The sequence below is a fragment of the Danaus plexippus genome, chromosome Z, assembly GCF_018135715.1.
Source record: "Danaus plexippus chromosome Z, MEX_DaPlex, whole genome shotgun sequence".
NCBI classification, from domain to species: Eukaryota; Metazoa; Arthropoda; class Insecta; order Lepidoptera; family Nymphalidae; genus Danaus; species Danaus plexippus.
The window spans coordinates 3829924-3890871 of record NC_083559.1 but is presented as its reverse complement, the minus strand read 5'-3'; the positions used below and the strand labels follow the sequence as shown (position 1 = coordinate 3890871).

At 29.8% G+C, this 60948-nt stretch overlaps 4 protein-coding genes across 4 annotated transcripts in view; 1 reads left to right on the top strand and 3 right to left on the bottom strand.

The window, feature by feature from the left end:
• Positions 1–658: 658 nt before the first annotated feature.
• LOC116777288 (peroxidasin) lies at positions 659–29167 on the top strand. Its single transcript, XM_032670746.2, has 7 exons — positions 659–899; positions 16649–16864; positions 21114–21185; positions 21283–21515; positions 21599–21892; positions 21969–22241; positions 22328–29167. Exons 1-7 carry the CDS (start codon positions 736–738, stop codon positions 25177–25179), a joined length of 4104 nt encoding a protein of 1367 aa, XP_032526637.1. The 5' UTR covers positions 659–735; the 3' UTR covers positions 25180–29167.
• Positions 29168–29247: 80 nt separating this feature from the next.
• On the bottom strand, positions 29248–30225 carry LOC116777396 (acyl-coenzyme A thioesterase 13-like). Its single transcript, XM_032670922.2, has 3 exons — positions 30024–30225; positions 29704–29891; positions 29248–29489 (listed from the first exon to the last, which is right to left on the bottom strand). Exons 1-3 carry the CDS (start codon positions 30105–30107, stop codon positions 29333–29335), a joined length of 429 nt encoding a protein of 142 aa, XP_032526813.1. The 5' UTR covers positions 30108–30225; the 3' UTR covers positions 29248–29332.
• Positions 30226–35319: 5094 nt separating this feature from the next.
• Positions 35320–39065, bottom strand: LOC116778072 (uncharacterized). The gene is made up of 2 exons (XM_032671937.2): positions 38979–39065; positions 35320–36946 (listed from the first exon to the last, which is right to left on the bottom strand). Exons 1-2 carry the CDS (start codon positions 39000–39002, stop codon positions 35702–35704), a joined length of 1269 nt encoding a protein of 422 aa, XP_032527828.2. The 5' UTR covers positions 39003–39065; the 3' UTR covers positions 35320–35701.
• Positions 39066–55788: 16723 nt separating this feature from the next.
• Positions 55789–60948, bottom strand: part of LOC116778073 (bombyxin B-6) — a 6661-nt gene continuing 1501 nt past the window's right edge. The window contains exons 2-3 of the mRNA XM_032671940.2: positions 57639–57810; positions 55789–55948 (exon numbers count right to left, since the gene is read on the bottom strand). Coding sequence (XP_032527831.1) covers positions 55815–55948; positions 57639–57804 — 300 coding nt within the window. The 5' untranslated portion in view covers positions 57805–57810 and the 3' untranslated portion in view covers positions 55789–55814. The remainder of the gene's footprint in view (positions 55949–57638; positions 57811–60948) is intronic.

Below are 60948 nucleotides of genomic sequence, written 5' to 3'. Positions count from 1 at the left end.
CAGTTAGTGTCTAAAAGAGACGTAAAATGACTGAGATGAAAAAATATGAATCATTTTGTTACCTATAATGTCGAGAAGTGAATCTTTACGTAATATTTGTAAGTGTTACATCATACTCACTAACTTAATACAATAGATTAGAATTTTTGGTACATTCCAGCAGCGGGCAACGACTTTTTTTAAAAATAAAACTAAGGCGTATAGAAGTATTTTATTTCATTTTCTTAAATCTCACACTTGTATTTGAGACCTGTTTGACGCGGTAAGGCTATACAAACAAAAAGATGATTTTATTTGTAAGAAAATTTAAAATATTCTGTGTTGTAAGAAAGTTTATATTATATTGTACCAGATACGTATTTATGCTATATAGTATAAAAGTAAACATTTATTTCTTTTCTAATTCTGCTGAATAAAAAAAAACAGTAATATGCAAAAGTCAAATTCTAAACTGCTTACTCTGCTAAATGTATCATAATTAACGGAGTATTATTAAATTTAAAATTTAAATTAAAATAAATATCGAAGGTTAATAACTGATTACATGAGTTCTTCGGAGTCGCGTTGCATGGGAGATGTTTGTAATATGGCGTCATTGTTTGAGGTGGTGTAGAGGCGGAGCGCCCGCTAGGACCGGCGAGCGACGAGCGGCGGCCGTTCCTCATTCCCGCTTTGACTCTCGTTCCTCTCAGTCTATGCGAGGCGGCGGTAAACGCGAGTCACTGCCCACCGACCATGGGCACTATGAAGTTTCTAAACTTCCTTCTCATACTTAACTTTATAATTCTAACATCGTCCGAAGTATGTCCGCCGAAATGCCAGTGCAATAGAAATGCCATAAGATGCTTACACCAAGATTTGCTGGAGATCCCGAAGTCGCCGGCCGAAGCGCATACGTTGTAAGTATTTCAAACTTTTGTTCTAACGTCTATTTTTACACTTTTATTAATACTTTGCGTATGCGGATGTTGACTGTGCGTTAAAATATAACTAACAAATACTTTGTTAAGTTAAAAGTTTGCGATTAAATACACCGTTCACGCTAACTTTTCTGTTGATAGCCTCAGCCAATAAAGTAATAAGAATGTTTGAGTCGAAACTGCCTTAGCCGGTTTTATTTCTGACTTATCCTACCGTTGTCTGCCTTAAATTTGTGACTCTTACAAATCGAGTCTCATACATTTAAAATATATATGTCGTTCTTAATCATGCATACTGAAAAACAGACAATATAACTTGATTATCTCAGTTTTATAGTATGATAACTTTTTATAGTGTAAGTTATTTAAACTTTTTAATGCCTCATTTTATTTCATTCATTCATTGTAGTACAAAGACCAAAAACTTGGCGCTTTTTAAATAATAATAACAGAAATATTCAAAATTAAAAATCCCTTAATTTTTTAATCATCCCGTCGGTAGCCCTAATTAAAGCGAGATAAATTTCAAATACAATAGTTTTAATTCAAAAGATTATTGAATAAAATAAGACTTATTAGCAATTATTAAGGAACAAGTAAGAACCACATTTAAATATTTGTACCGTTGTTGAAACAATGAATTTACAAAAAAAAATATGTTTTTTATTATGAAATCATGTAAGTCATCCTTCGTCCGTGCAAAATTGTAAAATTATAAATTAAAATCTGTTAGTATTGACGGGTTTCACCAGGTTATAAGGCCTTATTAATTCATTTGGATTAAGAAAGCGATAGATGTCAAAGCATTTTTGTTTGTTTGTCCTACAAACAAACAGATCGGAGTGATTTATTGTAACAAGTAAGCTGACGAAGGCGTTGTCACGTCAGCAACTTCTCATGTCGAGGAAATTTTGTATCAAATATATTCTCTAACCGCAAAGACTTTGATTGTAATCTTTATTTTTAAAATTTCACAAATTGCGATGGAGGTAGCTGGAAAGAAGTTTGAATATTTGTTTTTTTTTTTTGTATCGTAAGAAGCCCTCTTGAAAAAATAAATGATTATGTTAAAAAGCAAATAATGCAAACATAAAAAATCTTACACGAATTACAGATATAAACACTTAAAAAGTTTTTTTTATAAACTGTAAACGACAAAAAAGATACGGTTTTTGGTAAAAATAAAATGTTTGTCAGAATTTGAGGAAAAAAATTACAGCTTCATTGTGTTATCATGTTCGTCAAAGGAAGTTCTTATCTAATAATTTATACATTCCCAATAGAAATTTATCATTCTGGCTTCCATTCTGACTTATAACATCATAAATATATTTAGACAATAATCAAATTCGGTCCTATAATGTATGGATGAAATAAAAATTGACTTCCAATTTAAACATTATCAATGCAAACGCGCACCTATACTATTATGGGCAAAATATATAAATGGTTACGAAACCAATCTTCTATAAGCTTCAATATATATTACATGAGCAACTATAATTTTCTATTATAAAGAACATAAAACCTTTTTTATTTATTTATTCTTAGAATACCAGATCATTCTATTATTATTAAATACAATTGATAATTGTTATAACAAATATCACTATATTTTTTTTTCAATATTTATATTTGAATAATTAAGAAGTTTTATTATAGTACGTTTGTAAGACATGAGCAAAAAATAAAAAAAACCGATACGTTCAACAAAAATAAGAAAACATCAGGACTGTTAGACGGATATTTAAATGTTTTAAAATAGAAATGAAAATTTCAAAGGTTCAAGGGGATAGTTTTCTAACAGTCATGTTGTTTCTTGTAAAATACACATAATAACCTCGTTGGAAAAAATTATCTCCAATGTACGAAGCAAATTAATTGGTGATATTTATGACTTTAAAACTTGATTTTTTTTTATAATTTTTCATTATTAAAATTTTGCTTCTTCATTGAAATAGTTTTTTAAATTTGTTTTTAGTTGAACATGAACATTTTCGTGAAAGAATATTTTTTAATTTCTCGTTCGTTGCCTTTATAGGTTTCGAAAAAAAAAACGATAAAACAATACAAAATGTAATAACACGGTTTAATATCATTTAACTAAGAAATGATATTAATTAATACCTTCTATTTCGCCGAACATTCGTCTGTTTTAATCGACTCGAAATATACGTAAATTCAAACGATAGCGTGAAAACGTTTTTGTAACTGAGTCCATATGAAAAGCAAAAAAAAAATATTAACCAATTTTTACTATTATTCATATCTCCTATGTATTTTCGTATAACTTAGTTACGATCTCAATTAAATTAATGTCATCCGTACGTCGACTGTGGATATATCCGTTGAACCAATATTACAATTAGCGTGTATACAAATTCGCAACTCATGTTATTAAAAATTCATGTATGATTGAGACAAAATTATTTATTATATAAAGGGTATGTCAAGTAACGATTAGTGAAACAAAATTGTTTCTGACAACACTACGATGTTGAGACAGTCTATTAACAGTACATCAATAATTACGGAGTCACGTTTGATTTTGAGAATTATATTAAAATTTTCCATTATTTGTTAGTATTTCAACAATTTAAAAAATCCACTATTTGATATCGTGTGATGTCCGTGTATATAAACACTTGAACAGCGACTTTTATGCATATCGGATTTCAATTGAATTAATTCCAGCGTAGGACGCATTCTGCTTACTATAAAATAATTTTATCAAAATAAACTAAAAGCTAGTTAAAAATTTTATCAAGATATAATTTATTTTAAAATTGATACTACATTGTTAATGTACTTCGGTTAAATACTGTAAAGGTTACTTTTTATGACTCCTTGCTTATCGCAGTGTCTTAGGATATTTTTACCACTTTTCATTCATCTTTAGTCAGCGATCTTTTAATATGATATTTTGATATGAACTTCCTGTATGGGATGTTTGATGATCATACAGAAAAGGAGATGAGATCTAATAAGTTTTCTTATTAAATCCTAACTAATTTTTACTTTCAACTTTAATAGGACATTCCACAAGTTCCATTTCTCCTAATGCTAAAACATAATAATATAAATGAAATATTTACAGTCATTGCCGAGGGTATTCAAGTGAAGAAATCCTCGGTATGTTTTATTCCGACATTTAAACTTTATTGTTATAAAGAACCCGAATATTATGTTTCACATATTAAGACGATGAGTTTAGTGTTTTCTGTGAGAAATTTGTTTGAGTCAGGTGACAATTTTAGTTTAAATAAGTGTGAACTATTTCTGTCAAAGGAACTTAACGTAGATGCATTGTATACAGCCTCTCAAAGAGTGTATTAAGAACGCTAGTTCTACTGAGCACGCGTAAATATTACATTAATTGTTCAGCGGTTACATGTCTGCACAGTGTAGCGCAAGATATACTTTTTTTATATATACCTAAAAATGTCTAAAATATAAACCAAAATAGATTATTGAACAAACAAAATTTAAACAAGCTATTAATATTAAAAAATATGTGAAGGAGGTTTAGACAAACTCCAGATGTTTATTTTTTACGCCGCTTTCCTCGTTTAAAAGCCATAATTTTTTTCAGAAGATTTATTTTGTCAGGTAACAAACAGCTGAAAGTGTTATAACTAGATATTTTTTAAAATATACAAAAATTAAAAAAAAAATGAGACATTATCAAACCTTTTATGCAAGCAATTTTGATTTCACAGTAGACTTTTCCCCAAAGAACTTCGTCCCAGATAATCAAACCCCTAGAGATTAATTAGTTGATATCATATTTCTTTGTTTGAGCGTAAAGCCTAACAGACATTGGATGTTAATGACTTGTATAATCAAACACAAAGCTTTAGCTTTCACCAAACAAGTAAATAACATGACTAAAATTTTGGCAATGTTGAATTCACTGGTTTTTGAATTTAATATCTAAAATTTCACGATGTAGTCTATACGAATAGTTGCTGTGGTGATCTCATTGTGGAAACAAAACAATATATGCGTATATTATTTTATTAAATTATGTATAATTACTGTTCATTTTATAGTTAGTTGTGTTATTTACTGACGATTTAAAACATTTATATTGCTGACTGAGTTTATGCGAGACTATTTTGGAATGTATGAATAATAGCAATATATTATTAATATTCACACAATAAGTTGGATATAGCGCATTCGCAACAAACCATAATAAATAATACTGGTACCAATGATTTGTTACAAACGTATGGTACATACATAACTGGCTCTCCAATCGACGAACGTTGCTGAGGACCGAAATAGCTCCGTTTGATGGAGCCCAGATTTAAACTATGTACACCCGATTTGTGTTCTACATTTTATAAATTAATATAATTAGCTATAAACTGATTCGGCAAATCGAATTTATTAAATTTTGTACAATATACACAATTCAGACGTGATTATATCTATTTTATTAAAAAATATATATCAAGGATTATCTTAAAAAGTATATTCGTATCAAGTAAACGGAGAGACGAGCATGATTGTATGGCATGTATTCTGGTAGATTATAAAGACATCTGTCAATCTAATTATGCGCTTATGCACCTATGAGGATTACGAATTTCGCACGACATCTATACAAATACGTATATATATATTTATATATATATTCATATACTTATGTTAAGTGACGTATATATATCAAATATTTGGTACCTTTATAATTTAATTTTTTATTATACTTTATCGTAATAATATAATATTTAAACCTTACAATTATTATATGAAATGATAATTTCAACAATTCTCGTTCCGAAGGCACGTGGTGACACAAACTTATGTATAGAATATGTTACGTGGTATGAGTTACATCACGTGGAATAGAAATTTTTTAATTTAATACAATATCCTATGTATATGCTTGTACTTGTTTAAAATTATAACTAAACAAACATGCATTTGTACTTCTCCATAATTTTAATATTTATCACACTTTATACTGGAAAGCTTCTAGAAACACTAAAAAAAACTATAAATATGTGTGATTGAAAACAACATAAAAAATATCATGGGAAGACAATGACAACATAAAATTGAATCAATAATTAAGGAACGTATCGAGATAATAGAATAATGTTAAATTTTATCGTGTACTCCGTGTTGACAGGACGAGTCTGGACAGCGACGAATATCAATGATTAATGACGTCACTTGTCATACAAATATATTAATAGCATTATAATATGGGTGTTTGTATGGCGTTGATGTAATGATGATATCATACAAAATTTGAAGGCATCACTGTTACATATAATTGGGCATGTGGTGGCGTATTTTAAAATTTTTATTGAAAAACCAGACCAGGTTTATTTTTTGTGACGTCTGTTAAAACTTTTATACGTTATTAATACATAAATAAATTTGTCTAGATCCTCATGGTGACCCCGGTTTAACGCTGAGCTGAATCGTTAAGCGCAATATGCTAATCACAGAAATTAGTCTGAGTACTTTCTTTTGTTCACAATTTCCTAGGATTGAAAATATATTTAAATGCAATTATACGATTCCAATGTGGGTAAAAATAGAAACATGTTAAGGCTCTTGAAGCTAGACTGCTGAAGAGAATAATTGGAAAATACATTTATGTATAAAAAAAAGGAATATAAAATTCTCCCACTGCACGACAGCGTGACATTGGAACTAAGATACGACAGGAACATTAAATGGATTTGTTTTTTGACATTACAGTTTTATTATATATATATATTTTACTCAATTTTTAATTCATTATTATTCAGTTTTGCTCAGTAAGATAACTTTATCTAAATGTTATATATATATCTTATATATAAAATTCTCGTGTCACAATGTTCGTTCCTGTACTCCTCAGAAACGGCTTGACCGATTCTCATGAAATTTTGTGAGCATGTTGAGTAAGTCTGAGAATCGGCCAACACCTATTTTTCATACCCCTTAGTGATAAGGGTTGTTCACCCTTAAACTTCTTTTTTATTTTTGAACGAAAATTTTTATTTTTTTATAATGTGGTATCAAAAATACATACAACCCTAAATTTTTGCTTTTTTGTCACCAACCCCTATATTTTTATATATATGTAAACACAATACGAGTGTATGTTTGTTTCGGCTAATATCTAAAATGGCTGAACCGCCTTTAACGGGACTTATTGGCAGGTAGCTGATGTAATAAAAAGTAACTTAGGGAGACAGGGCGCTTACGGGGCTTTAAAGTTTTGTCATAGTTTCTTATTATTTCCTTATGCAGACAGAGTCGCGGGTAACAGCTAGCATATAAGTAAGATTTATTTGATGATCGAAATAATAATAATGGTTGATCGAAATAATAATGAGTCTCTTGACTTAATTTGACTTTTGATACAGCGTTCTTTTGTCATTTTAAAATATTTCATTCTTAAAGATTCTTTATGGCTATTTTTTTTTTACATTATGGGTGATAGAAAATACTAAGAGATTTTTTTTTATTTTTTAGTTTGTTAAGCATTTATATATGAGGTATCATTAATTAAACGAAGCCGTTTCCATAAATAACATAAAAAACCTATAACTTAAAAATTTCATAAAATTTTATAATGTAACATTAATAGAAGCAAGATAGATTAAACATTAAAAAACAGCCGTCAGAGGCAGCGGTACGAACAGTTAAGCATACAGGACCAATTTATAACATAGAAAAGCAACAAAATTATTACGCCTCCCATAGAAAGTTCTTTAAAATCTTGTTTCTCATTTTATCTCCCCTAGGACACAATTTGTTTTCCAATTTTTTTTGTATATTTTTAATGAAGTCTCTTCATTATTTCCCTTACAAGCCGGAAGCTACTTTTGACCGTAAATGTATGAGTTATAATTGAGTATTTTGTTTCACATACAAGAAAAATTCGTTAAGCAAATGTGATTTTGATTTAAGTTGGCTTAAAACGCAAAAGATTCTTTTTATAAAAAAAAATATATCTAGTTAAATCTGAATAATGAAAACAGTGCTAAGCATATATACTTTTGATAATTAAGTTAGGAGCGAAAATATATGTAAGTTAACGCATTTCGAGTAAAACATTAATACCTATATTCGTATATAAATCTTTGGTCACAAAGAAAATTTATTTTTCTAAAATGAAAATATAATTAACTGTAATTAATAATCTTAAATAGCTCAAACAAATAATACGTCAAAAGCAAAATAAGGAATTGGACAATTCTGTACAAACCGTAACACAAAAAATATCATCCATTTTATATTTCTCGGAAGGAATGCTTTGCGGTTTATTTAGTTGTTCAGAAACGACGTCGTAGGTCACAATTGTCACTTGTCATGTCAAGAAAAATGAATCCATCGATAATAGTTTCTCGGAAAAATCAATTCTTTTCATCACTACCTCTGGGGTTTATGGGTTATTGTCGCTTATGGCAGCTCACTGTGTGGGCAGATTATCCAAAAATATATATACTTCTGTACACAGACAAGTGAGATAAAGATGGATAAATATGTTAATATAAAATTATCTTTTCATATTGTTTTATCAAAGCTTCTTAACTTTTAGCAGATGCAATTTCATACTATGTCTACTAAATATTATATTTGTATACAATTAGTTGATCAAAACAAACTTTGCGGTTTGGCCGATGAGGAAAATAGCGTTTTATAAGTATATAATTATAAAAATATCAAAAATAAAATATGTTCTTCTTATTAAGTTGAATTTTATTAACTTGGGCAACCATGTTAGGAAGGTTGGAATAGAAGAAACTCGAATATGTTCAACATAACTTGAAAACAAAAATAGAAATATCAATAAGTTTATATTTTACTTCAAAACAATATTACTTATGAGTCAGGAAGATCGTGCATCAACATTCAGTCGATCGTGCATCAATAATCCCAGAAAACAATATTTTTCTTACTCAAAAAAAGAGAAGTACGTCACCGTAACATAAGACTTGGAATGTATTGTATTGTATTGTATGTGTGAATTAACGTTTGTATCGATGGCTTGCTTGCATATATATGTAAATACTTTTTGCTTATTATATATTGAGTAATTAATATAGAACCTTATCAATTTATATATATATCGGTGCTATATAGAATTAATGACGGATGGAACACGAAAATTACTTGATGCTGTCATCAATGGTTATAAAAACTTATTGGTAGTCATAATTATTGTTATAAGTAAAATTCAATCAAAACATATTTAAAAGGAGAAAAGACCTAGCTTTGAATTTTGGTATAAATACGACTTTTGAACGCACGACCGTGGAGTTCAGTGAGTGCGGAACATTGAGGATTGTGAATATGAAGCACCTTCAGGAAATACAAGGACATGTAGAAAAATTTAAGTTTCATTTTAAAATAACATGGAACGTGCTGAAATAAGTGACGTCAACGATGATTACGTGTCTAAATCTTTTAAAACAACGTATTTTGTATGTAATTCGATATATACATTTATTGTGGATCAGCTAAATCATTCCTGTTATAAGATTTTTCTTTATTTAACATAGGTCAGGTTCTGAGTATGATTTAGTATCGTTGTCAGAAAGTTAATATGTAGAGTATAAAGAGAGATTGAATGTTGTAAGTTTTGGCACGAGAAATTACGTTTATTGTTCAACCGATTAATAATCACAACTTCAAAGTAAAACACAAAATTTATAGATTACATTCGGTATAAAAAATACGTGATATAATTTAAAAACTCTTACCATAAATAATAATTCTTTCGTTTCGTCTGTGTATTGTTATAGTAATTAAATATTATACTATAATATATTTATCTTTATTTCAGTATTAAAATATGAAGAAGCGAATATTTTCGTAAGCGAAACGAGTTAAAAGATTAAAAGTATGTCAGGGCGAACAACCGGTCGTCACTTTTTTAACAAAGGCATGATAATATCCGTAAAACACAAGTCCTTCATAATAAAAGTGGGTTTAAAAGCTTATTTTTTTATATATTTACCATTTTCACACATCTACAAAATGAAAAAAGCTCTGAAATATTAAAAAATAAATTAGTATCTTCGAATTTTTAAATGATAAAGGCGAATGAATCGGAGACCGCACGAATGAGTTGCAACTGTTTCTATTTCACACTTTGTCGTATGGTTTTCTTATTATAGATTACTTATAAATAAATTAATACCAGCAAAGATTAAATATTATACGAGAAATTTTTAATATACAATTGCTTATTTAACAAAACTGGATATGAAGTAATAACTGAAGTTGTATATTTAGTATTCGGTCGACCGCGCTCAGCTCTCAATAAAATTACTTTCAGAAAATTGTTGGAGGTAGAAGTGGGATATAAAAATAATAGTTTTTATCGATAAATAAGAACTTGTGATTGTTTAGTTTAATTCAAAATAACAGTTTCATCTCACATATTACCTTATTATTTAAAAAGGTTGATAAATGGTGGGTAGGCGTAGAATTAAAATCGAGCTCACCTTGAACGGTACATCGCATCCTAAACACAGAATTAAAAGCAATATTTTAGAGCTTCTTATACAGATATTAAGAGAGTATGAAATACAAAGGTTACTATTCGTTTCATTTTTATTTACAGTTAAAATACTCGTAAATACTTATTATTCATAATCATTTCAAATTTAATAAAGGTTACAAACTAATGTGTTGATAGTAAAGGATTAATTTATAATTTATTTTATCCTACTGCGCTTATTAACTGTAGATTCGGAGAGGTATTGGTATTAAAATAGAGCATTGCTCAAATACTTTTATTTGATAGTTCAATGAAATAGTATGGGAACTGTTTTCGTTAGGTAACTTTTAGTATATATAGGAAAATAAAATCAAAGTCCAGAAGTCGCTGGAACAGGACCGAGTGAAAATCTTCAAAGAGAATGCAAAAAAAGATGAACTTAATAAATTTCGACGAACGATGGAATCTTCTTGGCATGAATTGTTTAATTATTAAATTAGAGTATTATTAAAATGTGGATCATGAATTTATATTAAAACAAATTTACGTTGCTTACTGCTCTCAATACATCATAATGTGACGAACTATCTAATATCAAATATTCTGCGCTTACAAGGCTAATTGTATCCCAACGGAAGCCACAATAAACAGGAGTGCCTTTGTATGACACGGTTCAAATGTTACCTTCAAGGTATGATTATGTACCATTTGTAGCTAAGCATAATCATATTACTGCTCTATACCACTTCATGTTAAATGCGCAACATCTAAGATTTAAAATATTTATTCAAATAACTGATTATAATTGTATCCGAAAGTTGAACATATATTTGATTTATAATTTAAATAGTTAAAAGGATAATTTTCTTAAATATTTGTTGATGAATGTCGGTACTGTTATTTATACATTCATTGTAATTGATGGCATAACGAATTGAAGACTTGCAGTCTTAATTATTATATCAGAAAAGAATATTGGGTCCATCCATTAAACTAGAAATTTAAAGTTATTTGTTCCTTTGATAAAACTTTCGTGAAATTCACTTCTGACACCGAGTACTACTTTCTTTACTAAATTAAATTAGAAAAGAACTACTAAGTTTAAGCGTAAAGTTTCCAATTACTATAAAACATTATCAAACGTCAAGTACAAAAAAAGGAGTAGAACTTGCTTATGAAACAAGTCGTTTATATCTTAAGCAATGTTCATTTGAATAAAATTTTAATTTGAGTCAAAGAGCGGGATAACAAATGTCGCTAAGATATATATTTATTTCTGTTATTTCGTATAAGATTATTATAAATTTAAAAATATGAACTAAAGAATAAGTTAAAGGATTTAAGGATTAATTTTGTTTCGTAATATACATGTTATTTGTAGCAATAACCCCACAGTAATATAATATGAAGAAAAAACGTGATGCACCTGCCTTGGCTCAGATTATTTTAAAATGTTGCTTTCAGTTCAAGAGATTATTTTAAGAAAAACTACATCTAAATTTCAAATGTCTTTATATAAGTTATAGTACTCCACAGGGTATATATATACATATGTTTAAAAAATATAAGTATATTTCGCTAAAAAACTTATGTGGAAAATGTGTGTGGCGGAGTTTGGCAAAGGATGTACTTGGAGTGTAGAAAAGAATAAATATATAGGTATGGGGAAGTGGTGGTGCACTTGTGAACTACACGGAGTACATACGTTCGGTTCGCAACCGGCGGAACCGATAAGTTCAATGTGGCTATAGGCTGACATTAGAGATCGGCTTTAACCACTCACTTGTTTCCTCTTGTAACGGATGCACTGACATCCGATATTCAGGAGAAAGTACTTTAGTTTAAGTCGTTCGATGAAGCTATTGTACTTATGGGGGAAGAGGAGCCTGAGCTATAAAACAGATTGTTCAAATTTGGGAGTAACTGTTGAGCGTCTGGATAAAGATTAGCCAGATCAAAACGTAGCAGATGTTCCGTAATTTTGGAGGTCTCGTCAGTTTAACTCCAGTTGCTTTTTATGGTGCATACCTGCCTTAATTAAGTATCTCGGGTGTATCTTGCAACACGATGGTGGTATTGACCGAGACGAGAAATTAAAGAGTAAACAAAGGTAAGAAGACTTGCCTGGTATGTTATGTGGAAGGATGAAAAACATATTAAAAAAAGCACCATGAGGATCTATGTGTGGGGTTATGTGAAAAGAGGGCGCCCCGAGAAGACATGGATGAATTGTTGTGTAAATAGAGACATACGTGAAATAGAAGAGAGTGCAGAAATGATGGAGCAAAGAAGAAGAACGGTCTGTGACGACTTCACGTAGTGTCAGATTAGGACCGGAAGATAATGATGATAATGTATATTTCTCTTATAAATTGCTATGAAAATGAGGGAAAAACTGTATAATTTTGTTTATTTCTGTAAGTTGCTCTATAAAATTGTTTGCAAATAATACATGTTTCCAATATCATGCATGGTTTGCACTTGCATACAGATGAGGTACATTTGAATGCAGTGAAATTCTTGAGATGATATAATTCGATGGGTACATTCAAGACTTTGAAAACATTTTTGTTTTGTGCAGAAAATTAATCAAAAACTGATTAGATGTATATGTTTGTAAGTTTTAATTCTCGAATTAATGGTTTAAGATGTGAAAAAATACCCAATGCCTTGTGAATTACAACGGAATTGATAATATATATAATTTATTCGTATATATGGTATTATTATATTACTTAGATATATTTTATAACACTTTGTGTGACAAAAAATTACGACCTACTTCTAATAATTTACAATACCTTATTTTATCAGATACCTAAGTGACAATATGTATGTATGTATCGGTATGTATTGTATTTTATTGTATGAAGTTTAGTAATTTATAATTAAATATAAGATTCCTTTTCTTAAAAACCTATTGTTAACATTTACTTTGTTGTGACGACAAAAGTGCAACGAGAATTCTATCCGAATCCTTTGTCAACCGTCATTCCACTTTTGCGATTGTGTTACATTACGTGATTGAGTTTTGTGAGACTAGCGTTTTTGGCTTTTGCACTTATTTATATTAGCTTTCTTATTAGCGTATAGTTATAGTTTAATAACAATAGCCATTATAAAATATTATCTACATTCGAGAATTTGAGAATCTGGTTGTTATCTTTTAGAGTATTTATTTAATTTTCGGAGTGTAGTGAGCAATTCGGTAGAGACGTCGATCCCAGATGACTTCGTCATATTTTCAAGCGTACTTTACAATTGTTAAAATAATAAACCTGACATTATTAAAGCTAAACGGTTATTTTTGATATGTTTAAGTTATTGCTGTAACATAATTGTTTTTAAATTTTCGGTTTTTTACTCTCTCACGCAGAATAAAAATTTTCTTTAAATATAAATGATATGTTACTAAAATGTGTTATAAATAAAATCAACAATTCGAAACAATTCCAAGAAATTAGTTTCATTGCAAAAACTATAAAACATTTTTAAGTTTCACTTTAAGTAACCATTACCAGACTGCACTACTTTGAAAGATGTGAAACTACATGTTTTTAAACAATCTGCATATTTTAAAACTTTCTACCGAGCTGGGCAAGAAAGATCTGTATCAAAAAAATATTATTAGGACTTTACGAATAAAAAGTAAGAATTTCTCATTCCTTGTTTCATTAGCGCATTTCTATAACTAGTCAAAATAGAATCACGAATCATTACAGTCTACAATCCGGACAATCAAAAACAGGATAATGACTCCTAATTATTAGGAAGCTTTCCTTCGGAGCTTGGATACCAAAGGTTTTTTATGTACATCGTACATTTTTTCAAAATAATATCTCATAAGTAATATAAATTTTTCAAAATAATATCTGATAATACTGACCTTAGAATTCAGTTTGATAGGCATATAGTAAATGAAAAGTAATAAATATGAAAACTTTTTAATAAAATAAATAAATAAAAAGTAAGAAATGCATTGATGTTAGATGATATTATTAAAAAAACGCACATGAGTTGCAAGCAAATTATGTTGACATTCTTTACAATATTTTTTCCTTTGTAACTCGCTACAGGTTTTTGTTATTTTTTTTTTTTTATCTACTGTTTGTTCAATTAGTATTTTTAATATTGTCTTTTGCGACAAGTCCTGCTTACAACTCGATTTTATTTGAAAAGCAAAAATTGCTGTGTTTTTATTTATTGTCTGTTACGTTTTATTATATTAACTACCATAGGATAATAGGTTTCTAAATTATATATTGAAAATGAATGTCTTTAGAATATTTACAAATAAACTAAGTGTAAGTTAGTGGTGTACTCGTTTATATTATCAATGTGTATAATAGTTCTGTTATGTGGAGAATAGTTGTTAATTTAAATAACGCACTAAAGAATGTATATTGGGTCCAAACATTAATCTAAAACTTTTTTTTTTTTTATAAAACCTTTTTAACATTACGTTCTGACACCCAACACTAGTTGCCTTCTCTAAATTGAAATAGAAAAGAATTCCTAAGTTTAAGTACCAAGTTTCCAATTACTCTAAAACATTTTCATACATCTGGTACGGAAAAAAGAAAAATCAAAGTTGCTTAAGAAACAAGTACATTATTAGTAAAGTCCATTTAAATTTAATCACAACCATTAAAAAAATCTCAGTGAGGTAATTATTTAATTCTGTTATTTAATATAATTTAAAAGTAAATATAAAAATATTAACTATAGAAAAATATTGTACAAAAATAATATCTCTTAATGACATGTCTGGAAATGAGACATTCAACTCGCAAATAAAGATAATATTGATATAAATACTCCTTAAATGAAGTTATTTCATTGATAAATATTCCAAAATTTAAAATTTAATCAAGACTGAAATAATTAAAATTTCCGTGATCATTTTCTTGTCCGACAACTACGTTACTTGAGCGCGATATGTCATTAATTAAAACTACATGTATTTAATGTTTAAATGATTTATAAAATGAAATTCGTTGCCTTTACATAACAAGCCAAACCTTTAAAATAGTGGGTAATACTTTACGAATTTATTAAATATTGGGTAACGATTTTAAAGGAATTGATAAACTTATGGCGATTTTATCAGCTTACTTAAACATTACAAGCGTTGGCCCGTAATATTTGTAGCAGTTCTTATACTTTTTCTGGAATTTCAGATGTTTCCACTATTCCGTGGCTCATTAATCTTGCTTTCATTTTAAAAGAATTTCTTTTATCTTTCCTTTTTCCATTTTAAATAAAACTGCAATGGAGACTAATTTAATAAAGTTGAGTTTTTTGCTACGTAAAATTGTCCTTCCTCGCGTCTACTACAGTCTCTACGACACTTAAACATATGTTAAAGATCGAGGAATTATAGGGTTAGAACGTGTATCCTGGTTAGCAGACGTATTTTTAACTTATTTCAAGACTTGTTTAGCCATACTTAAAGACCGGTAAGGGTCGGTAGGTTATGTGGAACTCTAGGCCAGAAGAAGACCATTGCCTTCCTTCCAACTTTATTCACGTAACAGCTTAGCCGAGATTAATACTGGCACAAACAAATCGCGCCCGACCTCTCAGATTAAGTTTTTACATATCGGACAGGCGTCCGCTGAGTATTAGGCGGAATTTTAATTAAAATAAAGAGTAGTTTTATCGTTGCAATTCCAAACTTTTCAATGACTGAAATACTCATCGAACATGTATGTTTCGGTGAATATCATAGCCCATCGATTCGTATTAGCCTTATTTCTCAGAAAAGGCCACGAAGTTAAGCCGAGCACAAGTGTCTACAACTCTTGCTTAGCACATAAAAATTCAATTCGTAGAAAACAACAGAATATCTTTATTACTTTGTGTATTCATTGGCAATTAAAGATTTTAAAGCACTCAATTGTTCATTTAAAACACCTGGAATTTCCCTTATATTTATTTTTTTAATTTAAGTGCAAATTTATAAGGTACATCTTACTGAGAAAAGTCGTATATGCCGACCAAACATAAACTCAATATTGTTGTTATTCTACTATACCAGATTTATTTTTATACCAATCTTGAAGTTGTACTTTATTGCACAGGTTATTCAGTTTGATATTTTATTCCCTCTGACTTTAATCCTTCCTTCAATTGATCCTTGTAAAATAAATGATATGATAGGTCTTATTGTAATGTTTCGAGCCAATAAAAATTTTGTCCAATTATTAACATTATATTTTTAAGTTCTCACTGTATGTGTTTTTTAAGAAGTCTCATTCTTTTTCAGGGACCTGCGCTTCAACCGGATCTTCGATATCGCTCCAGGAATTTTTAGCCATCTCCACCGGCTGCGATCTTTGCTTCTGAATGATAATCAGTTGAGAGAATTGCGCTCTGGCGCATTTCACGGCCTTCGACGTCTGAGATATCTCTACTTATACCGCAATCATATAAAACATATAGCTTCCGATGTCTTCCACGGCATGTCTCATTTGGAACAGCTGTGAGTATATTTTTATATTAAAATAAATACACAAGCATTTTAACTTTTAATATAATTCAAATGTTTCTAGAGACTAATTGCAATCATAGTAAATATTGCCAACCAATGCAATAAAAGCAAGAAGCTACTGTTATTATCACGGATAAGTTGTGTCTGCCGTCTGGGTGACTGAACAAAGAGAAGCCTTTCGAGTCTTCTCTTTGATTTTAGTATTACCTGCCGTTGAGTCGTTTTAAACAATCTTTTGCATTGTCGGGAACATATTTACATATTTTATGCATTTTATATTTTTGTATGAATTTTAGCTCGTTTAATAAATGGTATGGACAATGCGGAACACTTATAAGACAGCTTATTTAGACTCAATAGTTTAAAGTTGTATTAAATTATCTTTATTGAAGAAATGATAATTTATATATATGTATGTATATAGTTATTGGAAAAAATTTTCGCTAATAAATTAAATATTGACTACAAAAAAAAAAGAAATATTTAATACAAATATGCTTCATAAATATTGAATATGATTTTATAGACGTTTATCTCTCCTAAGTTACAAGTTTTTTTAAAATTATTACCATAGAATAGGCTTTAAATTTATACGCTCCTTCGAGCTCATGTTGAAACTTGAATTTAAAAATACACATGCATATTCTAAACGTGTGGTAAGTATTTGTTTGTCATATAGATATAAAATACTATAACCATGTTCTGATATAAGTTTTATTTACGAACCTATGAAGCATTGTTATGTATGAGTTGAAAGCGTAATAAAATGTACTTAGTTGTTTCTACTAATATGAAACTCGTGTATTGTGTAAAGGAAATGGAGCGTTTTGCGTAATCTTCTTAACAATTTCTAAGCTTTGACGTGTAAATAAAAATCATTGTCATTTAAAAGAATGTAGAACAGGACTTCCATTTAAGAGAAAAAAATATTTTTAATAGTAGTATTCTATTAGTATCTATATATCTAGTATTCTAAACTGCACTATAATATTTTCATTTTGTTTTTGAATATCTTTTTATAACTAAAGTTATGTTAGTTACACTATTTATAATTCAGGAACTTCTGTTAGGATTTGGCTGAATTTTAGTGGAGAAGTAGATTGGAACTAACAGAATGACATATGATATTTTTGATACCGCTATGAAAAGAAAAAAAGCTTAATAAAATTCAAAGTCTGCTTATTTATAGACTCTAAAGCGGAACAGAGTTCGCCCGGTCAGCTATACGTGTTTAATTCTAAAATTGAGATGGACGCCACGGGAAAAAACTAGTAAGATTATATTAAAGAAAAATAAATAGATATTTTTCTCGTTTGAAAAGAGTAGATTTGGTAAACTTGGAAACTGTTACTTGCTGTTATTTTGTTACCTTTTTGTTAAAAATTAAATAAAATAGACACCAAAAAAAAAAATAAGTGAATTGATAGCAACATACACTTAAAGAAGGTGAGAAATAGTTGATATATATATATATAAATTCTGACGATATATAAAAATTCTGTATTAAAAAAATCATAGGTTTAACGAATTATTTATTTCCGATCAAATGATACCGGTTACTCGGGACAACTATCTAATATCAACATACAAAATTTTAACTAAAGGCAGGACAAACAGACTGTGTTATATTCAATAATGTTGAACGTATGTCTATTATTTGTTTATTGTCTATTTCATTTATATTTGCTATGTATGTATTATGTGTTAGATAAATATGTGGGTCACATAAAATTTTATTGCAACCAAGAATAATGTTAATAAAGTGCTACAGTAATGCTAGTTAATAAATAGGCTATGGCATTCATAGTAGCCTTGCTTATGGGGTCATATTTTCTTAGTTATATTACGCAAGTGGTTGCCAGGGGCTTTATACATAAATACAATTGCGACTGTAACAAATAGTCTCATTAAATAGATGTATTATTAGCAATCCCATATCCATACCACAGTATTATTGACAAAATAAACGTACTTATTGTTAGCATGGTAACCCAAAAATGTTATCCAAACTTTGTGTAGGTACATTAAATATATATACGGGCTTTGTTCATTCACAAATTAAATATGTTCGACTCTATTATGTTTCGTGTTGTTTTATTACGACGTAAATTGTGAAATTGTAGACTGCATTTATTTAAAAAAATAATTAATCTATAGTTTTTTTTTTTCAAAATTACAGTTTCGGAGAATTTCCATAAATTATTTCGGTAGTTTTACGTGATGGACCAGGAACCACAAATACGCAAAAACTATTTCTATTTAGAATATTACTAAAATGATTCCTAGTAAATAAAATATGTATTGTTTTTTTTTTTTAATTTATTTAACTGACTTTAACGTAAAAATGATTATTGTATCAGCCATTGTTTCAATCATCCTTCAATCAAAAAAGAGTCTTTTTTTTTCTTCGTTGCATTAAAAAAATATGTAATAATTATGTTTACATAAATCGTACGTTTCCTTGCTAAAAAGCATGGCATTAAACCTGCTCTAGTAAGAAAAGACAGACAACTTATCACTTGTACAGTGCTTCTTATGGACTTCACATAATGTAGAGGAGAAAATAATATATAAAATATATTACTTTGATAAAGTGAAAAAGTTTGAGTTCTATAAATGTAAAACATGATAGCCTATATAACTTTTGAGGAAGTCCGAGTAGTCCGAAGTCCGAATATTGTCACAGATACGAATGTCTTAAACAAAAGAGTTGATAGACAAAATGTTCCTTCAAATTGTATTTACATATATTGAAAAAAAGGTTAACATTGCTTGAAAAAATGTTTGTAGTTTTAATTTAACAATAGGTTTTCAGCTATATTCGTGGTTATGCAAATAATTTAATAAATGTGTATGGTAGACGCTTAAATTCCTAACGGTTCATAAAGGATTTAATTCTCTAGTTTTATTTTCAGTCTTCTGAACGATTTATTTTATAATACTACCATACGAATTGGCTTTTTTAATATTAGGAAGCATTCATAAATATTTTAAAACTTCTGTCTCTTTATTTCAAATTCAGAAAGGTTATAAACAAATCTTACTTTAATAAAACTATTACAAACAAAACACAAAATGACTAATAAATTGTGCAGATCACTAATTTTAGAGTGCGATGTTTTAGTAATGTCTCTTATCTTACAGCAATGACTAAATTGATTTGTGTTAAATATACATATATTACTCATAGGCTCTTGGCATGGAAATTATGTAGGTATAAATAGGTTTTTGAAATGTGTCTTATAGAGTTCGTATAATTAAAGTCGAGAAAAGATATATATTTAATTCTGGAATATCAAAAAAGTTCGGAAATATGCTCTATGAATCTAAAAAATTAAAGCTCTTATATTTTTTGACAGCAAGGTTCTCATCTCATCTCAAGTATGGGAAAGCTTTGAATCTCAATTTTAATTTTCAGCCCATATCAATCCACAGAACTTGCTTTTTGTGAATTGCCAATCAAAGAATGTTTTCATATGAAGCGTGTTGCGTATTTTATTATTTATTAGAATACAACTGGATATCATGCTTATTAGAAATGTAATGTTATTATTACTTTGCGACCAGCCAATAACAGTTGATGATAAATAAAACAGGAAATGATGACATGTCCGTAGTTTAATTTACATATATTTACGCAACATACATATACATACAATTATAAAGGTTTCCGTATCGACGTATTAACGAATAATAGGAAACCCTTACTTTTTTGGCGGATTCTTTACGTCATTTATTCTCAGTTTATAGGTGAAACATTCATATAGATGAGGAAATAGTAAAGAAATGGTAAAATGAAAAATGTTGACAAAACAACAGGAAACATGTTTTGTCACCTTTAGCATCTGGTGTCATTAATAATGGTTTTGAGATTACAAAAGCGCAACAAATAAAAATATTATTAACAATATTAATAAATATATACAGGAACCAAAATGGAGCCTGTCGATAATCCTGACTTGGCAGAAAATGTTTTCTATTGAAAACATTTATTTTGTTTATAAGAAATTTAAACATCTTATGTGGGTACTAATGAAACGTTCTGTAATCGCATAGTTGTGTATTTAACACCACTTTCGAGACGAGAATATTGGACAGACTATCTCCAAAAATAGTCGCAGCTATACGGAATACTAATTATCAATTTTTGTATGCAGATAGCAAAATTATTACGTTTAGTCACAATAAAAAAGTTTTTGGAATTAAAATAGAACTAGGACGTTTGTTATTTTGTACACAGGTACTTGCACGTAAACGAGATTCATCAGATCGAACCAGAAACCTTTTCCAACCTTCCCCGATTAGGTCGACTGTGAGTATTTAAATTTAAATTTTATTTCTCAATTTCTTTAAGAGTATCATACATCCAATTTATGGTTTCCAATCTTTCTATTTGTTATTTTTTTTAGGTACCTTCATAACAATAACTTGAAAACGATACCCCCTGGTTCATTCCGGGGTATGCCGAAACTGAGCAAACTCCGATTAGACAGTAATGCGTTGGTTTGTGATTGTAATATGTTATGGTTTGCTCGAATGCTCGCTGAACATCGTAACATTACTATTGCCGCAACTTGCTATGAACCTGCGAAAGCAACTGGAACATCTTTAGCAGCAATGCAGGAAAAAGATTTCCACTGTCGTAAGTTTTAACATAATATGTCTATAAAATTCACTACGAAGGAGGATTGTTAATATATATATATATATTTTTAATAATTAAAGGTCAACCGGAGATTATGTCTGATCCTGAGGATGTGGTTGTTAATTTTGGAGATGAAGCTATTTTTACTTGTATGGCTAGTGGCGAACCAGCACCTGAAATAGTGTGGTTCCGCGACTCAGCCGCCTTACCTGACGATACAAGCAGATACGAAATTATGGATAATGGAACTCTTATGGTTCATCATGCAGATGAAAATGATATTGGAGTTTTCGAATGTTCGGCCAAAAATCCTGCTGGTGAAGCGCGATCCAAGCCAGCCAGAATGATGCTGCAAACTAAACCAGATAATAACGGTGCGATTAGTAACACTTTTTATCGTTTTAAAAATTTAAACATAGTACTGAATTAATTTTATCTAATTTATTTTAGCCTTTCCTGTTTTTACCATCTTGCCCCGAAAAAGTGTGGTTAATATTAATCAACCCTACGCACGTTTCGATTGTGTGGCAAAAGGCAATCCAAAACCTCATATTTCTTGGTATTTCAATGGAGAGCGTATACTGTTAACTGATCGAATAACTATGCATCACAATGGATCTATAGTTATTGAAAATATTAAATACGAAGATACAGGATCTTACACATGTCAAGCTGAAAATGTCAACGGGAAGATAACGGCATCTGTTACTTTAGAAGTTATGGGTAAGGAAATATATTAGTTATACTAGATTTTAACTAAGCTAACATCCTAAATTCATTTGGTGTGCAATAAATCCATTTTATTTCAGTGGCGCCTGCATTTATCATAGTTCCAAAAGACCAAACTGTAACAATTGGTGATTCAGCACATTTTCGATGCACAGCTAGAGGAACTCCGACACCTATTATAAAATGGTACAGAAACACTATGTCTTTGCCACCAAGTGAAAATATCGTTTTTAGCGATAACGATCAAAATTTGACAATCGTAGAAACTTCCGAAGATGATGCAGGATTATATCATTGCAGAGCAGAAAATTCCGAAGGTCTCACTGAAATATCTGCTGTTTTGAAAATAGAAAGTTTTGAAATAATTCCACCAAAAATTACCTTGAAACCAGAAGATACAGATGCATTTAAGGAAACAACAGTTCAGTTGCCTTGTGAATATGAGAGTGATCCACCAGCACTTGTGGAATGGAGAAAAGATGGAAGCCGTATTATAACTAATGACAGAATAAGTATATCTTTAATTGGGAGTTTGATTATTAACAACGTTTCCATAACCGATACTGGAAGTTACGAGTGTTCTGTTCACAACGAACATGGACGTGATACGGCTTCATCATTTTTGACGGTAAAGGATCACATTTTACCTGGCGATGAATATGTAAATATAGCTATAACTGAAGCTATAAGAGATGTTGATCAGGCAATAGCGAAAAGTATAGACAATTTGTTTAACAACAAAAGTTCCAACATTAGTTTTCAAGATCTGTATAGAATTACGAGATTCCCAAATGCCCCAGCTAGAGAAGTTGCTCGGGCGGCTGAAATATATGAGAGAACTTTAGATAAAGTAAAAGGATTTATACAATCTGGATTGAAAATAACATCGGCACAACCATTTAATTATGAAAATATATTATCAGCACAACATTTAGAAATCATAGCCAGACTCTCTGGTTGCGTAGCACACCGTGAAAGCAAAGACTGTTCTGACATGTGTTTCCATAAAAAATACCGAAGTATTGATGGCAGTTGCAATAACTTTGATCAACCAACATGGGGTACATCGCTCACTGCATTTCGACGCATTCTCTTTCCTATTTACGAAAATGGCTTTAGTGAACCAACAGGTTGGAACAAGAAAGTTAAATATAATGGTTATTCTTTACCGAGTGCTCGGTTAGTTTCTACAACAATTATTAGTACCACTGAAATTTCTGAGGATGTTCGGATTACTCATATGACAATGCAATGGGGTCAGTGGTTAGATCATGACTTAGATCACGCTTTGCCATCTGCAAGTTCTCAAACGTGGGATGGTGTTGACTGTAAAAAAACATGTGACTACGCGGCTCCTTGTTTTCCGATAGATGTCCCTAAAAATGATCCTCGAATAACCAACCGCCGATGCATTGATTTTATTCGAACTAGCGCTGTATGTGGATCGGGTATGACCTCGGTTTTATTTGGCAGACTGCAGCCAAGAGAGCAAATAAATCAACTCACGTCTTACATTGATGCCTCTCAAGTATATGGTTTTGAGAAATCTGTAGCTGAGGATCTCCGTGATTTGACGAACACTAACGGTACTCTCCGAGTAGGAGCTAAGTTCCCGGGTAAGAAACCATTACTACCAACAACAGGTTTAAATGGTATGGACTGCAGACGTAATCTTGCAGAAAGCAATCGTAATTGCTTTGTTGCGGGTGATATAAGGGCAAATGAACAGATTGGTTTAGCTGCTATGCACACTATCTGGATGAGAGAGCATAACCGTATCGCAACAGAACTAAAAGCCATAAATCCCTTCTGGGACGGAGAAAAATTATACCAAGAAGCGAGAAAAATTGTCGGAGCGCAAATGCAAGTCATAACTTACGAACAATGGCTGCCTCTCATTCTTGGTCCAGAGGGATACGAACAGCTGGGAAAATACAAGGAATATGACCCTAATCTAAACCCTTCAGTCTCAAACGTTTTCGCCACTGCTGCTCTTCGATTTGGACACTCTATCATTAATCCACTTTTACATCGTTATGACGAGAACTTTGAGCCGATCCCTCAAGGTCATTTACTGTTGCGTCATGCATTTTTCTCCCCATGGAGACTAGTCGATGAGGGTGGAGTTGATCCGCTATTTAGAGGAATGTTCACGACGCCTGCTAAATTGAAGACACCAACACAGAATTTAAACTCTGAACTTACGGAAAAACTATTCCATACTGCACATGCAGTCGCTCTTGACTTAGCTGCAATAAATATTCAACGAGGACGTGATCATGCTATTCCACCGTACAATAAATGGCGGCAATTTTGCAATATGACCGAGGCTAACGATTTCGATGACTTGGCCAATGAGATCACTGACAAAACCGTACGAGACAAGCTAAGAGAATTGTATGGCTCTGTGCACAATATTGATGTTTGGGTTGGTGGCATTTTAGAGGATCAAGTTGAGGGAGGTAAAATAGGACCTCTTTTCCGATGCTTACTTATTGAACAGTTTCAACGATTACGTCATGGCGATCGTTTGTGGTATGAAAATCCGTCGACATTCTCAAGAGACCAATTGCGACAAATCAAAAACGCAAACTTTGCAAGGGTTTTATGTGATAATGGTGACAATATTGATACAATAAGTGAGAATGTATTCTTGTTACCTGAATTACAGGACGGTCTTGTATCTTGCGAGGATGTCCCTAAGATCGATCTACGTTTTTGGGCCGACTGTGAATCATGCGGCGATGATGATTATGAAACTGAATCAAATCGAGTGCGCAGAGATGTAATGTCAAGTGCCGATCTTTACACTGAACTGACAGAAAATGATCACCGTCTAAATACCCTAGAAGATTCTCACGAGGAATTGGTGAAAGCAATTAATAAACTTAAAAAGAGGGTCAAAGAGTTAGAGAAAGCATGCAATAAGTAAATCTCCAAATAACGACTATGATAAAATGGCAAAAAAAATTGTTCATGAAATAACATTCCCTTTTCCCTTCCCTATTAAAACATCCCCTTTAATATATCTTATCTATGTTTAAATAAAAATAAAAAGAAAATAAAAAAAAGTACTTATAAAAAAAAAAAAAAAAAAAAAAAAATTGTAATTTCAATCTCTACGTGTCAAAAAAAATAAAAACTAAAAGAAGTGTACAATAGATAAAAGAATAAAAAAAATTAAATATTAAAAAAGAAAAAATATCAAAAAAAAGCTCCCTGTCAAGATTTAATTTTAAGTATCCTCTCTGTGGTCCAACTAAATAAGAATTTATTTCAAATCCAAAAATATTTTTATTAATATATTTTATAAAGATAAGTTATTTATTACCTAAGTAATATACTTTTTAATTTATTTTGCTGGTTTTATATTATTATATTTATACAGCTGTTATTACATTGTGCTTATTAGCGTTTTAGTTTCTCAATTTAAAGTACGTAATAGTATGTCGTATATTTATATCACAATTATCGATGTTGCGTGTCTGTATTCCATATTCCAATAGTGTTAATATTTAAAGGTACTCATAGCTTAAGGGAATAATATCTCAAAACTTATTTCTAATTTTGTTACATCTTTCGAAATATACATATATTCTGCCTTTGTGTATATGTTTATAAGTGCCATTTTATCTAAGTTTATATTTTAACTTTTCTGACAGTATTAACTTTATTATAATTTGAATAAGTTAGGTATTTGTCAAAAATGGTCATAAGAATTTTCATGTAGCGAGAAAGGTCAAGATCCGTCCTAAATTGAAGTTTACGGGGTCGGCGACACGAATTAAGAATGTATTTTTCGAGTGTGGAAGCTATACGAATGCTTAAATTTATGCGATTATGAATTGCACTTAACTACTACATTAGGTTAATATAGGCGTATATTAAGATTTATTTGGCTTTCATAATATCCAAAACGTCTAGAAGATCAAATGAAACTTGCAATCAATTAATTGGGCAGCGTAGTGTGTAATAGAACTGACAGTACGAATAAAGTAAATTCGTCATTTTTATGTAAAAAAACAATTAAGTTGTCAGAGTTATATTCAGAAATACCATGCAGGCCGTTCATTTATCAATTTTGAAACATTTTTAGAAAATATTGGTGCTGCGCTCAATATCTTGTAAGGATTTGAAATATCTAAAAAACTAGGACTCAATATTCTTTGAACTTGTTCATGAATTTTAAAAACTTCTGCGCAATTTCATTCTTTTCAAAGACTTAAGCTGTGAAAAGCGTTTGGACAGGAATCTTATTGACCAAAGTTTCAATACTTAAGATGTGATTATTATTATTATTGTATTCTAAGTATCTTTTATTATATTTACTGCAGTAAACTTATTAGATTTTAAATGTTATCTTGATGCTTAGGGTATATTAATGTGTATTGTATAATATAATAGTGGATTGTAACATCTTTTATAAAGTGCTATCAGTATCTGGTTTTAGAACCTAATCATGAGCACACTATGCTTAGCACATTTTTGCATCGTCACACTACATGCGATCCGTTTGAAGTTTCTTATTCATTAACCTACGTCACTATAATAGTGTGCGTAGATTTTTGAGCGCAAAACTATAAACGCTACGTATGGGGTGTGATAAGCAAACTTGGGGTAAGGATACATTACGTTAAAAGTAACACGCGTGAAATTTTAACACCTTTCCCAAATCATTTTGGATGTGAATAAAAGTCCATACTTAAGGGGCTTTAAATAACTAAAACAGTGTGAAAGTAATCAAGAATATTGTTTGTAATCATCTCGTATGGGCCATGTGGCAATTTATGGTATAATAAATATATACCTAGCTGTAATGCACTATGGAAACCGCTCACTGAAATACACAAGAGCATAGCAGACCTTGACCAACCGACATCTCCGGACACCAAATCTGATCACAAGGAATAACTAAACTCCGTTCGTAGAAGTGAACTAGGCACATTGTTACATGTATGAAAAGATCTATGAAAGTTTTGTTCGAAAACATTGGTTTAGTAATAATATTCGGTCTGTTATGTACTTGTGGTTGTTGGTGTTGCATATAAAGATTAAGTCTTAGATGTAAACGGTAGTTTGAAATGTACTACAGATTATGAACGGCCTCTCTCATGCAGACGAAACAAAATATTACTTCGTTTATACAATAACAAATCGATCAACAAAAAAACACAAAATTAATAAAAAAAATTACTAGGCCATTATAAACAAAGACTATGATAAACAAGAATAGAAGAAGTATAAGAATATATTGAGCAATGAAGAAAAAAACCTAAGATCACTTAAACAACAGAAAATCATTGATGTAACTTTCAAAAATATCATAGAAAAACTTTGTAGTACATTCCAAATTAACTAATATTAGAAATAGAAAATTAATGTACTAAATGTTAAACAAAATGTATTTCCAAGTTTATTAAGTTCGATTCCATCTTAGCTTTCGATTTAAGCTAAATGCTTAGCGGTTACCAAAAACTTCTTGAAAATTTACACCAATGGCATGTACCACAAATACTCCACTCTCAACTCTATTTTAAAACGGGCGCTTATAAACTTAAAATAACTTAACGTTACTTAATGTAACATAATATAATAATGTATATACCCCATCAATCATTATGTAATAAAAAGTACATATCATAACGTACGTGCCAAAACTTTATAGTCTTCAATAACTAACTTCACGAAAGCTAGCTACCGTTGGTAGAGAGACTTTATTTCGCTTTGCAGAGGGGCTTAACATTTATAAAATACAGGCACCGATTATGTTCGTACTCCTATGAAAGCAGAACTTCATCCATAATCGAAACTGTGTTTAATACAAATAAAGTTACTTTCCCGGTGCTAAGTACACTCTCCGTCAGCTATAAGCTGAACGCACTTGAATATGAACGGACACAAAAAGTTTCCAAATGTAACTATTCCAGCTTATTTTTAACAAGTAGCTGATTGATATAATTTCACCTGTCCCATTTTTCATCAGAAATTCTGTAATCAAATGGGAGAGCGTTTTAAATTTTATAATAGCTGATGTTGTTTTGAACCTGTGTATTCTTGGGGGTCTTCAAATGAATTGTAACATTCTTAAATTATGTGAATTACAGCCTTTTTACTTAACTATAGGTTTGGTTACTGAAATTTTTATTTTGTCAATAACATAATATCTTAATTCAATAAGTTTTTTCAATAATATGTACCTATTATAATTATCGTTACAATCTCACTCGTCTATGCACTCCTATTGAAAATTTACCTTTGTTCCATCCCCCAGGTCACCTTCAGCAATATACTTGGAAATGCTTTTTGTTAATATATGATTTGCAGTATTTTATATTTGTTGGTTGCTTTGGTAACTTAAAAGAATATTTTCATTGTATTTTATGTTCATTATATTGTAATTAGAATATGGATATACTATGATAGTTCATTGAAATCAAAAGAAATTCATATTGAGACGTCAACATGGGATGAAAAAAAAAGCTTTGTAATATTCAATCATCAACAATATAGCAAGGCAGTAACTTTTCAAAATAAACTTAAGTCACTGTATTCAACATAAAAGTAATAAATTCTTAAAACTTCTTCAGATTAATCTACAACGTTATTAGAATATTGTAAACAGCTTACAGATACATTTAATTCTGTACTTTCATAGTGTATCCATAGGTTTGGTAAGGATTGTCAATGCAAAAATCAAACTCAGAACAAGGTTTTAAAATCAACAATTGATAAATTTTCATCTAGGCCATACAAAGGGCGATGCCAACAAAGGTCCAACTGTCGGTAGAGCCTTCTGTATAGTGAAATGGTTTGTCTATATGACTATACTAACATCAAGACCCTTTTCGAGTTTGGTTTTTGTTTGTAATGATGAGTTATACTTTCATGTGCGCTTAAAAAAAATAAATGAAAAAATACAATCAAGTATTTCATTTACGTTAACATGTTAACATTCTTCCACAAAAACCTGAAGAGTTCATTAAAATTTAATTAAAACGGCTTTAACGAGTCAATGATTTATTAAACTTAATTAGATAATTGCTACCACTATATACACTACACTATATACGTAATGTCTAAATATTTCAAATTCCAACATATTTGGTATGGCGCCCAGTGGCTAAAAGTTGATTTTTATCTTTATTTCTGACTTCAACTTCCAAGAATGCTACCTTCTTGCCTAGCTTCCGTGTTATTGCTTCAACTTCAACATTGTCTCCTTCCCTTGCAGCATTCATATAACTGTGAAATAGACGTTTACATGAAATTAATAAATACATGTTATATCATACATTCTGGCCACATTTTATGATAACAAAAAGTAATGCAATATGATCATATATCCAAACAAATATTAAAATTTAATATAAAAAGTAATTCAAAAGAGTTAAATGTAAAAAACTGAGAACAAATATATTGAAAATACAAGTGAGACATACAAAATGACAAAAATTACCTTATGCTGAGATCTATTGAAACCCCTCTAGTTTCAACACCTTCATTGGCAGTTAAAGCATATGTAGATATAGCATCTACTAAATGAGCTATAAAACCTCCGTGGAGAGTTCCTCTTTGGTTTAAATGTTCTGGACCAACTTGAAATTCTGTTACCAGTCTTCCACTATCACAGCACACAACCTTCAACTGAGTAATGCACAAAAATAAAATAAAAATTATATACTAATAATTTTATTGAAATTTAAAAGATTGCAGTGCACTACAGAGCACAGACTCGATTTAGGAACAGTTTGTAATGGCAAAACATCTAGGACCTACTTTTTTTAGGTTATGGTCAAAACATTTTGTACTGGCGATTGTTTTAGCAAAAAGTTCGCCAACTTTTGCAGCTTTGCTTGTCATGATGAAATCACAATAAACGACCAAACGCACTTTGCTTACATTACATATTACTTTTGTCGTGAATCTTTACATAAGACTTTTTTCGTGACATTTGACATTGAAACTTCAAGTTTACCTAAGTAGAAATGAAAAACAAACCGGCCTAAAACTTGGTAATTAAGCACAGATAATATCCAGTAAGAAATGTCTGAAATATGATTGTTCCTGATGAAAAAAAACATAGTTATAAAATATATCTGCTTATAAAGCATTTGTTATTTGAAACAATTTATATTTTCTTTCAGAGAAAATATTTAAAGTATGATGTCGCCTTTCAGTAAGTAATGTAGACAGCGAATCAAAGAGAAAATTAAATAAAACTGAACTGAACAAGATTTCCAGCACTGAGATTCATCATACATTTTTAATACGAAATGATAAATTAAACCTTATTAAAGTTTTTACGAAAACAAGGTTTACATATATCTACGAGTATATGCTCGTATTTACGAAGTCCTAAAACTAAACTAATGCAAAGATTAGGCAATCTAGTTTCGTTACGTGTTCCTCTTTAAGGTCCAAACACCCAAAATAATAAATTAGTCCTTGTTTTAATTGATTTTACGGCTGAACCAATTCCTCAATTTAAAAATATGCACCAGGTCCTCAATTACCAAACCAACAATATAGGCAAGATCTGTGAGATTTGATTACCAATATAACTGAAAATCAGCGTACAGATGGTAGAAAGAAGTATTACGAGAAGAAATAGTGTTGATAAACACTGAAAATAATAGGGTAGACAACACGCCAGCTTACAGCACATAAAATGCTATTGCATTGAAACTGAAGTCATGCCAATGTCAATAAATTCAATTAATAAATTCTATCACACGTTACCGTTAGGGAACATGAACAATATCGCAAGCAAGATACCAAATTCCATATTACTAAAGGCATTACTGAAATGGAGCAGTGTTTACATCGTAACTACATGCCTTGCCTGATGTACTGTGACCACATCGAAAACCAAATTGGAAATTATTCAATAGACTGTGCTTGGAAAGGAAAAGATTTAATTGGGACTGAACAAGACGATAAAGGATTTTGGATAAGTAAGAAAAAATAGATATTGGCTGGAAGTCAGGAGAACAATTGAAGTTACTTTTATAGGGAGTGGAATGATGTAGGCTTTTTCCAGTAGGAGTTTAATTTACATAAATTATTAAATATGAAATTGATACAAAAAATATATGGTAGAAGCGGAGTTTCAAACAGAGAAATGTCGCCAATAGACCAGATATATGGATTTTGAATTATTATTATAATTGATTTATAAGGATTTTGAATGAAAAACCTTATAAAATGACGAGCAGTGAGGTGTTTCAAGTTTCCTTTCACAAAGTGACTGATGTTATTTGTAATAATATAGATTTGTTGCGATCTATGCATAATGAAATTTGAAGATTTTTTTTCTCAGCTCACGTAGGTACATAGCGTGAAGTCCTATATATTTGCATAAGCATGTTTAAAAGGCTAAAATACACATTGCTCTTCGTCTCACAAGTCGGCTAAAAAATAAATAGAAATTATCAACATATTCGCTGATAGGCAGTTGCATTTATTTTCTCTATTGTTAAATAAAAATCAGAGACCTTTAACCAATGTAGTACTTTAAGAATTTACTGACAGCATAACCAAAACGCTTACAGATAAGGGTATCATCTGTTTTACGCAGTCATTTTCTAGAACTTTTAATTTATGGATGTATCTTATATTATTTGCTTAAGCAATTAAACGACGGTAATAAAATTAAGGTAAATTTTGAAAGTTACTTATCTGCTACGTATAATAGTGTGAACTACATCGCAATTATTACAAACTCTCAATCACAAATATCTTAGAGTACCAAAATATTCTAACAAAAAAAATTTGTTAGTAATATTTTTATTTACTTTTAAGTACTTTTAATAATTTTAGATCGTTTTTTGTTACTAACTAATATTGAAATCTTGTAATGGAGAGTCCTATATATATATTATTAAATATATACATATCTAATATATAGCATTAGGGGTTCAATTGTATAGTGGTTATTATTATTAATGCACTAACTACTGTATCTATACATTTTCATTAGTTTAAATTAAGGTCATATTAAAACGAATAAACCGTTACAATTAAAAAATATATTATATTCTCCACACACTATAGCAGGTTTAAAGGCATTTATAACGCACCACTTACATTACATTGCTTTTAAAAATCAAAGGAATGAATATGTATAGTCTTGCCTATACTGCGTGAGCATTTATAATTATTCCACGCTGGGAACTGCAATACCTGCAACTTTTTATGAATTTGAGGGTACTTTGTTCTTATAATGGCTATTATACATTTATATAGAAATATTCATATTAGCCTATAAATTATAATGACAAAAGATTTTCAGTTAAAAATAGTTTGTAATAATTAACTTAACCACTTTAATATAATTTTATGTTGTGATTTTTCGCTCACTGATAAGTTTAATGACATTGGTGAAATCTATAAGGAAACGATAATAACTAAAGGAGAGAGAGAAGTTTAATAATTATCACTAGAAAATCTCATATGTGAATGCTCATTATATTAACGACTCCTGTAAAATAAACAGCAAATAATATTTCTCAAAGCGTTATTGCATATATTTAATTACAGGCGCCATTCATATTTTCCAGATTTATAATACATATTTTGGTAATATCTTAACACTTTTCCCTCTCTATTTTTGATTATTTTTCTTCAATAAAATATTCAATGATGTTATAATTTGCACATTTATGTTTTTATTTTGGGATATTATTTGTGGTATAATTAGGCGTACTTGACCTCTTTTCCAAGATTAATTACAAGAAAGCTATATATCGGCGCTATCAGCGTTAATGAAGGATGCAACATGAAAATAATTTGAAGCTGTCATCAATTATTAAAAAAACTTATTTGTATTCATAATTATTGTTAAAATTAAAACGAAATCAAAGACTGTTTAAAATGAGAATAGAACTATGTTTGAATTTTAGTATAAATATGACGCACGACAGCAGAGTTCAGTTAAGGCTTACCATTGAAGAATGTGACTATAAAGAATACAATACAATGTGAATACAAGAACATTTAGAAGAATTGATGTTTCATTTTAAATTATCATGGAACGTACTGGAAGAAGTGACATTAGTAACGTCAGTGAGGCTGGCGTCTGTCTCTCTTTAAACAACGAATTTGTATGTTCAGGTTATATATATATATACTAACAATATATCATCAATTGCAATCAAAAGAAAAGAAACGTCAATGTAAATAAAAATTTACAAACGAATATAAAAAATCTTTTTGCTGTTGATTAATAAAAAAAAATTAATAAGAATTTATTTTCTCTGAATGTGCTTGCTGTTCAAGCTTGCATAAACAGCATTCGGTGGAAATAAAATTTATAAAGTAAATAATTGAACTTCGCCGATAGAATGGAATTTTTATGCAGTCGCGTCTTTATTTAAATTTCATAGTAGAATTTTATTTATAAAAAAAATATATATGAATGGATTTACACATATTTAATATACGAAACCTTTGATATTAATTTATTTTTAACTAAGCACTTGTTCTTTTTCTGTAAAATTGTAGTTTATGTACATTATTGTAGATTAAAAATATTTTTCCGATTGCAATAAATATTATTTGAGAAAATATTAAAAATTTTGTATTAAAAGAAAACAGGAAATGCCTGTAGTTTTGTTTATTTGGAAAGAAAATATTCGAGATTAATAGTTAGGTGGGATGAGATTTTTTTTATTTAAATGAAACTAATATATTTTCGGATACACTACGCGGATTTTATTGTCAGATGTCATCTCGTCAGACCGTGATCACATCGGGATTATGTAGTTTTAAAATAATAAAATCCGCGTAGTATATCCGAAAATATATTAGTTTCATTTAAATGAATAAAACTCGCGAAAGTCTTAGATCTCATTATGGGACGGGATTTTAATTGAATTCCCTTATGGATTATTACCATAGTAATAAGTATATAAGTTATATAGGTTTATTATATGTTAAGGTATATAATATTCGAGACATTATATCAGTTTTTGAGGAGGTGGCATTTTCAGAACCTTATACCGCATATCGAAATGATTAAAAATAACTTTCTCCCTAAATAATCTTTTTAAATGAGAGTCTAATTGCCTGCGACGTTTAAATTAATTTTTACGTTTGAAAAAAAAAATTTACTTTCACTAATTATGTACCCAATAAATATGAAAACTTTTTTTTCTTTTTAACCGTTTTTTACTTTCCTTGCCTTTTAGTCTGTTGGATTAAATTTTATTGAATTACTTACTTATGTACTTGCATATTGTCCACTGCACTGTAGGCTATTAATCATATGGTTAACAGCCTACTCAGTTTGTGGTTGAAATTCAGCATTCAAATTTTATTCTAGTCCTGTTAAAATTACGACTAGTTACACGGAAATATATATTTAAGTTTAGAAACAAAAATGATAACAAATCATCTGTAACTTAAACATTACTGTAAAAAAATCTTTGAGTAAATTTTTGTTAAACCTATTAAATAGATTCCGTTTGAGTTACTTATAACTTATTAAATCAATGTTTAATTTCAATTTAATATCAGACGTTGCAGAATCATCGCGAAGGAAGGCTGTGTTTCAGAAAATTAAAACCTAAGTTTCCGTTCTGAAACATAAGTAGTTTAAAATGCGATGGACGTTTTAAAATTGTTTGATTATATCTCTAACAGATATTAGCTATGATTTCTTTAATCTCTTAATTGACCTCGAGCTCGAAGGAAATTCAATTACAGATGAACGTGATAGAACGTGAAGGGTAGGGGTTATTGATTATTTCAGATTCCCGTATCAGAAAACTACAAAATGACAAAACACTTAAACAAAACCTTATACTTTATTTCATTGGTTTCGCCTTACAGACTAAAAACTTATATATTTATTAAAACTTAACAATACACATAAATCAACATAACAAAGCTTCAGTGGGACAAAATTTCTCAAAAAACTCCGTATACAACAGATTATAATACAGTTCATAATATTTTTGGCATACCACACAAACAAAAGAAACTTTGACCAATTTGTTTGATTGAACTTGTGATTGAGACTTGTTTAATATTTGGTTTATTAATTGGCGATATGGAGTATTAAGCATATAGCTAGAAAGCATTTCAACAAAGTGACTTAAAAACGCGCTTTCTCTGGCCACTTTAACGTAATTTATATTCACTATTATGAATTATTGTTCGTTAAATATCATTAAAATCTTCTTAGAAGTTCACCTCCTTTTTAATAATTACAGCAAACTTGATTATGACACTTCTATGACTCAAAAAAATATTCAAACCCCAATAGTGTGTAGAAAACAATCGCACAGCGTTTTGTTCGCAAGGTAAGGTCTCAGTCGAAAGATTATATACCTACTTGCGATTTTGATTTGACTATTCCTTTTTTTGGCTACAGTTGGCATGTTTTCCACACGATAGGGTTGTATCTTATTTTGAATTGTAATTAAACCAAGTACCATTAATTATTCTATAAATTATTTTGGAAACTGCCACGTCGATTGCCGTGGCTGCTGCTGTTGTTGTTGCTGTTGTTGTTTTTGTTGCTGTTTTTGTTGCTGTTGTTGTGGTGCTGGTTGAATAGAAATTGATTTTTGACTAGCAGCTATATTGTTATCGCTTCTATCTACGTGCTCGTGGTGGTCTGGTGATGGAAACCACTCTGATATCCATACTGGTCTCCAAATCTTTTTTACACCTGGTACCCATATATCTTTCCAATCTGGTACCCAAATTTGTTTCCAGGCTTCTTTCCATTCCAATTTTTTGTCAGGTACCCAAATAAGTTTCTTTGATGGTTTCCAAATTTGCTGCCAAGCTTCTTTCCAGATTAATTTCTTATCGTCGATCCAGATCATATGCTTTTCCGTTTTCCATATTTGTTTCCATTCATCTTTCCACACAAGTTTTTTATCCGGAATCCAAATTTGCTTTTTGGCTGGTTTCCAATATTTCTTCCAAACCGGTTTCCATATGAGCTTCTTTTTCCAAAGATCGTGAGATGTATATTCCCATCCATCCTGATCTTTGCCTAAATATTTTTCACCAGGAACCCCAACCTTAACCCATTCTGGTACAAAAATCTTTTTCCAAGCTGGTACCTGGATATCTTTCCAGCCCGGTACAACTATGTCTTTCCAGACAGGAATAGTAATTTTTTTCCAGTCAGGGACTTTAACTTCTTTCCAAGCTGGTACTTTTATTGGTTTCCATTCTGGCTTATAAATTTTCTTCCAATCGGGAACTTTGATTTCCTTCCAAACCGGTATTTTAGTTGGTACCCATATCGGTTTCCAGATCTTTTTCCATGATGGCTTCCAAATTTGCTTTTTTGCCTTTTTCCATATTTTCTTCCATCCCGGTTTCCAAATCAACTTCTTCTTCCAGTAGCCAGGGTCATGATGATCATGGTGGTCGTGGTGATCATGGTGCTCATCAATATGATGTTCCTCTGAGTGATGTTCATCATGATAATGTTCATGATGAATGTCGTGATCATGTCCGTGATCGGCGGCGCTATGATCATCAATATTATGATGATCATATGAAATGTCGTGACCATGATCTTGGAAGGGATTTATTAAATCCTCGGATGGTGCTGGATAGTCATATCCGCTGCGTTTTTGGACATTTTGTGTCAACTGTTGCTCTGCATGTTGATCTTGTGGAAGTAACGCCTTACCGGTCACAAGAGCGATTTGTAAAATTACCGCTAGGGTAATCTGTAACAAAAGGGACATACGTAAATGTCAAAAACATTTTGCATAATTCTAACCAACAGCTTAGCTTAAAGTTACGCAAAGCAATATAAATAAAAACGAAAAGAATTCGCAATGCAATCGTTAAAATCAAACAACAAATTTTAAAATAAAATAACAGATACTTTTTTTTATTTTAACACTATAAAATTAATGTCTTGAATATGCACAGGAACACAAACATAAAATATTTTATTACAATGCTGACGACGCCCGACCTTTACCGTGTTTCGCATTTATAACAAATAAAAGTTTCACCACTTGGATAAATTATAACATATTATATAATAATAAGTGAATAATAAAATGAAAGTGAGTTTAAATTTGTTATCTATATGACCGGTCCTGCTTACGGCGAAATAGGAAGCAATGACTTACTTCATGGGTGTACCGTTATGGCAAACAGTGAAAGTGGAATGACATTCTTATTATTTCATTACTATTAGGAAACGGTCAAATTTTAGCTCAGATGTTCGATTACATAACAGTTTAACGGTCAAAGCACATTTGAATATAAGCAGTATTTTAAATTCATCTCATCTTCCTAATTATAAAACGTATATTTATACATCAATAAAATCATATAGCGTAAAATGAATTGTTTATTCTATACATAAAACTTTCATGAAATTTACATGTAAAAGTAATAAAATTTCTTACATAGTGAAAATATCCCGTGAAAGTAGGTATACTTGTTATTGCATTTTGCACAATGCTAATAAAACGTGTGTAAGCTATTGCGTAAGCGGAACAAAGTGAATGTGAGGATAGCAAAATATTTTATATTGTAATAATATTAAAAAAGATAACATACATATATATAAATATTTAGCTTAACCATAAGCATCACCAGACCTTTGATAGCAGTACTACGTGTGTTACGTTTTGAATATTTTACAATATAAACAAATACAGTAAATATTCTAACATGAAAAACTCGATAAATTATGAGTAACTAGCTTACAATTACCCATAACTACCTAAAAAAAAACTGTCTAAAAAATTATTCGACAGGAAACATGTTTAATCGTAATTAATGAATCCGATAGGTCGTTTAAAAAAATAACTTAATTCGCAAGATAACGTACACATAACAGTAAGATCCGTAATTGGGCAATAGCAGTCACCGTTTTGTTCCTACACAACGAATTATAATTGCCAAAAGTAGTTCGTGACCCCACACTGGGATCAAAAGAAATCTGCATCACGTAACAAAGAATTCATTATAATATATTTATATGTGATTATTTAGAATATAAGTAAGATGTATAAATATCTGTAGATATTTAAAATATGATAATACGATTACGATTATCGACCTTGGTTTTGAAGGAAAGTGCAATCTCTATTGCGAACAGTGATGGGAATAATACTAGGAAACAATACAAAAGATTCTGTTTCTTGCGATACTATCTGAAAATGAATTGTTCTTGTTAGGAGGAAGCCGTGATTGTCTCATTTAGTGTTAAATTCTACTTCTGTTACGACTAAAAACAAAAACAAAAAATGTTGCAAAATGACTAACATCAACTTTAGTGTCAATTTAAGTCATTAATATAGTGATTTGTTTTAGTTGATATTTATCATTATAAATATTTAATGAAAGTTCCCAATAAGTATTAAAAAATATACATAATTGAAGTTTTTATATATTTTAGTAAGATAAAAAAATAATTTAAAATACATTAAAAAATCCTTAGCAAAACGACAATGTTTAGTCTGTAAATATTTGGCAGTAATTATCAGTCACTGCCTTGACAAAGCTCTTTAGTTTGGCGGATGCGTCAATATTTGCCGACTTTAGCGACTGCTACCAGTTTCAACAAATGATAAAAAAGGAGTAAGATTCGTTTGAAATTTTTACTTAAAAATATATTAAAGACTTAAAACTTTGTAAATAGAAAAAAAGGTGTAATAAATTCGATCATCTATAGTATCATATTGGGTACTTAAAAATCGTTATATAATATATGAAATATAAAAAAAAATCACTGACCACAAGGCTCCGGTTCCCTGGCATGGTGGGGCGGGGCCGTTGATGCTGCGGCGACAAAACTCTTTACTGTATTAGTTTCTTGCTTTTGACTTTATATATGCGAGCCCACCCCAAACGTGTGGCGGGGCGTTCACTCTCTCACGTTGGCCCTCAGGAAGCGTGGGAAGCCAAAGGATATTTCTAGACTTATTATATAAAAGCTACATCAACTATTAATACATTTCAACTTATCTTATTCTTGTAATATATCACTGTACAGTGTACACAATAACTATATACAACTATATAATAGTCAACAGAATTCAAGCCTGATATTAGGTTATACGTTATTGCGTTTATAATAAAAAGAGTACCCATAACTTCTATGAACTGTAAAAAATTTGAATGAAATAAATAAAGCTGCTAGTTGCGTTCATTTCATAAAAATTATATGAAGAGCAAATTAATTAATTTGTCATTCCTGTCAATCATTATATATCAACTGCTTTCGAAATCGTGGTCCACTATACCTTAAATTAATACAATATATTACCTTCCAATAGGCGGTAGTTCAGCATCTCAAATAAAAGGAGTGCAACTCGTATTTAATTTTCCAATATTTTGATAATCAATAAGTTCAAGGGATCAAATAATGTAGCTTTCATCGGTAATTTAATATTTTCGTCGCATCATTTCAAACATATTTTAAAGTAAATCGGACGTAACCAGGTATATACATAAGTCATTGGAAATGGTTTCTTCTTAAGTTCTTATGTAATGCCTTTCAAATATAAGTAACAAAAAGTACTTGAAAATCAATAACTCTCGATGATTCTCCAAAACGTCAATACTTATTAAAACTTAGAATTCAAATAATTTTGGGTCACATTTTCGCCGTTTCTATACTCAAATATATAAGTGTGTATTTTATTTGATAATGTGTGATACTTATATTAATGATTTTTATTTTATCTGTAATAAATTGTTTTATATGATTTTCATAAGAAAGAATCGTCGAAGGGTTAAGATTCATACAAAAGTATTGATTACGCGTTGATGTGATATAGGGATGACATTTATAATTTCAGCTTCGGGTGCTGAGTGTCGTCAAATCCAAATCACTTGGACACAAAAAGTCGTAATTAATCCCCAGCCGTCAGTTATACGATAAAAATACAATCAGGTTTCCCGTAATAATGAAAACAACGAGTATGTTTAAATACAAACACGTAAATAACATCAATCAATCGACATACGAAAGTTATAGTAAAAAAAATTACGGAGTGTGTTTATAAAAATGATAAATGTTACGCAGTTTTTATTTTTTATTTTATCATAACGAAGGTTTAACTCATAAACATAATCATACACGTGGTTCAGAAAGATACGTAACGTTTCTTTAATAACATCTAAGAATTTATTAGTGCAGCGAAAGTTTGAAACCAGGCCGACCTTCAGTTGAACACAATAATTATCGGCGTGTGTCGTTATGTAACTTCTATATATATAGTTCGATAATTTATTACACGTATTATAACGGAATGTAAAAGTATACAAACACATATAAGATAAGAAATTAAGAGTGTTTTCCAAACCAGTTTTCTAAATAGTACTTGGTGGTACAAAAAAGTAATTATGAATTTTATACCTGTAATAATTTCCGACAAGCTGAATCAATGATATTTATTTTATACGATTTGCGAATATTATTAAGCGCAGGATTTCCAATATGATATTCAATATGAATAAGTTCAAGTGGAGAATGCAATACCGAACCCACATAACAAATAAATAGCAATAAATATGGTCTTATAGACGCTATAAACTTTAATTATTGAACCATACATGCTAGAGTAGTCTTAGCCTTTTTTCGTTAAACTTAAAGTTAAAATTATACTTTTCTGTTAAGAAAAAGATCATATTAAATATTCTCCCTTAAAATGATAATAAATACGAAACATAAAGCAGACAATAAAATGAAATCTGTATGAGAAATCTGAATATTGTTAGTTGAAACCCTGAGCTCTATTCACACAATACTTTTATTGAACTTCTAAAACACCAGCATATCTTGCAAAACAAGCCAAAGGATTTATGTAATACTAACTTCCGCCTACAACTTCGCTTCGCATTTTAAATTAAAGACAACTCATCTACCGACTTTGAAGGAGTTGTGAACTTCGGAAAATTTTCAATAATCTTCATTAATTTCAAATAAAGAGTAATTATATAAATGGATTAGAAACTCAATTAAAAATTGTATAAATGTTTTTTTACTTTTTAAACATAGGATGAACTTAGTTTTGGTAACACAACTGGCCAGTTCGTAAGCGTATGAAAGAAGCAATGACATTATCTATTGAATGAATTTAAGTACCTAATGACTGGTACTAAGTAATGTGTTAAACTGATAACCGTTTCATAAGTCATAATTTATATATAAATCTTTTAAAAGATTTTAACTTCAGACTTGGATAGCTTGATCGGAAGATTAATTTCATTATAACACTAGGACGTTGCTTCTAAAACATCAACTTAAAAATATATGTAGATATCATTCATGCATCTTAGTTTAGTCTATTTGAAATATTAATTATTAATAATTATAATTAAAAGTTTCTTATGCTCATGTTAACACAAAGAGAAATAAACAAAAAAAAAAAAAGAGGAACGCGAACCGCATTTCATAATTAACGAAGGTTAGGTTTCATTACTTTCATTCTATTCAAATTAATTAATTATATATAAGATATTTGTAACATAATTATGCGGTGGTAATAAAATTAAAATGCAAGCTTTTTTTATGCAAGAATACTTACTAGTAATTAGTAGTTCTAGAAGAATAATTAAAACTAAGTAGTAACGATTCTATATAAAATTTCCTAAAACAATAGTCTTTAGAAAAGAAATCATTGTTGTTCGTTAAAACTTCGCTATCCTTAATTCAAAAAAGGAACACAAAATCCGTTGCGGATGTTACACGAAATGGCTTACCGGCATGCAATTAATGCAATACAACATGCTTAAACTATGACAATTGTTATAATTATTTTCAGTTTCAAATTTAATTAAGAATTTAATAATCTAGATTTTAAAAAATATATGCGTATTGATATCATTTATTTGAATACAAGAATAAAAGTCTTAAAACAGACACTATATAACATTATTCGTGGCACTCTAAAAATAAAAAAAAAATGTAATACACTTTTAGATTAACTATTAAAAACCTATTACAATTAACATTAGAATTCTAAATATATCTGTACATTATTCTACTACAGTAAGCGTAAATTTAAGATAAATTTTTTAAACAGAATATTACTCGGACGTACCAACCGACGTCAAAAGAATTTCGACTAGGTCTGTCTGCTCTGGATAATGAATGGACTAAGGCGCCTAATGAATAACAAGAAACTGCACTCCAGAAACTAACACTTGCTCGAATCTATTAAAGATCTTTCAATTAGCTACGTAACTTTAATTTTAAAAGAACTTCGACTTACTTAAATACTTTAAAATGCTAATTATTGCCGATTGCTAATAGGTTTTAAAATGCTTCGGTCATCTACGGACTTCTAATCCTTTAGGAAAATTTACAAAAATTTATAAAATAAATATATTTTACGTTACGTTAATATAAATATGAACGAGATTATCTATAGTAAATTTTAAGATCATGACATCAAATTGTGAACGTTATTATCGAATGCCATTAGGGCCGTATTGTTAATTTAATTTGCAATTAATACAACAATACAGCTATTAATTTATATAAAGATCAAGTCTTGTAACGGACCAAATAATTTTGGATTTTGGGTTCAACACACTTCGTGTACGCCACTTGGATTTTCTTTGTTAGTTACGTTTTAAACCTTGTTAATTATTCTTAGTAAACAAGACGACTTAAAAATACATATGTGAAAAACACTATAAATTGATATGTGCCTCAGTTTTAGTAACTGCAACTCTAGGGTCCTAGTGTTTGGACTGTTCCATTGTTAGCAACGTATTAATTGGAATCTAAATCGCAAAGCCTTTACGTACTTCTAATTGACTCAATACAAAGTCCAAAGCTGAAACGTCACTAAACTATAATATCCCTCAATTTACAATTTACTGTTTCTAAAATTTTGGTCGAAATCTAACTATAATTTTAACTATTTCCTTTACTTTTTTTTTAAGATACTTACACTTCACAAAGTGTAACCTTAGCACGGCTCTCAATTACGGACTTTACTCTGGAAAAGAATTTATTATTTAATAATTTTATATAAAATCAAATTAAACTCAATATATATATATATATATATATATATATATATATATATATATATATATTTTAAGATATTTAACCATATAAAAGTTCATAACGAAAGAGATCAAGTATTTCAAAATTATATTATGATATGTATGTTCGCGGATAACTTCGTCGTTTGTGAACCGTTTTTTATGATTGTTTTTTTATTGGAAAGTAGATATTTTAAAGGTGGTTCCATGATAAAGAAACCAGGGTCTGATGATGGCAGACCAGAGTAATCGAGGAACTTTCAAAAATTGTAGTACGGCAACTAGTACGTATGTAAGATTTTTCATTAAGTATATTAAAGCACCACCGTTTGATGAAGGTCTGGGGTAGATCTGAGGATGGACATGAGAGACGGCCGAGAGAACTCTTCAACGATTAATAGCAGATACTTTGTATTTCAGTTTCATGAATTTGTATTGATAAGAACTTTACAGGTATATAGACGGTGACTGTAGGGGTCTGATGATGAAGACGAAGGATAGTGTAGGGAACTCCTTAACGGTTTAAAGCAGTTATCTTTTGTTTGGACTTAATTCATTTATATTAATGAGATTTTTGCACCTATATGGATTATAATGAAGGTCTGCAGTATATCTGATGATGGAGACCATTGCTTTGTCTACCCATCACTTAAAATAGTGAAATAAAATATTTTTTAACAAAAATGAAGACTTCAAACAGTGAACTACAAAGCAAAAATTAAATTAACTTCGTACAAAGTAATACGTATTTTCATTGAGTTAAATAGAAAATAATATTAAATAATATTTTTTTATAATTTTGAAGTCGGTGAAATGCTACAACAACCTTACTACAATATCAAATTACTAATAAGAAATTACAAAACAACAACAGTATTAGAAAAAATATATTAATCGGTACCTACAAATTATCAAAGTAACTTTTAATTGTTATGTGGCTAAGTACTGGCTTACGAACTACAAGTAATAAATTATGAAAGAACACCAGCATTTATATAACAAATTTAAATACTCAAAATGGAATAAAACAAAAGAAATTACAAAAATGAAAATACTCAAAATGGAATGGATAAATTAAAAGGAATATTTAGTAAATAAGTATGATACTATAATTACTTGATGCAGACAATATATATAAGTAATACGAATATATAACCTAACCTTGCGAATGAAACCTACTTTTATGAAAACCTGAAAAAACAACGCTGTAGCGAGAGCGGAATTGCGCATTTAATGACAACCAGCACCGACGTCTACCCTCACGCGTCTGCCCGCGTTCGGGTCGCTCACTCGACCTGAGTGCCGACGCTGAGAAGGGAGGCGTAGTTGTGCCAGTGCGTGGTCGCCGAGTACTGATAATCACCACAAAACACATATTTCTTGATAATTAGCTACTTATATTTTCGTCAGTTGTTAAAAAGATTGATAATAGGTATCAAATATCTCTACAGTCATTGTTTTACTTGGCACCGACTTCAAAGTAATAAAATAATAATTTAATATTATTTTCTATTTTACTAAATGAAAATACGTATTACTTTGTACGAAGTTAATTATATTTTTTTGCTTTTTAGTTCACTGCTTGAAATCGGTTTTTTTTTTTTTTTAATTATTATAAAATGATTTTTTTTCATTTGACAGATAACGAGTTCAAAGTGGCAAACTACTTTGGTACAAATGCATCCTCGTGCAGAACCAAGATTTTTATTCACATTTTTACATCAAAATAAATAAAAGTACTAAATCAGTAACCATCATAATAAAGTATTGACAAAAATACGAAGATAATTGATTATAACCATATCAGACACAGAAATAATGAATTGTATTGGAAGAGCTATGTTAAATAATAAACCAAAATCTGGACTTATAAATACTATAAAATATATGAAGGTTCTATATTCGTTTCATTTAATGGTAGGTAGGTATATAAAATATAATAGACGTTGTCTCAACGGGGCCGCTTTGAAACTGTCAATCTGACTCATAACTGCTTTTAAAACTAGGATGGAGCAAGTAACTTTCTATATGTATGTTTCATGTATCCGTATCAGCAACTTGAACCCATTACATAAACGCAAACTAACATTTACCTCCTTAATTATATCAAAAGTTCATTGTAAAGTGAAACACATATGAAAAAACACATATAAAACTTTCATTCTCATGTTTTTTTTTTATTATTTTATAAAAAAAAAAATGTGGTAAAATGTGGTGAAATAATCTCAAATATTGACTACGCTCATCACATAAAATGTTAGAATTGAAAATTCCAATCTATCGATATAACAATTTTGATGAAATTGCAATAATGAAGTTAAAGCAATTCCTATGCTTTCATAGCAGAAGTATCGCCGCTATTAGTTAGCCGATATGATTACCAACCAAATAACTTTCAATGTAATGTGGTATATAATGTTATTTATTAGCGTTAAAATTTTTACTTACATCAGTTATGGTTTAGATATTTTTAAGTCAGAAATTCTATATATATATACTAGCACCAATATTTTTTGATACTCGATCTGATATATTTTTTTTTAATTCCAAAACGATCGGTATTACATTATAGCTGTATGACTGGATAGCAAATGCATTCATTCGCATTAAAACTACAAGTGAGGTGGAAACTAACACGTGTTATTAAAATTAAATCAATAAACACTATGAAAATTAAAAGATATATTGGACAGAGGGGCAAATTTAATTGGATTAAAACAAACTCGTCCATCCGGTGACAAGGCCTGTGTATAAGTACCCAGGATGGTCCCCAATATCTGGAAAGCATTTTGCCCCCTTCGGGGGCGGGTGGGTGGTTGAAGGCGAGGATTCAGCTTCATGCACCGGCTATGAGAGCTATTACACGCCAATATCCGTTTTGTAATTATGATAAACCCCGTGAATACTCGAACACTAATACAATTAAGTAAACCCGTTTACTGCACCTGACGTTTTGTACCAGGGATTTTCTTAGGCAGGTAAACTTTGAATAATGTATAAGTATAAGAAAATATTCTTCGTGAATCAGAATTAAAAGAATATTTGAAATCAAAAACAATATTATAGAATAAAACTAAAATATTTAATCACATAATTTTTACTAAAATAACATTTATGTTATTTAACTATATATTGTATTTAAATATTATAAAAAAATTACATAGCTTCTAGGCTCAGACTTTCTTAAACTTTATTTACTTTTATTATACTACAGTTTTACTTTTTTGGAACATAATTTAAAAAACATGGTGCAGTCACAAAAGTGATATCGAGTTGATTTTAATATTATTAGTAAGTAATATTAAAGTTATACGGGCCTATACTTTGAGGTTTACGTCATGGGAGCCAGAACGCATGATATATCAGGACCAGATTGTAAATATAGCGAGGCTCTATATGGCGCGACGAGGAAGTGATGGGAATTTAAAATCTAGGGTTGCAGGACACCTTTAAAGGCGTTTTATACAGTATAATATGTAGTTGAATCGAGCGTTACTCTGGCCACGCATAATGCACACAATTCAAAAGCATATTTATTTTTTAAATTTTATTATAGTAATAAATGTATCTGAAATGATTAAGCATCAAAACATATAATTTAAACGAATGTTTTATACGTAAAAGTTCTACGGTTGTATTAATTTTATTACGACCGCGTCGTTAACCACTTCGCTGTTTTCGAACATATACCTAGTTATTACATATTTAATCCGTATTAAAAATCTACATATTTTAAATAAAGCTTAACAGTCGATTATAAACAAATTTCAACGCTCGTTGATAACAGTATACAGAATATATTACGTGTTCGCCGTCACCGACAACCCTAATGTGAATGCCGGCTCGCGGAAGGCGTACCACAAAACAAGTTGAATTACTTTCACGTTGCTCGTCCTACACCATGCAACGACGTCCATGAAATACAATATAAATGTAATAAATATCAAAGAATTTATATCATTAACATATTGTATGCGACATTGTTATTATAATAATGGACTAGAACTCTTCATTACATTAACAACGGAATTTATAATAGGATTAAATTTATGTTAATAATATCCACCGCTTATTTAAAAGCTTAAAATATATTGTAATATATTTTATGCGTTTCTATTAAAACGTCATTTTGGCGGTGGAACATGTTTACTTTTATATTGAGCCGGATTACAATTAATAGCATCGTGTCAATTGCAAGCTTGGTATTACTTACTCGTCATGATTGTTTATACAAATATGATTTACAAGTCACTTTATTATCATAAAATTCCATCTAAATGTTCTGAAATTAAACGGACAGTTACATTATTTCTAACGGGTCAATAAATATCTAAGTGATCTAAAAGTTTTAAAACGTTCTTCCGTCGCTGCAGGTGAAGGGTTATATAAGACATAAACAAGACAAAGCAGCTCGTGTTGGTATGGTTCCGTTAGATAAGCGTGAAAGTTCAAACTTTACGGCTTTGTTCATTATAATTATACCTTTACTCAATGCTGCAAGTTTTAAAAATAGATGTTTATATTATAATTTAAATTAATTAACTTCAACAGTTGATCGAGGATTGTTCATTTTATTCATATTAATGTTTCATTATTTATTATTAGGCTATGTTTTCAAATTACACAACAATAAAAGATTTACATATATTCGAAGTTACGCAACGTTTTAAGTGTGACGGGGAAATCCTTGTCAATTGGACACAAATCTAGTCAGTTATCGTCTTACGTGGTGCGATACATGTATATGATAAAAGAAAACAAGCTAAATGGTTTACATATGAAATTATTTGTCAATATGTAATAATAACGTTACGTACGTGTTATATGTTGAACCGAATACAATTTGTTATGTACCAGCACCAATATTCCTGTATCTCAAGCATATTAAATTCACTTAACCGAGTAGGATATATACAATAGTTATTTGATAGTCGTATTGGCGGACGGGAACTTTGAATCTGTCAATAATTAATATCAGTTTTACATATCTGTGTAATTTGAACTTAGTATGTGAACACTTAAGCATTTATACATTCAAGACTAGACTAGAAATCTAAATGAAAAGACGTTCAAATGTATTGAAAGATGTACCAAGAAATAGTGCCTAAATTAATGAAAACTTATTTAATAAAACTATAAAACGTAAGTATTATTAACAGTTTGTGATGTGACGAGTTTGAAAAAAATATATTTTTATTTTAAATGATAATATATAACCTATTTCGTGGATGTTTTTTAAAAAGTTTTTAGTTTCTATAAGTATCCGGATTCGGTCATGAAAGCCTTAAAGAATGCAACAACTCTGACATAGCAGCCTTGAGGCAGCAGCAAGTTTCTGTAGTTTTGCGTCGTTTGTTTTTATTTGACAAGACTTTAGAAAAGACGTCGTTCTGCCTGTATGAAATTGTCAAGGACGTAGGAAAAAGCTTCTTTAAAAATTTACATGCTCATGTATTATGACAAGTTAGTGTCACTTATAATTTATTGTAATAGTTACTTAAAGTAAGCTGTAAACTTCTTAGGTAAGTTTGAGGATAGGATGGGATATAATATATATATATATATATATATATATATATATATTTATTTATTTATATTTATTTTTATTCAGAGACTAAGCACTTCCATTCAAACAAACAAATGCGTAAATACACCACAATAATTATGTAACAACGAATAAATTGACACACTTTCGCTGGACCTTGCTACTTGAATGAGAGAAGTAACAAAAACCGTTATGAATGTTATAAGATTGTTTTACTTTGTGCCTACTAATAGAGCAATGTTTAAGGCCCCAGACTTTACTTATTTTCTTTTAATAATAATTAAATGATTTACTATCATCTAACGGTCCAAACCATTGCAGAATAATGCTAAAATTATAAAAAAAATTAGCTTTTTTGCTGGCGATATTTAAAGTGTCTGATTAAAATGTGCCAACAGAAGATGTGTGGTAATATTCATTTGAAATTGTTTACAATATTTCCTACAGTATACGTAAAAATCAGACCTGAGACTATAAATAAAGTGAGTACAATTTTTAGTTCCCTTTAGCATCTGGTATCTGAGTATATAAACTAGCGGATATATTTACGTCTACTGTAGACACTAATAAAAACCTATTATGTAAGACATTTCATAAGAAAATAAATAAGGTCTGGCGGCCCTGGCATCTTGGACTATAAGGAAAATGTTATAGGATAACGTAGAATTCTAAAAGAATTTTTAATTATAATTATTTACAATTATTTCGGTTTGGTTTAAATACGAGTCTAATTTTCCTTTCGCAGACTAAATACCGATTTATTGGACGATTAATTAAATAAAAAAGGTTGTTTATCATTAAATAATACCACGGCAGGCTCGTAATAATCATAACTTATCCATGGCTAAGATTGAATTCACATTAAAGTATCAATAACACGATGCGAATAATAAGGATCACACATCCTATTAAAATGCCAAAATAATACACGTTGCAGCATATCAAGTTTATCGAGCACCCAAAGTAACCGAATAGGTAGTGAATATTGCTGAAATAATTTTTTCATATAAGGATTATTTTGATAAAAATATTAAATAAACTATAAATAAAGCAGTCGCTATGCAGCCGGTTTCTTTTTTGGTGACTTTTATTTTTTCTTAAGATCATGTATATTGGATTTTCTCCCTCACAAATACTTTTTTCATCTACTGTCGCATATATGTATAAAAACTTTTTTCAGTTTTTCTTAGCCACTTCTTCTCAGGAAGATTTCGATTTTTGAGAATTTTAAATACGTGTAAACTAAAATTTTTTGGGGTCTCGTCATCAAAATTTACATATTGAAGGTTTTTTTTTTGCTCTATATTGACCCAACAAACTTTAATTATCTAGTCTAATTTAAAAAATCCTGCGAAACGAGTTCAATAGCATATTATGAAAAAGACATTTATAAAAAATTTATGAAACTTGGGTATTTTGCTATTAACAAAACCGATGGTATGAGCTACGGATTATTAAAAAGAAATTGTAATTTCATTTTATTATCTGCTAATAATACCAGGGACATTGGCCTTAAGTATTAATTACATTTAATTTGTAATAATTCAAGTACCCATACTTGAAGACCTAAGATTCCTAATAAACGTTTACGTCAGTTCATTGCTTAAGAAATCTATTTATTGGTTAACAATAATGAAGATATTGTTATACTATTCTTTTCCTTTTAAGAAACTATTTTTTTCAACCATCTTGTCACTTGAGAAAGAAGATTTATATGACGGTTTTAAAGGGGACACCATCAATAATTAAAATTTACAGATTCCACCTTCTTATTGAACAGAATATTTTCTTAGAATACCCTGTTTGAAATACCATCAAGTCAACGATAGGCTAGCTTGTAGTCTCGTAGCTAGCGTATAGTCTCGGGCCAATTTCACTGATCAGTATCCAGTGATCAGAAATGACACTCAAAGAGTTTTTAACTTTCTTCTGTAATATATGTAGGTAGAGTCCCAAAAGTTGAATATAGACAAATTGTCCATTCTACCTCGGTCTAAGAAAATATATTGAAGGGTTATTTAGATCAAAACTCCATCAACCTCGGGAATACAAAAAGTCTTTCAGGGTGTTGTTTTTGTACTTGAAAAACTTCTACGTAATATTTTTACTTACGTCACTCCTACTAAGTTCGTCACCTCGGTACGTAACGTCGGAGCCGTCACAGATCTCCTCGTCGCTAGACCAAAGGAACGGTAACTCACTAAAAAACTCTTCGTGGTATATATAATATTAATATCAATTTGTAACAACAAAATATTCGTGTGTATTTATTTTCATTAAAATGCACAAATCGCAGTGTAATGTACAATAAAGACTTTTATTTAGGTTATGTGTAAACGTAATTTACTATAAAATATATTCATACAGGCTGTTTTGACATCTTCCACATAGTTCATTTTATTGCTTTTGAAGTACGTATGTTTATGGAAAAAGGTTTTTTTTATTATATTATTTTAATTATTATTCTTTTTTATCATTTTTAGAGTTTCAATTTAATTTTTTTTAACATGTTTCCGTTTTTGGAGGAGTTTGATAGTAATATTTATTCTTTTACATATGTTTATAATCTGTTGTATATTTTTAATAATATTTATTAGTAAAAATCCTTAAAAAAATCCTCTTATTTGTGGCCAGAACGTCGTAAGGGGACTTAAAGAATCTAACATGAGTCTAAAAAGGCTAGACAGTCGTCATAAAATTAACCTTTTCAAATCAAAGTATTTTAAAAATTACAGTCGAAATACATCTCGACCGTTCATTTGTTAGAGTAACATTTATCTCTTTTATTTTTAAATATTTTGAAATATAATGACACTTTTTGTATTATTTATTTAAGGCACAAATAATATTTTGGTTATTTATTTCATTAAGTTATTATTATTTTTTTCCAAATTGAGCCTTCAGTTAAACTGGGAAAATATCAAGCAAGTATATAGGAAACCACCCTAATATACCAAAAAAAAAGGCGTGGAAATAATTAAATTATACATTTTTAATGCACACTCTGACTTATTAAGAAGAAGAAGAAGAGGACTCTGACTTATTAGTTATTTGAATTAAATTTGTTACGTCGTTGTGAACGATAATAGCTTTTAAATTTTTTCTTTCTTGTCTCCATAAAAACTTACTTACCTATTTGTCAAATGTCTTCTAAACTTTGATATTGAGTGTTCAATCAAAGTTTTAAGTGATTTGTGTAAATGACTAACAATTTTATGTCATGGATAGAAAATAAGTATATTTTTGAGACGGTAATATTAACATAATTATTTTTTTTTAATGCGATAGGTGGCAAACGTCCAGACGGCCTACTTAATGGGCAGTAGTTACCGGCGACATAGTAGACATTGGCAACATAGGAGATGTTGCGGATATCTATGAGTGTGGGAATACGGAGATGGCAGGAAAGGGTCGGAACAGGAAAAGGGCAACCGGCTCTCTCACTCATTAGACGTAAAGTAGTCATTTAAGATTACTTTATTTTAATCTTCTGTGAGAGGGTGGTACTTCCCCGGTCGAGCCAGCCCATGTTCAACCTGGAGTGACTGACCACAACTAGGCTCTACCACCTTTAAATTTAATCATTCTCAATATTTACAGAGGCTATAAGCTCCAATGAGCATCTATACTTTTGAAAGGAAAATAATTTAATAATCATACAAATACAAAACGTATATTTAAACATATAATTTCCGAAATTATTTTGCTATTATATTTCAAAATGGCTTAATTTGGATTGAAAAACATATTCTCAGTTTAAATATCAAAGCCGAATATGAACACGAGGTAAATTAAAACTTTCATACTGGATATAGCAATAATCTAAATATATTAATACACAAATTCATCTCATAATATTTTAATGTTCAAACGCAGTTCAGATTATATTAAATTAAATCGCTGCACAGTACTGTATAAGCTATATTGCTCCATTCATTTACAAGGATACGCGGATGTTAGTATCTCAGAAATTCCCGTATATGAAACACATAAACGACTCAAGTGAAGATTTTCATTACAAACGGTTTTACTCAGTATTGATTTAATTCAATATAGTAGGTATCTTTATTTGAAATATTGGTTTTGCCTTTATTTTCGTATAGCAATAGTTTTAACGTAGCATTTTTCAGATAAAAGATATAGGTGCTTGTTTGCCAAATGTTCCATCTTATCAATAATAAGAACTAAAGTGTAAAAAATGTTTGATGGTTTCTGATACTTTACGTTTTATATTTTTTATAAAAATACATTCATTATTAACAAAAAATAAGTAGAATTTATAAAAGGTGATTGATATAACGTTTAAAATAAAAATAGTTTTAAAACCATTTCATAATGACATTTGAAAAATGGTAATTTATACTCAACCCCAATTACAGGGATCAAACATATCAATTGTTACTTAATGACATGGTATATCAATTACATTTATTAGCTGAGACTACCTATTAATGTTAAGGAAAATGTCCGTGCTATATACATATATTATTGCTATTATTATATACATATGTACATTATATATCCTGTTTAAAGATACTACGTTTATAGAAATAATTACTAATAAAATGTACAGACATTATCTAAATATTTTACTGAATATAACCGATCGCATAAAGATTAAAAACACGTCAATTTTCTTTGAAATTCTGTTTTCTAAAGGCTTTAACGTCAGTTTTCTAAGTTCAATTTATATGGAAAAAGTAAATTCAGAAATTCATTTTTTTTAATTGTTTGTGGTATTTTTAAGACCACAAACAATGACAAATTCTTCATGATACAATTTGTTTTTCTGTTAAAAAAATAAAAATAAAAATAGATATTTAAATAAAATAAAATCATATTGAATTTAATTATATAGTGTGTGTGATATTTTGTTATTGTCACAATATATCGCTTGCAAAAGTTACTATCACACATTTAAATGTTGTCAAAAGACAGCATCATTAATGGGATATCCGCTATAATGTTTTAACTATATCAAGTGACAATTACTCTCGGCAATTTTAACGTAATTGCAATCAGAGCTTGTCCGCTTAAAAGTCCTATCCGCATATTATAAAAGCTTAATGGAATGAACTGAATTTAGCTTCATACAGATTTATCAAGTCCGACTATCTTTTTATGTAAGGGAAAACTTCTAAATCTATATAAAGATTACATTTAAACAAGAAGCAGATATAATAAATAGATAATAGAATAGACTTAACAAACACACTTCTAAATTACATTACGTACCTAAACGTGAATGTAAGATTTTCATCTTAATTTGTATTTCTTGAAAGACAAACTTTATTCATTATCTACATATCTCAACACTTGCAGTAACAAAGATAGCTGCTAACGTGTTAGCAGTGATTTAATATGATAGAAATTTGGACTTAAAATTAACACGGACTTGTAATGTTAATGTGATACTTTCTTTACATAGGAGTACTAGTATCTCTTTTAGCTTAATTTTGGGGAGCTAGCATTAAAATGTGGAGATAATTCTGAAGTATAAAGCGTTCAACTCAAAACCAGTTAGACATTCTTGGTACACTTTTCAAAGTTTGTGTGCAATGGTTGGTTGAAATATAAAGGTCCACACTAATAATTTCAATTTTTACCTAAAAATAAGTTACGTTATAACGTTTAGTAGATACTGTCATTATTAAGTTTTTCGAATTAAACAATTAATTTCTGGGAAGCATCAAAATATGTTCGGATAAACTAAAAGAGTCCAGTTTAGGGGCAAAAAATATCTGACGTACTATTTTATCGATAGTTTAGCCCTCTTAAATATAATTTCATATTGATATAAAGAGGCAGATAAAATGAATGAGTAATAATAAGTCTAGATCTCAACTATCGTTAATACCTTACTATCATTATAAGAAAATAAATTTTATTCCGTAAAGAAGCGTCAATCTTGAGACTCGACGTCCTTGAATGCATGGATCATATTCCCTTTGACATCAAACCTTTTAAGATTGTATCGCATCATTAATTGGCAGATAAATTAACAGTGAAATCTTTTTTATACACACATATGTTTACGTTTTTGAAAACTCACATGAATATTTTAAACGACGTCAAAAGAAAAGTTTCTGATACAAATGAAAAACGAATGAAATATTTCGAAACTGAACGGAATGCGACCTTTTATTTTAAGAAATAAAATACATGACATATATGATGAAATATATGACATAATTGTCATATATATTTTTGATTATAAACAATATTGACTGGAAAGAAGAAAAATATATCAGAATTATTTAATTATTTTCGTGAATACTTCACTTATATATTTTTTAAGCTAAAGCTGTAGACGAAGTGATGATAGAATTTTCTCATATTTATCTTTTGGGACAACCGCAAAGCGTTTGCAATACAAAAATCAGACGTGGCACATCAAAATAAATTTAACATAAAAAATAAATACAAACGAAAGATTACATCACATTTTGATTAAATTAAGTTTTCCCTCATCATCGTATCATTATAACAAATGTATATTTTATTTCTTATATAGAACAATACCTCAATGGTAGTTAGTAATTCGTTAGTAATTTGGGAAAATTCAAGGAAAATATTGACAAGTAACCAGTACCGAAATTAATTTTAACTAAATTTCTATGCGTCACCGAAACACCGCTGTACATGTGCTAATATTGCAAATAACACTTTCAAATAAATAATTTCATTTAAAAACATCGCGAGAATTAATTTTCGTTAGTACAATTAACTAGAGTTGATAAAAATTTCCATTGTTATCATTTTATGTTAAAAGAAATAACCGAAACGCAATCAGGTACTGACATATTCTCATGTGTAAAGCTCGAATCAGCACCAGTTCATATCTGAGTATTCTATAATATGCATTTAGTTAAATAATTTTGATAGCAATTTGAAATGCAAAATTATTTACAATAGTGTTAAATATAATCCAAACGTTACTTAGCAGATATATCGTACTAACAAAATTGGTAAGGTGAATGGTAAATATAAACAATATAATTCTACAATACGTTTATTCCGTCTCAACAGTAGCTAAGCAGCTGGCTGACGTAACACGGCTTCAGGCAGCATTCATCCACGAGACCAGGAATGCGTTTCCTTAGAGAGTAGAAGCGAACAGCCATCCACGGCCAGAAGTAGAACTGTGATGTTTGCACTAAAATTATATTAGATTTCATATTATTTTATTCAATGCTAAATTTAAATTTAGATTAAATTGTTAATTCAATTCACAACAGTAATTAATGATAACATGGTAGAAATTCGCATCAGTAAATAAATCAGGAGGCGTAAAGGTGGCCGGAAATTAAAACGCCAGCGACATGATTCCAGGAACAGAGTTGTTTTTAGAGTAAAAGCCCATGAATAAAAATTTACTATATAAAATTATACGGCATTTATCGTTTATCGAAGATTTTCTAAAGAGCAGAAAAAGTCCCTGGCAAGTTATTATTTTCGTAGGGAAGTAATTAATCCCATACACCTATTTGTCCTAAAAACATGTATGGCATACTGAAAGATATTATCTACTCATGAAGCACTGTAAAATCATTTAATTTTATGTTGTTAGATATGCCGATCAGAGATAAGGTTGCGACCCCTGGCTTACGAGCCCTGCTCTGAAAATATGTACGGCGTTCACGGTTAAGGGATCTGTATACAAAAAGATTAACACAAAAGTCGTTAATAAATAAATAACATAAATAGCTTATTGGTTCTACAAGTATCGGTGAGTTAAAAACTTTGCACCAACTTCCTGTACCACCACCTTAGTACGGCACCAGGTTATTGGACATTTATTTATAATTACTTATTTTTAAAAAAAGCCGTACATTAATAATTTGTTGTAATTCCTACCTTGTACCGGAGAAGTTCTATTTACACACGCATTCACCTGCAAAGCTTAAAAAAGACGACACAGCGCTCAGATATAGTTAGCCTCTAAGTATAATTCAAGTTGGTTAATATCACAGGTAAAATATTTCATTGGGCTTGTAGTCTATTTATTGTAACGTAAAATACACATTGATATAATTGTTACTGTAATATTTTCTATATAAATACACGTGATAATTATTTTGCAATTTATATCGTGTTTTTATTACATTGCATATAAATATAGTACAATAGATATATCAACCATAATGACTTTAAATGGAATAATGCATTAAGGAAACTGATCTATTACTAGGGGCAGATCCATTTCCTATACGGTTGCCACTATTGAATGACAACGAAACACCTCAGGGCAACTTGTGATTGAGAAAAGAAATCAAATATTTTAAAAACCTTTTCTTTTAAATGTAGGAATAAAGCTAAAGTATTCTTTTATATTGTTATATATTTCTCATCTCAACATTTTAAACATACTTCGAATCTATCTTTTGCAAATATTCAATTAATCCTTTTCTAAACTAATATGGCAACTGCATACAAACTTTTGTCTGAAACAAAGCAAATCTTCAAGCCTTTGTTTCTATGATCTCAAAGCTTTTGTGGTATTAACAAGAAAGATTTCGCAACAAAGTTGTTAAACACGTAATCGCACAGTACGTTATAAAGTTTGAAATATTTAATTAGCTAATGATAGAGATAAGAGGAAGAAATATTGATTTTAGATTATATTTTACACATTATTATTTGAAATAGATGAAATTTCAATTTTCTGTTAAAAGTATGTTATCTAATTTATTGATTTGATATGAAATGTAATAAATATATTGATTTGATTTTTCCTTGTTTAGATATAGAATACATAAAAAAAATACATGTGCTACAAAAAAATGCATCCTCATAGAATTGTAGTGAAACTTAATTTATTGAATGACATAGAATAGAATACTAACGATCATGTTTTTCAACTCTCTTCACGTGATCGGTTATTTTGCTTCCAAAGCAGTAAAGCACCCTTGCCTCCGCCAGGGCCCTGCCACAGAAGACGCGTGGCCCGTCATCTGTACGGCTAGTGGCCGCAGATAACACGATGGCTGTCATAAACACGAGCAACTTCATTTTTCACTGAAAATGATAAATAATTTTATTAATTACAGTCGGATATGAAAATGTACTAAAGTAATTGCGTAGTTTTCAACGTTTTTAAGGATCAAGCAAAATAAGCCTTATCGAGTGACAGATATGTCAATTTATTTAATGTTGTGAGTACATTCAATTTTGTTTTTATGAGTTTACAATGACTTCAAAAGGTAAGACAAAACGTGTTACCAAAAAAATATATAACAATGATGTGGATGATATAAAATGCATCAAAAGTTATGTGAAAAACTAATATTAAAAAATCCGTAACATAAAAGTATAAGAGCTGACTAAACTTTTCAAACTAACTTAATGTTAGTATCAAGTTATAATAAGCACGGATGGGATATATCTTTGACAAAACGTGAAATATTTGCAACGGAATTATAGGAAACTTTCGACAAAAATACGCGTTATTTATTTTATAAATACAAAGGCTCGTAAGAGAGGAACAGAATTTTTTGATAAAAATAATCTGTGTTACATTTCTAAATTAATTCTGATGTATAAAAGTGTATTTAGTTTCACATTGATAACTAAATCATGAAAATATTCATTTACATCTGAATTCTGAAACAGATAAAAATAAAATTTTTTCACTAACAATCTCGCCTTTAATTACAATCGAAATATAATTATCTGAAAAGGTTTATTCACGTATAGTGGACACGTTCGTTCGTTTGTGTCAACAACTGACGTTCAATATGTGATAATGATTGAACTATCCTACATCCTGTTATATAAGGTATTAGTAAACCGACGGCTCGACTAAATTAGATTCAACTAAGGCTCAATATATCTAATGGTTACCAACCCAAATGCTGTCATTTAGAAATATCTGTATTTCGAAATTATATACATCGGCGTTATCACAGTAATGACGGATGCAACATGAAAATAACTTGAAGCTGTCTACAATTATTATAAAAACTTATTTGTATTCATAATTATTGTAAAAAGTAAAACGAAATCAGACTGTTTAAAAGGAGAATAAAACTAGGTTAGAATTTTAGTATAAATATGACGCACGACAGCAGAGTTCAGTTAGTGCGAACCATTGAAGAATATGACTATGAAGAATATTCGAGAAATACCAGAATATTTAGAAGAATTGATGTTTCATTTTAAAATATCATGGAACGTACTGGAAGAAGTGACGTGACATTAGTGACGTCAGCGAGGCTGGCGTCTGTCTCTCTTTAAACAACGAATTTGTATTAAATCCGATATATATTATTTTTTATAATTAAACTCCAAGGGAAATTACTGTAAGTTAAGAATTGTAACATAGAATGATAAATATTTCATATCGGACGAGTGCTCAAACTTTTATAGGTTATGTTGAGTAGATTATTAATGAGTGAGGTAATGAAGTAACAAAATTTTATGTAAAGAAGATGTTACTATTTCCTGAGGATACATACAGATGAAAAGCTTAAAAATAAATCACATCCGTTTTTCAACTAAATTAAATTGAAATATGAGAATATACGTATCTAGTTGGATATTGGCACGATGAATATTGTTTTTAATCCTGTCCAGAATAAATTCAAAAAATAATTTCATTCCAAAAAAGCGATAGCCTGTCCTGTATTTTTTTTTTATTATTTATAGCGTCCAAATAGTAAACATCCGCTTTAAATTACTCGTGCACACTAAACCCGAAAAAAAAAGTCTATTTAGGTGCAAGCACTAAAATGTATTAGTTCAGTAATTTTGAACTCAACATTTATCTACTTACTGTAGATAAGAAATCTTTGAACTAAAAATAACTATAGAAACAAAAGTTTCAAAATAACAATTTAAGTATATGCTTAAAGTGTTTTGAATTTAATGCTTTCATTACTTCTGGCGGAGAAGTTAGATATTATCATTGCTATCAGACGCACAAGACTCTTAACGTCGTTCACGAAGAAGTACCTGCTTACCTGCAAGTAATTAAATTTTAGTGCCCCCTTTATCTTAGTTCTTGGTTCTGCAAGAACATCTGCGCTGCGTACAACTAAATGAAACGCAATATTCTATTATATTATACAAGTTCAGTTTAATAAAACCATAAAATTAGTACCTACAGTGACATATTTTTTGTACGTTATTCTATGTTGTCATATTAAACACCTTATTAAAATTAAGGGTTTTGTAATGTGTATCAGGAAAAGAAATATTTTTTTCATGAAAAAATATTTTTTACTTTCAAAAACAAGGAGACTCATTAAAAATTATACGAGAATTATAACTTACGTTCAATTAAACATTGTTATAATTAATATCAGAAGAAATTTTAATAATAAATTGATAATAGTGAAAATAAGACGTAAATATATATGAGTTTATATATTTTTTATCTGTAGGATTTAAGACGATATTAAACAATAATTGTAGACGAAAGTCACGTGGAAATAGTAGTATTATAGCAAATATCTTATTTCGTATATACGGCAAGTGGAAATGACAGTCAATTTAAATTCTTAGAGGCTTTCAATGAGAATTTCGTCTTATAAAAATAATACATAAACTAAATTATATCTTTTTGATTATTTGACACCACAAATATATGGCTATTGAGTATAATAAAATTTAATAAAGATATAAAAGAAACATTATGTTAAGTCTTTTTAACGGCCATTTATTTCCTTCTTGCTATTTATCCTATATCAATTATACAGTTATATTATACAGTTATTAACAAAATTTTGGTGAAAAAATATTATCTTATCATCTTGCCGGTCAAATAATACTGGATTATAAGTTATCCGTTGTAGGATACAACAGTTTAACACTTTCTGGCAGTTTGAAATGAAGGCTGAGGTAATCCATTGTACTTATACAATAACTGACTTGATGACTGTTACCGAGTACAGTCCATTGATCCGTAATATTTAGATTTGATATGAAATATTAATAACCAGACTTTGAATGATATCCAATATTTACTGTAATTATTGTTCACTTAGAAATCTCCCACAGAAGAAGATTTTAAAGAGTTTATTCCTCACTTCATTGACAAAAGTGTTATCTCAACTCTATGAAGCATACTCGCATAAGCCGTGTTAAAAGGTTCCAATTTACGAGTTTAGAAACTATGCTTTCGCTTGCATTCATTACAGATGTAACTGTTCACTT

Bases quoted from the DNA above. Each gene is read 5' to 3' on its own strand.
- LOC116777288 (XM_032670746.2), top strand. From the start codon at position 736: ATGGGCACTATGAAGTTTCTAAACTTCCTTCTCATACTTAACTTTATA. The intron at 21,186-21,282 runs GTGAGTATTTAA...TATTTTTTTTAG, and splicing joins CTTCCCCGATTAGGTCGACT to GTACCTTCATAACAATAACT. The intron at 21,516-21,598 runs GTAAGTTTTAAC...TAATAATTAAAG, and splicing joins GGAAAAAGATTTCCACTGTC to GTCAACCGGAGATTATGTCT.
- LOC116777396 (XM_032670922.2), bottom strand. From the start codon at position 30,107: ATGACAAGCAAAGCTGCAAAAGTTGGCGAACTTTTTGCTAAAACAATC. The intron at 29,892-30,023 runs GTAGGTCCTAGA...TGCATTACTCAG, and splicing joins TTGACCATAACCTAAAAAAA to TTGAAGGTTGTGTGCTGTGA. The intron at 29,490-29,703 runs GTAATTTTTGTC...TCTATTTCACAG, and splicing joins TCAATAGATCTCAGCATAAG to TTATATGAATGCTGCAAGGG.
- LOC116778072 (XM_032671937.2), bottom strand. From the start codon at position 39,002: ATGCCAGGGAACCGGAGCCTTGTG. The intron at 36,947-38,978 runs GTCAGTGATTTT...CTTTTGTTACAG, and splicing joins CAGGGAACCGGAGCCTTGTG to ATTACCCTAGCGGTAATTTT.